The sequence below is a fragment of the Somniosus microcephalus genome, chromosome 31 (assembly GCF_052327205.1).
Source record: "Somniosus microcephalus isolate GS21.2 chromosome 31, FLI_Smic_1.0, whole genome shotgun sequence".
In the NCBI taxonomy this organism is placed as follows: domain Eukaryota; kingdom Metazoa; phylum Chordata; class Chondrichthyes; order Squaliformes; family Somniosidae; genus Somniosus; species Somniosus microcephalus.
This window is the reverse complement of record NC_141017.1, coordinates 13,033,968-13,106,056: the sequence shown is the minus strand read 5'-3', so window position 1 is coordinate 13,106,056 and position 72,089 is coordinate 13,033,968. Positions and strand designations below refer to the sequence as shown.

General features: G+C 51.3%; 1 protein-coding gene across 1 annotated transcript; it reads left to right on the top strand.

Annotated features, from left to right (window-relative positions):
* The first annotated feature begins 13,768 nt into the window (after positions 1–13,768).
* On the top strand, positions 13,769–44,030 carry lmx1al (LIM homeobox transcription factor 1, alpha-like). Its single transcript, XM_085971538.1, has 6 exons — positions 13,769–14,361; positions 27,276–27,442; positions 34,568–34,645; positions 36,355–36,478; positions 39,529–39,687; positions 43,371–44,030. The coding sequence occupies exons 1-6, from the start codon at positions 14,187–14,189 to the stop codon at positions 43,526–43,528; spliced, it is 861 nt and encodes a 286-aa protein (XP_085827664.1). The 5' UTR covers positions 13,769–14,186; the 3' UTR covers positions 43,529–44,030.
* The last annotated feature ends 28,059 nt before the right edge of the window (positions 44,031–72,089 follow it).

Here is a 72,089-nt window from a genome sequence, read left to right as displayed (position 1 = left end):
CCATGGTATGCCGGTGGCAGAGGGAGTGGATGTTTACGTTGGTGGAGGTCGCAGGGGAGGGCGATACTGTCACAATTCAAAGTAATTTACTGTGTGAAACGATTTGAGTCATTTCACATTGATAATGTGTTACACAGCGAGATAAAAGATGGAAACTGGCCATTTGGCCAAACCCACTGTCTGTGTTTACCCTGTGCATGAGCTGTTCTACATTGGCTCCTGGTTAAGCAATGCCTCGATTTTAAAATTCTCATCCTTGTTTTGAAATCCCTCCATGGCCTCGCCCCTCCCTATCTCTGTAACCGCCTCCAGCCCCACAACCCCCGAGATATCTGCGCTCCTCTAATTCTGCCCTCTTGAGCATCCCTGATTATAATCGCTCCACCATTGGTGGCCGTGCCTTCTGCTGCCTCGGCCCCAAGCTCTGGAATTCCCTCCCTAAACCTCTCCGCCTCGTTACCTCTCTTTCCTCCTTTAAGACGCTCCTTAAAACCGACCTCTTTGACCAAGCTGTTGATCACCTGCCCTAATTTCTCCTTATGTGGCTCAGTGTCAATTTTTTTTGTCTTATAACACTCCTGTGAAGCACCTTGGGACATTTTACTATGTTAAAGGCGCTATATAAATACAAGTTGTTGCAGTCACCTTTACCCGCCCTGTTCCCACTATGGTAGTGCCCTGGTTATGTTTACTGGACTAGCAATCCAGAGAACATGAACTTGAGAATTTGAATTCAGTTTAAACAAAATCGGGAAATAAAAAGCCGGGATCAGTAAAAGTGAAACTGTTGGTTTATCAGTTCCTTTAGGGAAGGAAGCCTGCCGTCCTTACCCGGTCTGGGCCTATATGTGACTCCAGTCCCACACCAACCTGGTTAACTCTTAACCGGCCAAGCAAGTTACTCAATCAGGGCAATTGGGGATGGGCAACCTGTGAATGAACTCATAAAATAAATTCAAGTATTTGTATCTATTAACATCAAGTGAAATAAGTGCACAAAGTTCATGCTGATTTACAGCGGTTGTTGCGGTTCTGACCCTGATGGAAGCTCCCCTTTTTCCCTGGCTTCCCCCCAGTTTGGCTCCTGTCTCTGGTTCGCCCCCACCACCCCCCCCCCCCCGATCAGAAGCTCTGCTTTCTCTGCTGCTGCAGCCTCCAGTACCACCTGGTGGCCGCACAGCTCCACATCACTACCTTGATCAAGAAAAGGCTCGCATTTTAAATCGTGCTCTCAAAAATTGCTTCTCCGATCGGAGGGGAGGACGGAGAGCAGGAGGCAGGAAGGGGGTTTTCGGATGGTGAGGGTGGGGGAGAGATTCCAAGATGCAGTCGAGTGGGTCAAGGATGTCTCGGAGCGGCTGCAGGGCTTTCTGGAGGGGGAGGGTGAACAGCCAGTTGTCGTGGTGTATATAGGTACCAGCGATATCGGTAAAAAATGGGATGAGGTCCTAAAAGCTGAATATAGGGAGTTAGGAGGTAAATTAAAAAATAGGACCTCAAAGTTAGTAATCTCAGGATTGCTACCAGTGCCACGTGCTAGTCAGGGTAGAAATAGAAGGATATTTCAGATGAATACGTGGCTAGAGGAATGGTGCAAGGGGGAGGGATTCAAATTTCTGGGACATTGGAACCGGTTCTGGGGGAGGTGGGACCAGTACAAACTGGATGGTTTGCACCTGGGCGGGACCAGGACTGATGTCCTAGGGGGCGTGTTTACTAGTGCTGTTGGGGAGGGTTTAAACTAAAATGGCAGGGGGTTGGTAACCTGTGCAGGGAGACAGAGGAAAGGGAAGCAATGATAGAAACAAAAGACAGGAAGGAGAAAAGCAAAAGTGGAAGGCAGAGAAATCAAGTGTGTAAATCAAACAGGGCCACAGTAAATAATAATTCTAAAAGGACTAAGAGTGTTAAGAAAACAAGCCTTAAGGCTTTGTGTCTTAATGAGAGGAGCATTCGTAATAAGGTGGATGAATTAGCTGTGCAAATAGATGTAAACGGATATGATATAATTGGGATTACGGAGACATAGCTCCAGGGTGACCAAGGCTGGGAATTCAACATCCAGGGGTATTCAATATTCAGGAAGGACAGGCAAAAAGGAAAACGAGGTGGAGTAGCATTGCTGGTTAAAAAGGAGATTAACACAATAGTAAGGAAGGATATTAGCTCTGATGATGTGGAATCTGTATGGGTAGAGCTGAGAAATACCATGGGGCAGAAAACATTAGTGGGAGTGGTATACAGGCCCCCAAATAGTAATGCTGAGTTTAGGGATGGCATTAAATGGGAAATTAGAGACGCGTGCAATAAGGGCACAGCAGTTATCATGGGTGACTTTAATATACATATAGATTGGGCTAACCAAATTAGTAATAATACTGTGGAGGAGGAATTCCTGGAGTGTTTACGGGATGGTTTCCTGGACCAATATGTCGAGGAACCAACTAGAGATCAGGTCAACTTAGACTGGGTATTATGTAATGAGAAAGGATTAATTAGCAAGGCCCCTTGGGGAGGAGCGATCATAATATGATAGAATTCTTCATTAAGATGGAGAGTGAAGTATTTGACTCAGAGACTAGGGTCCTGAATTTAAATAAAGGAAACTACGATAGTATGAGTTGGCTAGGATGGATTGGGGAACGTTACTTAAAGGATTGATGGTGAATAGGCAATGGCAAACATTTAAAGATCGCATGGATAAACTACAGAATTTGTTCATCCCTGTCTGGCATAAAAATAAAACAAAAAATCTGGCTCAGCCATGGCTAACAAGGGAAATTAGGGATAGCATAAGATCCAAGGAGAGGACATATAAATTGGCCAGAAAAAGCAGCAAACCTGACGACTGGGAGCAGTTTAGGATTCAGCAAAGGAGGACAAAGGGATTAATTAAGAGGGGGAAAATTGATTATGAGAGTAAGCTTGCAGGGAACATAAAAACTGACTGTAATAGCTTCTATAGATATGTGAAGAGAAAAAGATTGGTGAAGTCAAGCGTAAGTCCCTTGCAGTCAGAATCAGGGGAATTTATAATGGGGAACAAAGAAATGGCAGACCAATTAACTACAAACTTTTGTTCTGTCTTCACAAAGGAGAACACAAATAACCTCCTAGAGATGTCGGGGAACATAGGGTCTAATGAAAGGGTGGAACTGATAGAAATCAGCATTTGTAGGGAAATGGTGTTAGGGAAATTGACGGGATTGAAGGCCGATAAATCCCCAGGGCCTGATAATCTACATCCTAGGGTATTTAAGGAAGTGGCCCTAGAAATAGTAGATGCATTGCTAGTCATCATCCAAAATTCTATAGACTCTGGAACAGTTCCCATGGATTGGAGGGTAGCGAATGTAACCCCACTATTTAAAAAAGGTGGTAGAGAGAAAACGGGCAGTTATAGGCCGGTAAGCCTGATATCGGTAGTGGGGAAAATGCTGGAGTCCATTATAAAAGATGTAATAGCAGAGCACTTGGTAAAGAGTGACAGGTTCGGACAAAGTCAACATGGATTTACAAAAGGTAAATCATGCTTTCCTAATCTACTGGAATTTTTTGAGGATGTAACTGGTAGAATAGATAAGGGAGAACCAGTGGATGTGGTGTATTTGGACTTTCAGAAGGCTTCCGATAAGGTCCCGCATAAGAGATTAGCGTGCAAAGTTAAAGCACATGGGATTGGGGGTAAGGTACTGACTTGGATAGAGAAATGGTTGGCAGACAGGAAGCAAAGAGTAGCAGGCAGTGACTAGTGGGGTACCGCAGGGATCGGTGCTAGGACCCCAGCTATTCACAATATATATTAATGATCTAGACGAGGGAACTAGATGTAATATCTCCAAGTTTGCAGACGACACAAAGCTGGGTGGGCGTGTGTGCTGTGAGAAACTCCAGTACGGTTTGGACAGGTTGGGTAATTGGGCAGATGTATGGCAGATGCAGTATAATGTGGATAAATGCGAGGTTATCCACTTTGGTGGCAAAAACAGGAAGGCAGATTATTATCTGAACAGTAATAGATTGGGAAAAGGGGAAGTGCAACAAGACCTGGGTGTCCTTGTGCACCAGTCGCTGAAGGTAAGCATGCAGGTGCAGCAGGCGGTTAAGAAGGCAAATGGTATATTGGCCTTCATAGTGAGAGGATTCGAGTACAGGAACAAGGATGTCTTGCTGCAGTTGTACAGGGCCTTGGTGAGACCACACCTTTGAGTATTGTGTGCAGTTTTGGTCGCCTTATCTGAGGAAGGATGTTCTTGCCATGGAGGGAGTGCAGCGAAGATTCACCAGACTGATACCTGGGATGGCAGGAATGACGTATGAAGAGAGATTGGGTCGATTAGGCTTATATTCGCTAGAGTTTAGAAGAATGAGAGGGGATCTCATTGAAACTTATAACATTCTAACAGGACTAGACAGACTAGATGCAGGAAGGATGTTCCCGATGGTCGGGGAGTCCAGAACCAGGGGTCACAGTCTAAGGATATGGGGTAAGCCATTTAGGACAGAGATGAGGAGGAATTTCTTCACCCAGAGAGTGGTGAACCTGTGGAATTCTCTGCCACAGAAGGCAGTTGAGGCCAATTCATTAAATATATTCAAGAAGGAGTTGGATATATTTCTTAAGGCTAAAGGGATCAAGGGATATGGGGAGAAAGCAGGGACAGGGCACTGAATTTGGATGATCAGCCATGATCTCACTAAATGGCGGAGCAGGCTCGAGGGGCCGAATGGCCGACTCCTGCTTCTATTTCTTATAGGTTTTGAGCAGGGTTTTGAAGGGAGAGAGGCAGCTGGGGAACCAGCTCTGACAGATGGACCGGTCGATGTTGGGGCTGGAGTTTCCTGTGCCGTTGCGGCCAGAGACGAATGTAATCGGAACTCAAAGCAAATACCCGCCGTAAAAGATGGAGGGAACTCGGGCGCAAGTGTGTTACACAGGTAACTGCGCTACGCCAGAATCCGCCCACTCTTTAACACCCGTCTAGCAATCTCTGTGCCCAAAAGCATTATAATGGCTCCGCCCCCAGCCATACACGCTAATTTCCTGAAATAACACTGGTTCAAAACGGGTGTAAAATTACGGCCAAAATTTTAGACGCTGCAGGAAAGAAAGACATTTTCTCAGATGTTTTATTGCGATTTTTAAAGCGATTTTATTTATTTATCGTCACTCAGACATATTCTGTATCTTAAATTTCTGTGAACGCATTTTTATGGCATTAGACTGAGTTACATTAAAAATTGTAAAGCTTCCAGCGATGCATGTTCCTAAAATCGCTGGCCGCGAAATTTGGCTCCTTTGCGCCTGATGTTAGCGCCTCCGGGGCACAAAGGGTTTATCGTCCAGGCAGGGATAGCGCTTCCCGAGAAATTTGGTGGGGCGCTACTCAGGCGCTAACCAGTAGTACCCCGGGCCACTGCGCCGCCAGCGCTGACATCATCGCCGTGCGCCGCAACCCCTTAGCGCCCCACGGCAGAAATTTGGCTGCGCTCCGCAAAGCTGCCGTGGGCGGTATCAGTGTCTGCCTCGCGGGTCGCGAGCTGGGCCGACCTCCACTCGCGGGGCGCTAATGAAAGGGAGGTGCAGCCGCGACCCACGCCGCCATTTTATTTCTTTTGGCCGACCTCCAGATCGGTCCTTGGTGGCGGCCCTTGGAGTGGTCCGTGGCTGGGCTGCAGCCACGGCACCATGCCACCCTGGTGGGCTAGTGTGGGCCATCGGAAGCCCTGCAGAGCTCTCAGCGTCCCTCCCCTTCAACGGAACGGATGGGGTGCTAAAACACATCAGCGCTACGTGGGTGGCCGCATAGCACTCCGGTGCTACCGCGCTTTGCGCCCCCGACACCGCCCCGAGAGGAAGTGGAGCGCACGAGATAGCACTCCGCCTCCTCGCCGGGGCGGTATGCCAAATTTAGCGGCCGGGGCGGTACTCCCACGCCGGGCGCTAAATCTCTGGCGATAATTCGGTTACCACCTCCAACCGACTTTCACCCCCGCTGTGCCTGAATGCTGGTTGAAAGGTTAACGTTCAGACTTAAAGAAGTAAAATACGATGCGAGTTCTTGCTTTACTCGAGCCTGATTGTTTACACTGATTTTTGTTTGTTTAAGACCATATTTGTTCGGGTGTATGTTAATGAGATTTGCAGGAAATTTGGGTATAACTGGACAGTGGCAGAATGGGTGCGGGAATGGGCATAATTAACGTCACTTAGCTGACGGCACGTGAGTCATTAATGGGCCCGAGCTTTCGCCACAGGGCAGAGGCCCCACACCCCCTCAACCCCCTCCCCCCTCACTCCCCCCACTCCCCCCTCACTCCCCCTCACCCCCTCACTCTCCCCTCCCCCCCACACAGGGCAGAGACCCCTCACTCCCCCCACTCCCCCCTCACCCCCCTCACTCCCCCTCACCCCCCCTCACTCCCCCACACCCCCCTCACGCCCCCTCACCCCCTCTCACTCCCCCCTCACTCCCCCTCACCCCCACACTCCCCCCTCACCCCCTCACACCCCACACACCCCCCTCACCCTCCTCACTCCCCCCACATCCTCCTCACCCCCCCCCCCACAGGGCAGAGACCCCACTCCCCCCTCACCCCCTCACTCCCCCCTCACCCCCCACACTCCCCCCTCACTCCCCTCACCCCCCCCACACCCCCCACACCCTCCTCACTCCCCTCACATCCTCCCCACCCCCCCTCCACAGGGCAGAGAACCTACACCCCCCACAATCCCCCTCACCCCCCTCCCCCCCCCAAACAGGGCAGTGACCCCTCCTTGCCCCTCACTCTCCCCTCCCTCCACAGGCCAGAGACCCCTCACCCCCCTCACCCCCCCCCCACACAGATCAGAGACCCCTCACTCCCCCCTCACTCTCCCCTCCTCCCACAGGGCAGAGACCCCACACCCCCCTCATCCCCCTCACCCCCCCCCCTCACTCCCCCCTCCTCCCACACGGCAGAGATCCATCACTCCCCCCTCACTCCCCCCTCCTCCCACACGGCAGAGACCCCTCACTCCCCCCTCACTCCTCCCTCCTCCCACACGGCAGAGACCCCTCACTCCCCCCTCACTCCCCCCTCCTCCCACAGGGCAGAGACCCCTCACTCCCCCCTCCTCCCACAGGGCAGAGACCCCTCATTCCCCCCTCACTCCTCCCTCCTCCCACAGGACAGAGACCTCTCACTCCCCCCTCACTCCCCCCTCCTCCCACAGGGCAGAGACCTCTCACTCCCCCCTCACTCCCCCCTCCTCCCACAGGGCAGAGACCCCTCATTCCCCCCTCACTCCCCCCTCCTCCCACAGGGCAGAGACCCCTCACTCCCCCCTCCTCCCACAGGGCAGAGACCCCTCACTCCCCCCTCCCCCACAGGTCAGTGATTCGTCCACAAGCCCTTCATAGCTGCCTTGTTGAAAGGGTCAAAATATTAAGTTACAGTCGGGTCTATTTAGCCACAATTAGACAAAGATCCCCCCCACACCAGTGTTCACATTAAGGGATAAACTCGACTGATTCACAGATTGAGGGAAGGCACACTGGGGGTCAGCAGTCACTAATCTGGAGCTTTCAACAGAAAGAATGGAGTCGATTGAATTCACAGAGCAACAACAGATCATTTCACATAAAGACTGAGGGTAGGTGTCAGGTATGACTCAGTAGGTAGGACTCTCACCTCAGAGTCAAAAGGTTGTGGGTTCAAGTCTCTCCAGAGACTTGAGCACATAATCCAGGCTGACACTCAGCGCAGTGCTGAGGGAGCGCTGCACTGTCAGAGGTGCCGTCTTTCGGATGAGACATTAAACCGAGGCCCTGTCTGCTCTCTCAGGTGGACGTAAAAGATCCCACGGCACTATTTCGAAGAAGAGCAGGTAAGTTTTCTCCGGTGTCCTGGCCAATATTTATCCCTCAATCAACATCACTAGAAAAAAGCAGATTATCTGGTCATTATCACATTGCTGTTTGTGGGAGCTTGCTGTGTGCAAATCGGCTGCCGTGTTTCAGGAATCGACCCCCCCCCCACCCCCCAGCCAACTCCTCATATGTGGCTGGAGTTCAGGAAATAAGCATGTACACGCCCTAGTACAGTTATCAATCTACCCTGGTGTGGGACTTGAACCCACAACCTTCTGATTCTGAGGCGAGTACATAAGAACATAAGAACATAAGAAATAGGAGCAGGAGTAGGCCAATCGGCCCCTCAAGCCTGCTCCGCCATTCAATAAGATCATGGCTGATCTGATCCTAACCGCCAATCTACTATCACAGAACCATCTCCTGAATCTAACAGAATTAGACACACGAAATAGGAGCAGGATCAGGCTACATGGCCCCTGGGCCTGCTCCGCTACCCACAGGGCCATGACCGATCCGAACCTAGACTCATGACAAAAGCAGGGAGGTGATGTTAAATTTAGATCGAACCTTGGTTAGACCACACCTGGAGTGGCTTGTAATGGTGGGATGTGAACTCATGACTGTTGGGTTTCTAGTTCCGTACCCTAACCATTACATTACCGTACCACACCAACGATATACATCAGTATTGCCCCATCCCCCTGTGTTTGTACTGAGATGACCCAGTTCGGGCAGATTGGATCTTGTCTGTACTGTCTATTGGGGATGCCAACTGTCCATGAGTGTGTTCAGTTCTGGTCTCCATATTACAAAAAGGATATTGAAGCACTGGGGGCGAATCCAAGATTTTAAGGACAGATGGGAGTGCGGCGCGACCCATTCCAAAAATATTTAGGGGGAAACATGCCTCCCTGCCTCCTCCATGATTACGCATAGGCCTGTTTCCACTCCCACCACTCAATGAAAAGTTATCGGGGGTAGGCGGGAATGTGGCGTAATCGGATCAGCCGTGATCTTATTGAATGGCGGAGCAGGCTCGAGGGGCCGAGTGGCCTGTTCCTGCTCCTAATTCGTATGTTCGTATGTTCGTATGAACAATCTATTCTCATGCTGAATACTGAAGAATACACTCGAGGCTTCAAAGGGTTAATGTGGATGTTACCATTGCTGGTCTCTAAAGAGCCGCCCTCATTTGATTCAGAGATATGAAGCACGGTGATAGTGATGTATGTTTTCATACTTGTTCTTAGGATGTGGGCAACATTTATAGCCCATCCCCCGAGGTGAACAACTGGGTGACCTGCTAGGCAGCCGAGGGTATGGTAGTGTATTGGTTATGTTACTGGACTAGTAATCCACAGGCTCTGATGACTGCTAATCTATGGAAGGTGAATTCAAAATCCCACTGTGCCAGTTTCAGTTTTTTTTTAAATCTGGAAATAAAAAGCTGGTATCAGTAAAACCCGTGAAGCTGCCGGATTGTCATAAAAACCCAAAGCTGGTTCGGTAATGTCACTTTAGGGAGTCAAACCTGCCGTCCTCACCCGGTCTGGGCCTATATGTGCCTCTACTTATATTATCCCTCAACCAACATAACAAAAACAGGTGATCTGGTCATTTATCACATTGCTGTTTGTGGGAGCTTGCTGTGCGCAAATTGGCTGCCGTGTTTCCCACATTACAACAGCGACCAGACGTCAAAAAGTACTTCATTGGCTGTAAAACGCTTTGAGATGTCCGGTGGTCGTGAAAGGCGCTAGATAAATGCAAGTCTTTCTTTTTCCAGTCCAACACCATTGTGGTTAACTCTTAACCACCCTCTGGTGGCCTTAGGGATGGGCAATAAATGCCGGTACTGCCAGCTATGCACACATCCCCAGAATGAATAAGGACAACTTCAGAGAATATTTAGAGTCAACCACATAAGTGCGGGTCTGGAGTCACATGTAGGCCAGACTGGGTAGCAAGCTCTCTTCCCTAGGTTGTTTTTATCACAATTCAGCAGCTTTCACGGTCTTTATTTCTCCTGGTACCAGGTTTATTGAAATCAGTTTTAAAGCTTGCAATGGTGTGATGTGAACTCTGTCATGAATCTTATCATGACGCATGAAGTAACACTGGGCGGCCAGCTGGTGGCGCCATCCAAGGAGTATAAATACTCGGGCGTGGGCCCAGCTTGCCCAGGATGTTTCTGTAACCAGGAACTAGTGATGTAACTCGTATCTCATGGTTGTGAAACAGTTGATTAAAGCCTTGTTTTATACTCAAACCAAGCTCTCAGTAGTCTGTTTACATCAATCTCATAAACTGTTGGGTTTCTAGTTCCGTACCCTAACCATTACATTACCGCACCACACCAACGATATACGTCCGTATTGCCCCATCCCCCTGTGTTTGTACTGAGATGACCCAGTTTGGGCAGATGGGATCTTGTCTGTACTGTCTATTGGGGATGCCAACTATCCATAAACGGGTGGAAGTGTGACTTGGTCAAAGACGGGTACACACCCTTGAATAGGGATCTGTGTGAATGGCAAAGGCCCCTAGAACAGGGCACCAAGAGCTTGGAAAGAATGGCAGAGAGAAGGTAAATTAAGAAGCAGTTGACAAGAAGCTTGAATTCTAAAAGCCTGGTGGGAAAGAATGAGTTTCAGTAGGGGACAGAGTAAGGAGTTGATTTCAACACAGTGAGGATACAGTGAGGAGGAAGAGAGTGTCGGGTGGGATATTTGGGGGTAAAATTTGGGTTGTGCCCCCTTAGCGCCCCAAAAAAGTTAGTGCCCCGTGGCCGATTTTCCCAGGTAGCGCCCCGAGAGGGAGGAGGGGCGCTACTGGAAGCGCCGCACGTCCCTCTTGGAGCGCTGCAAGCCAATACTGCGGCACGTCGCGTCGCAGTACTGCAGGCCTTCCTCCCCTTCTTAAAGGGGAGGGGCCTGGCGCCGCGCGTCCCGACGCCCAGCTGGGTCACCAGGGATTGGGAGTGCCGGCAAATGAGCCTGGCACTGAAGAGGAGTGCCGGGCTCACGGAGAGCAGCCGGCAGCCCGCGGGGGGGGCTTCACGGGGGCCGGGGACAGCAACGGGGGCAGGCGCTGGCAGGCGGCCGGCAACAAAAATGGCCGCCCAGCACCTCCCCTTTAACTAGCGCCGCCCCAGCCACAGGTAGGACCCCCTGACCCCGGCGGACATAGCGTCCGGCGGTAAGTCGGGGGGCGCCACCCAATATTACAGCCGGGGTGCAAGCGGGGCACTGCGCACGGCGATGACATCATTGCCTGTGGCGCAGCGCCGCCGCTAGCCTCCCGCTGAATGTTGCGGGAGGCGTTAACGGTGCCGCGCCCAGGCACTAGTTGATTTATGCCCCATTAGCGCCCTCTTAGGGCACTAACGGGAGGCGCAAATCAACCAAATTTAGCCCCCTTGGAGCTTGGGAGGAACGAGTTCAGTACAGTAGCATCAATAAGATGAGGGAGAGACAAAAGAGGTTGCAATGGAACGAAATGTTGGGAGCCAGAGGTGAGAGAAGGATCAGGTATCAGAGGACACGCTTTTCCTTGTATCTTCCTTGGAATTTAAAAGGCTCTAGATAGTAGGAGAAAAAGAGACAGAGGATTGTGAGGATTTCCATGGGTTTGGCGGTCCTGGAAAAGAATGAGTTGGAGTAGGAGACAGAGTAATGAGTCTAGATTTCAACAGTGACGATGCCAACAGTGTTGGTATTCAGAGGGATTTAAGTGTACATGAATCACAAAAAGTTAACATGCAGGTACAGCAAGCAATTAAAAAGGCAGATGGTATGTTAACCTTTATTGCAAGGGGGTTGGAGTAAAGAAGTCTTGCTTCTTTTAGCTGACATCGTTAATGGTTCTCTCTCCTCAGGTACTGTCCCCCTCTCCCTCATATCTGCCGTCATCACCCCTCTCCTCAAAAAACCAACCCTTGACCCCTCCGTCCTTACAAATTACCACCCCATCTCCAACCTCCCTTTCCTCTCCAAAGTCCTTGAACACGTTGTCGCCTCCCAAATCCGTGCCCATCTCTCCTGCAATTCCATGTTTGAATTCCTCCAATCAGGTTTCTGCTCTTGCCACAGTACCGAAACGGCTCTCATCAAAGTCACAAATGACATCCTTTGTGACTGTGACAAAGGGAAACTGTCCCTCCTCGTCCTTCTTGACTTGTCTGCAGTCTTTGACACGGTTGACCACTCCATCCTCCTCCAACGATTCTCCACCGTCGCCCAGCTGGGTGGGACTGCACTCGCTTGGTTCCATTCTTATCTGTCTAATCGTAGCCAGAGAATCACCTGCAACAGCTTCTCTTCCCCCTCACATCATTACCTCTGATGTCCCCCAAGGATCTATCCTTGGCCCCTCTCCTAGCTCACATCAACATGTTGCCGCTTGGTGACATCATCCGAAAACACAGCGTCAGTTTCCACATGTACGCTGACGACACCCAGCTCTACCTCACCACCACTTCTCTCGACCCCTCCACGGTCTCTAAATTGTCAGACTGCTTGCCTGCGCTCCTCTAATTCTGCACTCTTGAGCATCCCTGATTATAATCACTCAACCATTGCTGGCCGTGCCTTCTGTTGCCTCGGCCCTAAGCTCTGGAATTCCCTGCCTGAACCTCTCCGCCTCACTACCTCTCTTTCCTCCTTTAAGACACTCCTTAAAACCTACCTTTATTACAACAGTGACTCCACTTCAAAAAGTACTTCATTGATTGTAAAGCGCTTTGAGACGTCCGATGGTCGTGAAAGGTGCTATATAAATGCAAGTCTTTCTTTTTTTTACCTCTTTGACCAAGCTTTTGGTCACCTGCCCTAATTTCTCCTTATGTGGCTCGATGTCAAATTTTTTATTTGTCTTATAACACTCCTGTGCAGCGCCTTGGAATGTTTTACTATGTTAAAGGCGCTATATAAATACAAGTTGTTGTTGTTGTTGAGATGAGGAGGAATTTCTTCACTCAGAGGGTTGTGAATCTTTGGAATTCTCTGCCCCAGAGGGCTGTGGATGATGAGTCTTTGAGTATATTCTGCACTCTTGTACCATCAACGCTGCCTCCACAAGATCCTGCAAATCCATTGGCGCACCAACGTCAGTGTTCTCACCCAGGCCAACATCCCCAGCATCGAAGCTTTGACCACACTCGATCAGCTCCAATGGACAGGTCACAACGTCCGCATGCCCGATACGAGAGTCCCAAAACAAGCGCTCTACTCGGAGCTCCAACACAGCAAGAGAGCCCCAGGTGGGCAGAGGAAATGCTTCAAGGACACCCTCAAAGCCTCCTTGAAAAAGTGCAACGTCCCCACCGACACCTGGGAATCCCTGGCCCAGGACCGCACAAAGTGGAGGAAAAGCATCTGGGAAGGCGCCGAACACCTCGAGTCTCTTCGCCGGGAGCAAGCGGAAGCCAAGCGCAAACAGCAGAAGGAGCGCACGTCAACCCAGGCACCCCACCCAACCGCCCCTTCAACCACTGTCTGCCCCACCTGTGACTGCAGGTCCCGCATTGGACTCATTAGTCACCTGAGAACTCATTTTTAATGTGGAAGCAAGTCATCCTCGGTTCCGAGGGACTGCCTAAGAGAGAGAGCGAAGATATTCAAGGCTGATTTTTGGACTCATGGGGAATCAAGGGATATGGGGATCAGGCGGGAAAGTGGAGTTGAGGTCGAAGATCAACCTTGATCTTATTGAATGGCGGAGCAGACTCGAGGGGCCGTGTGGCCGACTCCTGCTTTTAATTCTTATGTTCTTATGATGCAGTGAGGAGGACGAGAGTGTTGGTTAAAGTAATGTGTACTGATTGATCAAGTGTTTTCTTGCTTCTGTCGCAGTGCCTTAGGTTTAAGGCTTCACTTTCGGGATTGTGGCTAGAAGGTTATGCTGATAAGGTTAGATGAAGTAGGGTGGGAGGAGGCTTGTGTGGAGTGTAAACTGGCATAGCCCAGTTGGGCCGAATGGCCTGTTTCTGTGCTGTAGATTCTATATAATCCTATATAACTCAGTAAGGTGTACCTTTAATGAACCGAAGTAGAAGTTCCAATTGGTGGAGTGAATGGATCAATGTGTGTCTGAACTATATTGCTATGTGTATTGTTTTAACGCAAGGTTAAGGATTAACGATTGCTACCCTCCAATGTCTGATATCTTGACTGTGGTCCTTCCAGCGGCTGTTCCTTCCTCTGACTCGCGCTCTCTCTCCCTCCCGCACGATCTGCTGCCTCTGACCCACGTTCCCCAACTTTGTTTTCCAGACTGTTTGTGACAAAGTGCAGCGGCTGCGCCGAGGCGATCGGCCCCTCCGAGTTCATCATGCGAGTGCTGGGGAGCGTGTACCATGTGGCGTGCTTCAGCTGCTGCGAGTGCGAGCGTCACCTGCGACAGGGCGACGAGTTTGTGCTGAAGGAGGGCCAGCTCCTGTGCCGCCGCGATTACGAGAAGGAGAGGGAACTGCTGAGTGGGATCAGCCCCACCCCGACAGAGTCAGGTACCCAGAGCAAGGCCGCAGCTGCTTAATGCAGCAGATTAGTCTTATTCAGTACAGGACGTCCTGCGAATAACAACATATATAATGGGCCAGAACTTCGGGTCCCCGCGGGTGAGTACGCGTTGCATACTCACCCGTAAGGCCAACGGAAGTGCCGGTTTCGTGCATGCACTGCGCATGCGCTGGAAACCGGAACTTCTGTTCCCTTGAAGGAAGGGGTTCACAGGTCAAACGCGTGCACTGGAGAGGCAGCGCGTAGACCTGGAACTTCCGATATTTTTACAGGTTTCTCCGGGAGGGTAAGTTTCCAGGAGCTACGCTTCTAAAAAGCAGTCGCAAGGCCTGCTTTTAACAAGGTAAGAGGTTAATTAAGTAAAATTAAAACATTTTTTCCACAGGTTTATCATTTTAAAATACTTTAAAGAAACGTAAGTTTATTTTTAGCCCCGTTAAAAACGTTAATTAATTTTTTCAAAAATTTAAATTTTTGTTTAAAATAGTTAATTTATGTCATTTATAGTTATTATAAAAATGTGATTTTTTAAAATGTATTTGAAGTTTTACTTAGGTTTTGGGGCCGATCTCTATTCACAGATTTGACGGGTCTTCCTGTCAAATCTATGAACAGAGATTCCCTGCTCCGATTGGCTCCCCATGGCCCACGTGCTCCCAGGGGACGCTTCGAACTAACTGCGCCCCTGGGATACGCAAGCACTGCGCGCCGGCAGCTGGAGGAGACCCAGGATCGGAATCCCACGCGGGCCCACAGCACAACGGCCGGCGCGCTAGGTAAGTGCAGGTCGGGGGCTTGCACCCGCGGGAAGCCCCCGACCCGAACTTCTGGCCCAAAATTATTCTATCTCAGCTGGATGAAGTGTTGGGAGTTCTCCCCGGTGTCCTGGCCAATATTTATCCCTCAACCAACATCACTAAAACAGATTATCTGGTCAGTGGTGTCAACCGTGGCTCAGTGTGCAGCACTCTCATCTCTAGAATCAGAAGGTCGTGGGTTCAAGCCCCCCTGCTAGAGGCTTGAGCACAAAATCCAGGCTGTCAGTGCAGTACTGAGGGAGTGCTGCACTGTCTGAGGTGCCGTCTTTCAGATGAAGATGTTAAACCAATGTCTGCGCTCTCAGGTGGATGTAAACGATCCCACGGCACTAATGTCTCATCCGAATGACGGCACCTCCGACAGTGCAGCACTCCCTCAGTAATGCACTGGGCAGTAGCAGCCTAGGTTTTGTGCTCAAGTCTCTGGAGTGGGGGATTATGAACTCTATGATCCGTCTGACTCCGAGGCAAGAGTGCTACCCACTGAGCCACAGCTGACACCTTTAGAGCTTAAAAGGAACAACAGATGGAAGTTGAGTAGAGCAGTGACCATAGTGCTGCCAAAGTAGAGAGAGAGAAGCAAGGCTGAGATGGAGAGAGAAAGGTTGGAGACCACCAGTGAGAGAGGAGGCACCTACCCAGGCTCTTTCCTGTACCTTGCCAAGGATTGTCATCCCTCTGCATATTGGAGTCGTTTTCAAGTCCCAGACAGATTTTAGCCTTTTAGATAATTCGAATGCGGCTAGCGAAGAGCCAGGACCAGCAGCAAGATATTTGAATAATTCACAGGTCAGAGAGGTGATGAACAGCCATCATCGACCTGTCAGATATTCAGCAGCAAACGGAGCTACTACCCAGGCAGAGGGAGTGAACGCTTCCCGAGGTGATGGGGGCGGAGGGAGCTGTCCAAGTTATTTATCACTGGCGAGTTATTCAAACAAATGCGGGAGGGTTTACTCCCCTGAAACAGAGTGAGCTCAGTGACACACAAAATCATCATGAGAAATGGAAGCTTTAGGGGCCTTCAAGTGTTGTGTTTTGTCTGATTGAGCACGAGTAAAAACTTCAAACAGAGAAAGAAAGAAGCAGTTTTTTTTCACAGTTCTGTTTTAAAGGTACAGGCCGCCTGCCTCTTACATAAAACTCAGCAAGAAGGGAGAAAGACAGAACTTGCATTTATATAGCGCCTTTCACAACCACCGGACGTCCCAACGCACTTTACAACCAACGAAGTACTTCTAGAGGTGTAGTCACTGTTATAATGTAGGAAACGCAGCAGCGATTTGCGCACAGCAAGCTCCCACAAACAGCAACATGATAATGACCGGATAATCTGCTTTTAGTGATGTTGGTTGAGGGATAAATATTGGTCAGGACACCGGGGAGAACGCCCACTGCTCTTCTTCAAAATAGTGCCGTGGGGTCTGTTACACACACCTAAGAGGGTTTAACGTCTCATCTGAAAGACGGCACCTCCGACAGTGCAGCAATCCCTCAGTACTGCACTGGGAGTGTCCGCCTGGATTTTGTGCTCGAGTCAGCAATGAAACGGAAATATCAGCCAAGGTTTTCACTCCTAATCACTACCCAAGAACCGGAATTACCAAACCTACAGACAAAGACAACAAAGTAAATATTTTAGAATTGGACTTGTCAAAAATCATTGGATAAAGTGTCACACAGGAGTCTGGGGGTAAATGTTACAATATATAAATAAATAGTAAAACTCTCAGTAAAGTGGGGAACAGAGAGGTTAAAAATCCGCCTCCAACACACCCATTTCCGGTTTTAACGGAGGCTGATTGGGGGGCGGGCGACCAATCCGCTCTCAGGAGGCAGGTCGCACCTTAAAATATTTTAAGCAGGCTGTGTGCCTCCATTAAAATGTCACTTTTATTTGTAACACCTGCAGGTCGGGTTTCCCAGCCTCAGGAAAGCGGTCAGCTGAAGTGAGATCTGAATCTGTCGGATCTGTCAGCCTTTACACCACTGGTTATAGGCCAGGAGGAGCAGGAGTACATTCCCCCCCCCCCCCACCGGAACAACAAGCTTAACTGTAAACACCGCCTCCTGCAATCTGTCTGATCCCCCCACCGCAAACACTCAGACCCCCCACAATCTCTCCGACCCCCCACAATCTCTCCGACCCCCCACAATCTCTCCGACCCCCCACAATCTCTCCGACCCCCCACAATCTCTCCGACACCCCACAATCTCTCCGGACCCCCACAATCTCTCCAACCCCCCACAATCTCTCCGAACCCCACAATCTCTCCGACCCCCCACAATCTCTCCGACCCCCCACAATCTCTCCGACCCCCCACAATCTCTCCGACCCCCCACAATCTCTCCGACCCCCCACAATCTCTCCGACCCCCCACAATCTCTCCGACCCCCCACAATCTCTCCGACCCCCCACAATCTCTCCGACCCTCCACAATCTCTCCGACCCCCCACAATCTCTCCGACCCCCCACAATCTCTCCGACCCCCCACAATCTCTCCCAACCCCCACAATTTCTCCGACCCCACACAATCTCTCCGACCCCCCCACAATCTCTCCGACCCCCCCACAATCTCTCCGACCCCCCACAATCTCTCCGACCCCCCACAATCTCTCCGACCCCCCACAATCTCTTCGACCCCCCACTATCTCTCCGAACCCCGCAATCTCTCCGACCCCCCCGCAATCTCTCCGAACCCCCCGCAATCTCTCCGAACCCCCCGCAATCTCTCCGACCCCCCGCAATCTCTCCGACCCCCCGCAATCTCTCCGACCCCCCGCAATCTCTCCGAACCCCCGCAATCTCTCCGAACCCCCGCAATCTCTCCGAACCCCCGCAATCTCTCCGAACCCCCGCAATCTCTCCGACCCCCCGCAATCTCTCCGACCCCCCGCAATCTCTCCGAACCCCCGCAATCTCTCCGAACCCCCGCAATCTCTCCGAACCCCCGCAATCTCTCCGAACCCCCGCAATCTCTCCGACCCCCCGCAATCTCTCCGACCCCCCGCAATCTCCCCGACCCCCCGCAATCTCCCCGACCCCCCGCAGTCTCTCCGACCCCCCCACAGTCTCTCCGACCCCCCACAGTCTCTCCGACCCCCCACAATCTCTCCGACCCCCCTCAATCTCTCCGAACCCCACAAACTCTCCAAACCCCACAATCTCCCCGACCCCCCACAATCTCTCCGACCCCCCACAATCTCCCCGACCCCCCACAATCTCTCCGACCTCCCACAATCTCTCCGACCCCCCACAATCTCTCCGACCCCCCACAATCTCTCCGACCCCCCACAATCTCTCCGACCCCCCACAATCTCTCCGACCCCCGACAATCTCTCCGACCCCCCGCAATCTCTCCGACCCCCCACAATCTCTCCGAACCCCAAAAACTCTCCGAACCCCACAATCTCTCCGACCCCCCACAATCTCTCCGACCCCCCACAATCTCTCTGAACCCCCTCAAACTCACCGACCCCCCACAATCTCTCCGACCCCCCACAATCTCTCCGACCCCCCACAATCGCTCCGACCCCACACGATCTCTCGGACCCCCCACGATCTCTCCGACCCCCCACGATCTCTCCGACCCCCCACGATCTCTCCGACCCCCCACGATCTCTCCGACCCCCCACGATCTCTCCGACCCCCCACGATCTCTCCGACCCCCCACGATCTCTCCGACCCCCCACGATCTCTCCGACCCCCCACGATCTCTCCGACCCCCCACGATCTCTCCGACCCCCCGCAATCTCTCCGACCCCCCCGCAATCTCTCCGACCCCCACAATCTCTCCGACCACCAACAATCTCTCCGACCACCAACAATCTCTCCGAACCCCCACAATCTCTCCGACCACCAACAATCTCTCCGACCACCAACAATCTCTCCGACCCCCCACAATCTCTCCCACCCCCCACAATCTCTCCGACCCCCCACAATCTCTCCGACCCCCCACAATCTCTCCGACCCCCCACAATCTCTCCGAACCCCCACAATCTCTCCGACCCCCCCACAATCTCTCCGACCCCCCACAATCTCTCCGACCCCCCACAATCTCTCCGACCCCCCACAATCTCTCCGAACCCCCACGATCTCTCCCACCCCCCACGATCTCTCCGACCCCCCACAATCTCTCCGACCCCCCACAATCTCTCCGAACCCCCACAATCTCTCCGACCCCCCCACAATCTCTCCGACCCCCCACAATCTCTACGACCCCCCACAATCTCTACGACCCCCCACAATCTCTCCGAACCCCCCGCAATCTCTCCGACCCCCCGCAATCTCTCCGACCCCCCGCAATCTCTCCGAACCCCCGCAATCTCTCCGACCCCCCCACAATCTCTCCGACCCCCCCACAATCTCTCCGACCCCCCCACAATCTCTCCGACCCCCCCACAATCTCTCCGACCCCCCCACAATCTCTCCAACCCCCCACAATCTCTCCGACCCCCCCACAATCTCTCCGACCCCCCCACAATCTCTCCGACCCCCCCACAATCTCTCCGACCCCCCGCAATCTCTCCGAACCCCCGCAATCTCTCCGACCCCCCACAATCTCCCCGACCCCCCACAATCTCCCCGACCCCCCGCAATCTCTCCGACCCCCCGCAATCTCTCCGGACCCCCCACAATCTCTCCGACCCCCCCACAATCTCTCCGACCCCCCACAATCTCTCCGACCCCCCACAATCTGTCCGATCCCACAATCTCTCTCCGACCCCCCACAATCTGTCCGATCCCACAATCTCTCCGACCCCCGACAATCTCTCCGACCCCCCACAATCTGTCCGATCCCACAATCTCTCCGACCCCCGACAATCTCTCCGACCCCCCACAATCTCTCCGACCCCCCACAATCTCTCCGACCCCCGACAATCTCTCCGACCCCCCACAATCTCTCCGATCCCCACAATCTCTCCGAACTCCAACAATCTCTCCGACCCCCCACAATCTCTCCGACCCCCCACAATCTCTCCGGCCCCCCACAATCTCTCCGGCCCCCCACAATCTCTCCGGCCCCCCACAATCTCTCCGACCCCCCACAATCTCTCCGACCCCCCACAATCTCTCCGACCCCCCACAATCTCTCCGACCCCCCACAATCTCTCCGACCCCCGACAATCTCTCCGACCCCCCACAATCTCTCCGATTCCCACAATCTCTCCGAACTCCAACAATCTCTCCGACCCCCCACAATCTCTCCGACCCCCCACAATCTCTCCGACCCCCCACAATCTCTCCGACCCCCCACAATCTCTCCGACCCCCCACAATCTCTCCCACCCCCCACAATCTCTCCGACCCCCGACAATCTCTCCGACCCCCCACAATCTCTCCGACCCCCCACAATCTCTCCGACCCCCCACAATCTCTCCGACCCCCCACAATCTCTCCGGCCCCCGCAATCTCTCCGGCCCCCCGCAATCTCTCCGACCCCCACAATCTCTCCCACCCCCCACAATCTCTCCCACCCCCCACAATCTCTCCGACCCCCCACAATCTCTCCGACCCCCCACAATCTCTCCGACCCCCCACAATCTCTCCGAACCCCCACAATCTCTCCGAACCCCCACAATCTCTCCGAACCCCCACAATCTCTCCGAACCCCCACAATCTCTCCGAACCCCCACAATCTCTCCGAACCCCCACAATCTCTCCGAACCCCCACAATCTCTCCGAACCCCCACAATCTCTCCGAACCCCCACAATCTCTCCGAACCCCCACAATCTCTCCGACCCCCCACAATCTCTCCGACCCCCCACAATCTCTCCGACCCCCCACAATCTCTCCGACCCCCACAATCTCTCCGACCCCCCCACAATCTCTCCGACCCCCCCCAATCTCTCCGAACCCCCGCAATCTCTCCGACCCCCCGCAATCTCTCCGACCCCCCACAATCTCCCCGACCCCCCACAATCTCCCCGACCCCCCGCAATCTCTCCGACCCCCCGCAATCTCTCCGACCCCCCGCAATCTCTCCGGACCCCCCACAATCTCTCCAACCCCCCCACAATCTCTCCGACCCCCCACAATCTCTCCGACCCCCCACAATCTGTCCGATCCCACAATCTCTCCGACCCCCGACAATCTCTCCGACCCCCCACAATCTCTCCGACCCCCCACAATCTCTCCGACCCCCGACAATCTCTCCGACCCCCCACAATCTCTCCGATCCCCACAATCTCTCCGAACTCCAACAATCTCTCCGACCCCCACAATCTCTCGACCCCCACAATCTCTCCGGACCCCCACAATCTCTCCGACCCCCCCACAATCTCTCCGACCCCCACAATCTCTCCGACCCCCACAATCTCTCCGACCCCCCACAATCTCTCCGACCCCCCACAATCTCTCCGACCCCCCACAATCTCTCCGACCCCCACAATCTCTCCGACCCCCCACAAACTCTCCGAACCCCCACAATCTCTCCGACCCCCCACAATCTCTCCGACCCCCACAATCTCTCCGAACCCCCACAATCTCTCCGACCCCCCACAATCTCTCCGACCCCCACAATCTCTCCGACCCCCCACATCTCTCCGACCCCCCACAATCTCTCCGACCCCCCACAATCTCTCCGACCCCCCACAATCTCTCCGACCCCCCACAATCTCTCCGACCCCCCACAATCTCTCCGACCCCCCACAATCTCTCCGACCCCCCACAATCTCTCCGACCCCCCACAATCTCTCCGACCCCCCACAATCTCTCCGACCCCCCACAATCTCACCGACCCCCCACAATCTCTCCGACCCCCCACAATCTCTCCGACCCCCCACAATCTCTCCGACCCCCACAATCTCTCCGACCCCCCACAATCTCTCCGACCCCCCACAATCTCTCCGACCCCCACAATCTCTCCGACCCCCCCAACTCACCGACCCCCCAATCAAATCTCTCCGACCCCACATCTCTCCGACCCCCCACAATCTCTCCGACCCCCCACAATCTCTCCGACCCCCGACAATCTCCCCGACCCCCCACAATCTCTCCGACCCCCCACAATCTCTCCGAACCCCCACAATCTCTCCGACCCCCCACAATCTCTCCGAACCCCCACAATCTCTCCGACCCCCCACAATCTCTCCGACCCCCCACAATCTCTCCGACCCCCCACAATCTCTCCGACCCCCCACAATCTCTCCGACCCCCACAATCTCTCCGACCCCCCACAATCTCTCCGAACCCCCACAATCTCTCCGACCCCCACTATCTCTCCGAACCCCCACAATCTCTCCGACCCCCCACAATCTCTCCGACCCCCCACAATCTCTCCGACCCCCCACAATCTCTCCGAACCCCCACAATCTCTCCGACCACCAACAATCTCTCCGACCCCCCGCAATCTCTCCGACCCCCCGCAATCTCTCCGACCCCCCGCAATCTCTCCGACCCCCCACAATCTCTCCGACCCCCCACAATCTCTCCCACCCCCCACAATCTCTCCCACCCCCCACAATCTCTCCCACCCCCCACAATCTCTCCCACCCCCCGCAATCTCTCCCACCCCCCGCAATCTCTCCGACCCCCCGCAATCTCTCCGACCCCCCGCAATCTCTCCGACCCCCCGCAATCTCTCCGACCCCCCGCAATCTCTCCGACCCCCCGCAATCTCTCCGACCCCCCACAATCCCCCCGACCCCCCACAATCCCCCCGACCCCCCACAATCTCCCCGACCCCCCACAATCTCTCCGAACCCCCACAATCTCTCCGAACCCCCACAATCTCTCCGACCACCAACAATCTCTCCGACCCCCCACAATCTCTCCGACCCCCCACAATCTCTCCGACCCCCCACAATCTCTCCGACCCCCCACAATCTCTCCGACCCCCCACAATCTCTCCGACCCCCCACAATCTCTCCGACCCCCCACAATCTCTCCGGACCCCCCCAATCTCTCCGAACCCCCGCAATCTCTCCGAACCCCGCAATCTCTCCGACCCCCCACAATCTCTCCGACCCCCCACAATCTCTCCGACCCCCCACAATCTCTCCGACCCCCCACAATCTCTCCGACCCCCCACAATCTCTCCGACCCCCCACAATCTCTCCGAAACCCCACAATCTCTCCGACCCCCCACAATCTCTCCGAACCCCCACAATCTCTCGACCCCCATCTCCGACCCCCCACAATCTCTCCGACCCCCACAATCTCTCCGACCCCCCACAATCTCTCCGACCCCCCACAATCTCTCCGGACCCCCCACAATCTCTCCGAACCCCCACAATCTCTCCGACCCCCCACAATCTCTCCGACCCCCCACAATCTCTCCCACCCCCCACAATCTCTCCCACCCCCCACAATCTCTCCCACCCCCCACAATCTCTCTGACCCCCCACAATCTCTCTGACCCCCCACAATCTCTCCGACCCCCCACAATCTCTCCGACCCCCCACAATCTCTCGGACCCCCCGCAATCTCTCCGACCCCCCGCAATCTCTCCGACCCCCGCAATCTCTCCGACCCCCCGCAATCTCTCCGACCCCCCGCAATCTCTCCGACCCCCCACAATCCCCCCGACCCCCCACAATCCCCCCGACCCCCCACAATCTCCCCGACCCCCCACAATCTCTCCGAACCCCCACAATCTCTCCGAACCCCCACAATCTCTCCGACCACCAACAATCTCTCCGACCCCCCACAATCTCTCCGACCCCCCGCAATCTCTCCGACCCCCCGCAATCTCTCCGACCCCCCGCAATCTCTCCGGACCCCCCCAATCTCTCCGAACCCCCGCAATCTCTCCGAACCCCCGCAATCTCTCCGACCCCCCACAATCTCTCCGACCCCCCACAATCTCTCCGACCCCCCACAATCTCTCCGACCCCCCACAATCTCTCCGACCCCCCACAATCTCTCCGACCCCCCACAATCTCTCCGACCCCCCACAATCTCTCCGAACCCCCACAATCTCTCCGAACCCCCACAATCTCTCCGACCCCCCACAATCTCTCCGACCCCCCACAATCTCTCCGACCCCCCACAATCTCTCCGACCCCCCACAATCTCTCCGGACCCCCCACAATCTCTCCGAACCCCCACAATCTCTCCGACCCCCCACAATCTCTCCGACCCCCCACAATCTCTCCCACCCCCCACAATCTCTCCCACCCCCCACAATCTCTCCCACCCCCCACAATCTCTCTGACCCCCCACAATCTCTCTGACCCCCCGCAATCTCTCTGACCCCCCGCAATCTCTCTGACCCCCCGCAATCTCTCCGACCCCCCGCAATCTCTCCGACCCCCCGCAATCTCTCCGACCCCCCACAATCCCCCCGACCCCCCACAATCTCCCCGACCCCCCACAATCTCTCCGAACCCCCACAATCTCTCCGAACCCCCACAATCTCTCCGACCACCAACAATCTCTCCGACCCCCCACAATCTCTCCGACCCCCCACAATCTCTCCGACCCCCCACAATCTCTCCGACCCCCCACAATCTCTCCGACCCCCCACAATCTCTCCGACCCCCCACAATCTCTCCGACCCCCCACAATCTCTCCGACCCCCCACAATCTCTCCGACCCCCCACAATCTCTCCGGACCCCCCACAATCTCTCCGAACCCCCGCAATCTCTCCGAACCCCCGCAATCTCTCCGACCCCCCACAATCTCTCCGACCCCCCACAATCTCTCCGACCCCCCACAATCTCTCCGACCCCCCACAATCTCTCCGACCCCCCACAATCTCTCCGACCCCCCACAATCTCTCCGAACCCCCACAATCTCTCCGACCCCCCACAATCTCTCCGACCCCCCACAATCTCTCCGGACCCCCCACAATCTCTCCGAACCCCCACAATCTCTCCGAACCCCCACAATCTCTCCGACCCCCCACAATCTCTCCGACCCCCCACAATCTCTCCGACCCCCCACAATCTCTCCGGACCCCCCACAATCTCTCCGAACCCCCACAATCTCTCCGACCCCCCACAATCTCTCCGACCCCCCACAATCTCTCCCACCCCCCACAATCTCTCCCACCCCCCACAATCTCTCCCACCCCCCACAATCTCTCTGACCCCCCACAATCTCTCTGACCCCCCACAATCTCTCTGACCCCCCACAATCTCTCCGACCCCCCACAATCTCTCCGACCCCCCACAATCTCTCCGACCCCCCACAATCTCTCCGACCCCCCGCAATCTCTCCGACCCCCCGCAATCTCTCCGACCCCCCGCAATCTCTCCGACCCCCCGCAATCTCTCCGACCCCCCGCAATCTCTCCGACCCCCCGCAATCTCTCCGACCCCCCACAATCCCCCCGACCCCCCACAATCTCCCCGACCCCCCACAATCTCTCCGAACCCCCACAATCTCTCCGAACCCCCACAATCTCTCCGACCACCAACAATCTCTCCGACCCCCCACAATCTCTCCGACCCCCCACAATCTCTCCGACCCCCCACAATCTCTCCGACCCCCCACAATCTCTCCGACCCCCCACAATCTCTCCGACCCCCCACAATCTCTCCGACCCCCCACAATCTCTCCGGACCCCCCACAATCTCTCCGAACCCCCGCAATCTCTGCGAACCCCCGCAATCTCTCCGACCCCCCACAATCTCTCCGACCCCCCACAATCTCTCCGACCCCCCACAATCTCTCCGACCCCCCACAATCTCTCCGACCCCCCACAATCTCTCCGACCCCCCACAATCTCTCCGAACCCCCACAATCTCTCCGACCCCCCACAATCTCTCCGACCCCCCACAATCTCTCCGGACCCCCCACAATCTCTCCGAACCCCCACAATCTCTCCGAACCCCCACAATCTCTCCGACCCCCCGCAATCTCTCCGACCCCCCGCAATCTCTCCGAACCCCCACAATCTCTCCGACCCCCCGCAATCTCTCCGACCCCCCGCAATCTCTCCGAACCGCGACATCATCCGAAAGCTGGGTGTCGTCAGCGTACATGTGGAAACTGACGCTACCCAGCTGTACCTCACCACCTCTTCTCTTGACCCCTCCACTGTCTCTAAATTGTCAGACTCTTTGTCGAACATCCAGTTCTGGATGAGCAGAAATTTTCTCCAATTAAATATTGGGAAGACTGAAGCCATTGTCTTCAGTCCCCGCCACAAACTCCGTTCCCCAGCCACTGACTCCATCCCTCTCCCTAACATCTGTCTGAGGCTGAACCACACTGTTCACAACCATGATGTCATATTTGACCCTGAAATGAGTTTCCGACCACATATCCACGGCATAACTAAGACCGCCTATTTCCAACTCCATAACATCGCCCATCTCCGCCCTTGCCTCAGCTCATCTGCTGCTGAAACCCTCATCCATGCCTTTGTTACCTCTAGACTTGACTATTCCAACGCACTCCTGGCTGGCCTCCCACATTCTACCCTACATAAACCTGAGGTCATTCAAAACTCGGCTGCCCGTGTCCTAACTCGCACCAAGTCCCATTCACCCATCACCCCTGTGCTCGCTGACCTACATTGGCTCCCGGTTAAGCAACGCCTCAATTTCAAAATTCTCATCCTTGTTTTCAAATCTCTCCATGGCCTCGCCCCTCCCTATCTCTGTAATCTCCTCCAGCCCCACAACCCCCCGAGATATCTGCGCTCCTCTAATTCTGCCCTTTTGAGCATCCTTGATTATAATCGCTCAACCATTGGCGGCCGTGCCTTCTGTTGCCGAGGCCCTAAGCTCTGGAATTACCTCCCTAAACCTCTCCGGCTCGCTACCTCTCTTTCCTCCTTTAAGACGCTCCTTAAAACCGACCTCTTTGACCAAGCTTTTGGTCACCTGCCCTAATTTCTCCTTATGTGGCTCGGTGTTAAATTTTTTTTGTCTTATAACACTCCTGTGAAGCACCTTGGGACATTTTACTATGTTAAAGGCGCTATATAAATGCAAGTTGTTGTTGTTGTATGTGGGATCTTGCTGTGTGCAATTTGGCTGGCATTAAAGGTGCGAGTTGTTGTTCAAAGTACTTTAGGACCTCCTGAGAACTGGATAAAAACTATATAAATAGACATTAATTCCTTGGAGTTAATGTAAAAGGGCATTTCGCCATCTCACTGTTCCCTCTTTGTCTGTTTCCTTACAGTGAAAAGTGAAGATGAGGACAGTGAACAACTTGGGCAGACCCAGGGCAAGGGCAGCGATGAGGGCAAGGACCCCAAGAGGTCCAAACGCCCGCGGACGATACTTACCACCCAGCAAAGACGGGCCTTCAAGGCGTCCTTTGAGGTGTCATCCAAACCCTGCAGGAAGGTATGAGCGAGGACGGAAGGGCTCTGAGGCACATTAAGGTGCCGCCCTAACAGAAGGGGAGATTTTTCTAGGTCTGTGCCCAGGAGCAGCGAGCATCAGATGGCTGCTGCGCGATCCCAGCCGCCCAATTTTCCAATGTACACCACACCCAGGGCCAGACCCAGGAGAATCTCCCCTGGAATCTTTCTAAAGAAGGCCACGGACATTCAAAGCCCGGACAGTGTGATGGGCAAAGAGGGGCAGAGTGTTGGCAAGCTCTACAGGAAGATGGTTGTGGAGGGTTTGACCTGGGGGGTGTCGCAGACAGATTTCGGAACTGCACAGATGGTCTGCCTATGAGTTGCCATGTGACACCAGCATCTGTACTGGACCCGTGCTATGCTCCGGGGCTCAGCAGTCTAATTAGTTTCTCCTTTATCTTTTCTGTTCGAGCATCCGTTTTTTAATTTTATTCTCCTGATTTTATTTTTTACTGCGGTGTTTCAGTCAGAGCTGAGCTTTCGGTGAAACAGGCTCTGCTCGGGAGGCGTGTGGGAGAGGTGGCAGAGCACTGATTGGTTTCTTTCCATGGGGTGGACATTGCCCTCATTGAGGGGACATTTTTTGTGTTGGTTCAGCCACGTGTCCGACTCTTTTGGAGTCGCTGAACCAGGCTCCTGAGAAGTTTACACCGGTAGAGTTTCTAGATGGAGAGGCCACACCTGGAGTACTGCGTACAGTTTTGGTCTCCTTATTTAAGGAAGGATATACTTGCATTGGAAGCAGTTCAGAGAAGGTTCAATGGGTTGATTCCGGAGTTGAAGGGGTTGTCTTATGAAGAAAGGTTGAGCAGGTTGGGCCTATACTCATTGGAGTTTAGAAGAATGAGAGGTGATCTTATTGAAACATAAGATTCTGAAGGGGCTTGACAGGGTAGATGCAGAGAGGATGTTTCCCCTCGTGGGGGAATCTAGAACTAGGGGGCATAGTTTCAGGATAAGGGGTCGCCCATTTAAGTCGGAGATGAGGAGGAATTTCCTCTCTCAGAGGGTCGTGAATCTTTGGAATTCTCTTCCCCGTGGAGGTGGAGTCATTGAATATATTTAAGGTGGAGATAGATTTTTGAACGATAAGGGAGTCGAGGGTTATGGGGAGCGGGCAGGGAAGTGGAGTTGAGGCCAAGATCAGATCAGCCATGATCTTATTGAATGGCGGAGCAGGCTCAAGGGGCCGAATGGCCGACTCCTGCTCCTGTTTCATATATCTCCTATCTCTCCCCAAAGGGACACCCCGAGGGATTAGGTGCAACGCTGTATGGCCAATGCTTTAGGGATTCCCCCAAGTGTGTTCTCAAGACTACTGCTGGAGTTCAACTGGATCAAACAGCGTATCAATGTTAAGCCTCACAATGTTTGTCCAGCCAGGACCACGCTATCCAATAGGCCATTGGCTTGAAGGGTTATCTGGAGCTGAGAGTAATCCTGGCTCCCAGTGACATATCCCATTAGTGAGCTGGGCTGGGCCTTGGGTCACTGTGGCCTGGGGGAGGCACCATTCTTCTGCCCTTGTTGTCCAGTGCCAAGCGCCTCCGGGTCAAGCACACCACAGACAGTGGCAAACGAAAGCTCCCTGAATAACATGCCTATGGCCCAACCTCAGAGCATCCTCCTCTACCTGGAACAGACACCTTTAGGCTCTTTATGACTGAGATTGGGGATAGTTTTGTTCTGTGGGCCCACTCTTATTAGAAATTGGGTTTAGACGCTTTTCATGTAGGGCTCTTGCATCCAACAGACAGAGGAGACTTTTCTAAAACTGCCTTTGGACGATGCACAGTGGGATTGAAGATGGTGAATTTGCCAACACCCTGGTACCAACTACTTCACTGATAGGTACCAGCTCCTGACACGGTCACTTACTGACATGGAGCTGTGAGGTTAGTCGTTCAGGGCTGTTCAAGAGCGATGTCTTGTTCGCAGAATTAGCAAACTTAAAGGGACAGTGGTAGCATGGATACAAAATTGGCTAAGAGATAGAAAGCAGAGTCGTGGTAAATGGTTATTTTTCAGACTAGAGGGAAATATACAGTGGTGTTTCCCAGGGGTCAGTATTAAGCCCACTGCTCTTTTTGATATAAATTGATGACCTGGACTTGGGTATACAGGGCATAATTTCAAAGTTTGCAGATGATACGAAACTCGGAAATGTATTAAACAGTGAGGAGGATAGTAACAGATTTAAGGAGGACATTGGGCAGACTGGTGAAATGGGCAGACACACGGCAGATGATATTTAATGCAGGGAAGTGTGAAGTGATACATTTTGGTAGGAAGAATGAGGAGAGGCAATAGAAACGAAATGGTACAATTTTAAAGGGGGTGCAGGAACAGAGAGACCTGGGGGTGTACGTACACAAATCTTTGAAGGTGACAGGGTAAGTTGAAAAGGCCGTTAAAAAAGCATATGTGATCCTTGGCTTTATTAATAGAGGAATAGTGTATAAAAGCAAGGACGTTATGTTAAACCTTTATAAAACACTGATTAGGCCTCAGCTGAAATATTGTGTTCAGCTCTGGGCACCACACTTTAGGAAGGATGTCAAGCCCTTGGAGGATGTACAGAAGGGATTTACTAGAATGGTATCAGGGATGAGGCACTTCAGTTATGTGGAGAGACTGGAGAAGCTGGAGTTGTTCTCCTTAGAGCAGAGATGGTTAAGAGGTTTGATAGAGGTGTTCAAAATCATGAAGGGTTTTGATAGAGTAAATAAGGGGAAACTGTCTCTAGTGGTAGAAGGGTCGGTAACCAGAGGACACAGATTTAAGGTAATTGGCAAAAGAACCAGAGGTGACACGAGGAGAGATTTTTTTACACAGCGAGTTGTGGATGGTTAAGGGGGTGGGTGGGGTGCCGATCAAGTGGACTGCTTTGTCCTGGATGGTGTCGAGCTTCCTGAGTGTTGTTGCACTACAGCCATCGTGGAGAGAATTCCATCACACTCCTGGCACTCACACGTCAAGAACAGCCACTTGGGTGAGGTACTGGACAGCAGCCGGAGCCCACGGAACTGGAGTCCAGCAAAGACTCAGCGCCTTCAGGGGAAGGGCACACTGGCTGTCCCATTGGGTACACAGAGCTGGTGGTCCCCTCCAATAAATTGCCAGGAGTAACCCAGGGCAGAGAATCTGGAGGCATACTGATTTGGATTAAAGCAGAGCTTAGGAATTACATTAAATTTATAAAAAAGGGCGAAAACCACTTACGGCTCAAAATTAAGAGGGGCGTCATCTCTAGCATGAAAGATGTTTTCATTTGCGCACTCTATATCCCCCCGACAGAATCCCCGTACTTCAAAGAGGACACCTTCTCCAACATAGAGAGGGAGATTATCCAATTCCAGGCCCAGGGAAATGTGTTGATCTGTGGGGACCTCAACTCAAGAACTGGCGAAGAACCAGACTTCACCAATAATCATGGGAATAATTACATATTTGGGAATAACCACTTTGATCTCCCTTCCCATCCACACAGGCATAACTGCGACAAACAGGCAAATGCTAACGGAAAACAGCTCCTGCAGCTCTGTCGAAGCCTGGGTCTGTACATTGTCAATGGTAGGTTATTGGGAGACTTCCTAGGAAGATCCACCTATTGCTCACCTCTTGGCTTCAGCACCGTAGACTATATGATTACAGATCTGGACCCATCCTCTTTCAGAACATTCACAGTCAAACCACAAACAACACTGTCAGATCACAGTCAAATTACTGCATATCTTGAAAGGACAGAAACAACCAACACAGAAACACAACCCAGTAAGCTGTACAACATTAAAAAATCTTACAGATGGGCCAAAAACAGCACGGAAAAATACCAGAAAGCAATTAGCAATCAAACAACTCAAGCTCTCTTGGACACCTTTCTGGAAAATACATACACACACAATAAAGAAGGCGTAAACCGGGCAGTGAATAACCTAAATAATATTTTTGATAATTTGGCATCAATGTCAAACTTGAAAGTTCGCAAGAACAAACCCAAAACAAAAAACTACGAAAAATGGTTTGACTCCGATTGCCAGAACATGAGGAAAAAACTCAGAAAAATATCAAACCAAAAACACAGACAACCAGAAAACGAGGAATTACACCTTACTTATTGTCAGGCACTAACACAATACAAAAACACACTCGGAACCAAGAAAGAGCAGTATATTAAGAATACACTCATCTCCATTGAGGAATCCATTGATTCCAATTGTTTCTGGGACAACTGGAATACATTACACAAAAAACAACACGACAAATTGGCCATTCAAAACGGAGACACATGGGAAAGCCATTTTGAAAAATTATACCAGAAAAACACACTAAGCCCAGAGCAATACAAAATATGCGAAAAACTGGCAAAGCTAGAATTTGCCATAAAAGATAACCAAAACCCGATAGACCCCATAATATCTGAAAAAGAGCTAATTGAAAAACTCAAGGACCTGCGACCAGGAAAAGCTTGCGGTGCAGACGGCATCCTAAGCAAGATGATTAAACACACGGACGATAAAATGAAATTGGCTATACTGAAACTCTTCAACTTGGTTCTGAGTGTCGGTTACTTCCCTGATATCTGGAACAAAGGACTCATAACGCCCATATACAAAAGTGGGGACAAAGTTGACCCAAATAACTATCGAGGCATCTGTGTAAACAGTAACCTGGGGAAGGTTTTCTGTAGTATCATAAACAAAAGACTTATAAACTTCCTTGAGGAGCACAATGTCTTGAGTAAAAGCCAAATTGGATTCCTACCAAACTATAGATCATCAGATCATATCTTCACCCTACAGACCCTAATTGACAAACATGTTCATCAAAACAAAAGCAAAATTTTTGCCTGCTTTATAGATTTCCAGAAGGCTTTCGATTCCATCTGGCATGACGGTCTATTCTTGAAACTTATTGAAAGTGGTGTAGGAGGAAAAACATATGATGTAATTAAATCAATGTATACAAACAATAAATGTGCAGTTAAAATTGGAGACAAACAAACAAAATACTTCCCACAGGGGCGTGGTGTGACGCAGGGCTCGCCCATCTCACCGACACTCTTTAATATTTACATAAATGAATTGGCAAAACTACTTGAACAATCTACAGCACCCGGCCTCACCCTATATGAATCCAAGGTTAAATTCCTCCTCTATGCAGATGACCTGGTTCTGCTGTCACCAACTAAGGAGGGTCTACAACAGAACCTGGATCTGCTGGAGTCATTCTGTCAGACCTGGGCCCTGACAATAAACCACCAAAAAACCAAAGTCCTTGTGTTCCAGCAAAGATCCAGACATCAGGGACCCAGAATAAATTTCACACTAAAATTGAACAAATCACTAACTACACATACTTGGGCTTAAAAATCAGCTCTATGGGAAATTTTCGTCTGGCTGTGAATGAACTGAAAGAGAAAGCTAGAAGGGCTTTCTATGCCATTAAAAGATCAATCCAAATAGAAATCCCAATTAGCATTTGGCTCAAAATTTTTAAATCAGTAATTGAACCAATTGCGCTCTATGGAAGTGAGGTGTGGGGACCGCTAACACAACAAGAATTTGCAAAATGGGACAAACACCCAATTGAGATCCTACATGCAGAATTCTGTAAAAGTATCCTCCGGACTCAAAGGAAAACCGTAAACAATGCATGCAGGGCAGAACTAGGCCAATATCCATTAATAATCACTATCCAAAAAAGAGCCACCAAATTTTGGAAACACCTAAAAATGAGCAACCCCCACTGCTATCATTACGAAGCCCTGAAATGCCAAGAGAGGACCATAAAGAAGAATACCCTCAGTCAACTAGTCCTGGGACTCAGTGAAGCAACAACTAACACTACTAACAATAACCAGCCCCAGGACAGTGACAACGTAGCACAGAGAATTCGACCCAACACAATTGTCACTAAGCAAAAGGAAAAATACCTGTCATATTGGGCAGAAACAACAAAAACCCAAAACAAACTCAATTGCTACTTGGCCCTAAACAGACAATGCAACATGGCTGAATACCTGACCATGGTAAAGGATAGCAAACTGAGAAAAACCTTGACAAGGTACAGACTTAGTGAACATAGCCTGGCCATCGAAAAAGGCAGACACAGACAGACCCAGCTGCCAAGAGAGGACAGGATATGCTCTCGCTGCAGTCAGGGAGTGGTGGAGACAGAGATGCACTTCCTCACAGCTTGTGGAAAATATCAGGGCATCAGGGAGAATTTCTACCAAAAATTCACACAAATATGCCCTGAATTCAGAAATTTGAATGACGACCAAAAACTCCCATACCTACTAGGGGAACAGAGAAACTGTGTAACCTTAGCGGCACACTATGTTACAGCTTGCCATAAACAGAGGGACAACCAGTCTAAGAAAAGAGTATATACAAATTATACGAATGTATATTTATACACTCAGGGATATATCTGTTTATACAATGTATGAATAGATCTGCGTTTATGTGTACAACCATAAATGTTTTTCGATGCTTTGGCAACATAAGATGTACCTTATCATGCCAATAAAGCGATTTGAATTGAATTGAATTGAATTGGAAGAGGGGAGACGATTAGGGGATGATGTGGAGCAATTCTCAGTAGCAGTTCCCTTGATTCTTTCGGATTAGGGGGTTGACTTATGAAGAAAGTTTGAGCAGGGTGGGCCTATACTCATTGGAGTTTAGAAGACTGAGAGGGGATCTTATTGAAACATATAAGATACTGAGGGGGCTCGACAAGGTAGATGCAGAGAGGATGTTTCCCCTCATGGGGGAATCTAGAACTCGGGGGCATAGTTTCAGAATAAAGGGTCGCCCTTTTAGAACTGAGATGAGGAGGAATTTCTTCTCTCAGAGGGTCGTAAATCTGTGGAATTCTCTGCCCCAGAGAGTTGTGGAGGCTGGGTCATTAAATACATTTAAGGTGGAGATAGACTGATTTTTGCAAGATAAGGGAGTGAAGGGTTATGGGGAGTGGGCGGGGAAGTGGCTTTGAGCCCAAGATCAGCCATGATCTTATTGAATGGTGGAGCAGGCTCGAGGGGCCAAGTGGCCTATTCCTGCTCCTATTTCTTATGTTCTTATTTGTCTTGTTCTAGGTCAGGGAGACACTTGCTGCAGAAGCAGGCCTCACTGTCCGGGTTGTACAAGTCTGGTTTCAAAACCAAAGAGCCAAGGTGAGAGTCTGTTTCCCTCTATGTCTTTTTACCCACCACCGTCCCCGCCCCCACCCCCCAGCCCCCACTCCCACTATTTGTTATTTTTCTCCGCACATCCCTTCCACCACCACTCTATACCAAAGCTATCCTTCTCCAGTACAGAGAGCTTACATGTAGCCTTACTGCCCAGTGGCTCAGTGGGTATCACTCTCGCTTTTGAGTCAGAAGGTTGTGGGTTCAAGTCCCACTCCAGAGACTGGAGCACATAATCCAGGCTGTCACTCCAGTGCAGTGCTGAGGGAGTGCTGCACTGTCGGAGGTGCTGTCTGATGTGCCTCAATAAATCCGAGACTCGATGTTAGCGAAACAAAACAAGGCTTTTATTGACTTAGAAGGTAACACACAGAGGAGAGGTATCTTCCATCCAGAGGTCTGCCGTACTGGATGTGATGCAGGCTGGGCCAGCTTACATAGGGGCCAGGTATGGGCGGAGCCCTACACACAGTACAATACAATGGTGAGGAAACGGAACTGAGGTAAGGGAAATGAAACTGAAACCAACCACAGTCACAGGCAGAGAATACCAATGAGTGATGAATGGAATATTTCATCACACTGTCTTTTGGATGAGATGTTAAACTGAGGCCCTGTCTGCTCTCTCAGGTGGATGTAAAAGATCCCACGGGCACTATTCGAAGCAGAGCAGGGGAGTTCGCCCCGGTGTCCTGGGCCAACATTTTATCCCTCAACCAACATCACTGAAAAAAACAGATTATCTGGTTATTTACCTCATTGCTGTTTGGGGGATCTTGCAAATTGGCTGTCGTGTTTCCTACATTACAGCAGCAAGTACACCTCAAAAATACTTCATTGGCTGTAAAGCACTTTGGGACGTCCTGAAGTCGTGAAAGACACTGTAGAAATGGGGTCAGTGGCCTCTCCAACCTGTTAACACCAGCTCGTTAATGGCTGTTTCAGGCAATAGGCCTCTTTTAACATGGAAATTGGGACCCTGTGCCGTAAATGGGACCCCGATTGCCAGTTTAGGTCGGCGCTGCGCTGCTCTCACTCCGACCAGTTGCACGGGCGATGAAACCAAAAAGGCCCGGCAAAGGCAAGTGTCGAATTATTCTGGAAAACCTCAGCAGGCCAGGGCAGCATCCGTGGAGAGAGAAACGGAGTCAACGTTTCAGGTCGAAGAGTCTTAGTCAGAACGAAGAGTCTTCAACCTGAAACGTTGACTCTGTTTCTCTCTCCATGGATGCTGCCCTGGCCTGCTGAGTTTTTCCAGCGTTTTCTGTTGTTATTTTGGATTTCCAGCATTTGCAGTATTTTGCTATCGTGTCGAATTATTCTCCTGGGCCCCGGGTGCCCCACCCTCCTTGATCGTGACCACCCTCCCCACCTCGCAACCCGTGTTGCTGGCAGGCGCCCAGGCCCGACCTTGAGGCCTCAATCCTGAAAGTTGCACCGGGACTCCAGTTCGGCTCCTTGCAGCTCACCTGCCAGATTTAAGGGGGGGCCGGGGCTTCAAAATTGCAGAGGCCTCACAAAGTCAAAATGAACCCCCTTTCTATTTCTTTCTGCTCGAAGGAATCCTGAGTTCAAAACTTATCAAAGAGCAGTATTGTAACTGTGCCTCCTGACGGGAAGCCCAGTGCTCTCCGGTTTGAAGAACCAACGTTGTAGTTGAGGTGTTTCTTTTTGTTTTACTTTGAACCCTCTAGATGAAGAAACTCGCCCGAAGGCAACAGCAGCAGCAGCAGGAACAAGAACAACTGAACTGCCAACACCTGGGGAACAGACGCAGCTCGAATCGAGGAGCAAGGCGCAGTAACGAAAACAGTGAAGGTGAGAATCGGCTGTCGGAGCCATCAGCAAACAGGGAAAGGGGAGATAAATGGCGTGAAGTCGGAGAGGGTGCCCAGGAGATTTGCCGGAATGGTGCCAGGGATGAGGGGCTTCAGTTATGTGGAGAGACTGGAGAAGCTGGGGTTGTTCTCCTTGGAGCAGAGAAGGTTGAGGGGGAGATTTAATAGAGGTGTTCAAAATCATGAGGGGTTTTGATAGAGTAAATAAAAAGAAACTGGTTCCACTGGCAGGACGGTCAATAGCCAAAGGACACAGATTTAAGAGAATTTGCAAAAGAACCAGAGGGAGAGATGAGGAAAAAAAAGATTACGCAGCGAGTTGTTGTGATCTGGAATGCGCTGCCTGAAAGGGCGGCGGAAGCAGATTCAATAGTAATTTTCAAAATGAATTGGATAAATACATGAAAAGAAAACATTTACAGGGCTCTGGGGAAAGAGCAGGGGAGTGGGACTAATTGGAGAGCTCCTTCAGAGAGCCGGTAAACATGCAATGGGCCGAATGGCCTCTTTCTGTGCTGTAAGATCCTATGGTTCTATAAGAATCTATTGTATGGGAGCACCATCCACACGAGGACCTCAGCAGAGGAGCAGCCTGTCTCAGTGTCCACATGCCTTACTCCAGGCATAGTCAGTTGAAACAGTCTCACCCAGTTTATGAAATGCTGGCACAGGGGAGTTGGCAGCTGTCTCCCCCAGACATTGCAAGCCGTGCCCATTTGGGACATTCTGGGGGTAACCTCAGTCTAGGCCCGCAGTGCAAAACCAGCTCATAATGCATTGGCCATGAAGTCAACGGAAAAGCAAATGGGGCATGGTGTAAAACGGTCGGACGATTCACTCTGAACCTGTTTCGGCGCTACTATTGAGGACCGATTTCACCCGCTTTGTCCCAATAAGGGCATATCAAGCTGTGATGGAGTCAATCCACTTCTGGGTGCTACTAGGTAGGCCTCCCACTTTTAGAGAAAGGTTCCAGTTATCCTCACGCCACACCTGGAGGCTCATCCTGGGAAATGAGGCAGCAGGTAATGGCATCATCAGGTACCTTATCCAAGTTCCTCATCTGTGACAACCAATAACGTTAGTTAATCATGAGAGCATGAGAGTCAACCCTGACCCTGTCCTCATCTGATGTACTCATGTTTGCACTTCCCAGCACAGATGACTGAATGCCAATCAGAACTGGGCATCTCAGTCAAAGAGGATGTGACCAATTGTAGCTCCTCTACTGACCCCTGGCTAAGATGCAAACATACCAACATACGAACAATCCTGGACAGGAAATGATGCTCTGGTCCATCCAGTCTGTCCCCACACAATTGCCATACCTTGTGCATCACAATACATGCACACCCCACCCCACCCCACCCAAAACTATGTGATCTCCTGGGAGAGGCAAAAAAAACCCAGATAAACATAAGAACATAAGAAATTGGAGCAGGAGTAGGCCATTCAGCCCCTCGAACCTAATGAGATCATGGCTGATCTGATCTTGGGCTTAGCTCCATTTCCCTGCCCGCTCCCCATAACCCTTCACTCCCTTATCTTGCAAAAATCTGTCTATCTCCACCTTAAATATATTCAATGACCAGCCTCCACAGCTCTCTGGGGCAGCAAATTCCACAGATTTATGACCCTCTGAGAGAAGAAATTCCTCCTCATCTCAGTTTTAAATGGGTTTCCCCTTATCCTGAGACTATGCCCCCTAGTTCTAGATTCCCCCACGAGGGGAAACATCTTCTTTGCATCTACCCTGTTGAGCCCCCTCAGTATCTTATGGGGGAAAAATTCAGTTGCTTTGCGCCTCCCGTTAGCGCCCTAGCGAAATTCAGCGGGAATAACCGTTAGCGCCCCGCGGGTGACCTTTGTCAGATTAGTCAGGCAGCAGCACATTGCTGTATAAAGAGGGTCGCTGGAGCTCCCTTCAGGCAAGTCTTGCAGTTTATTACCTTCTCCATGGAACCTGCGAAACATGGAGAGCGAGCAGACCGCTTATGAAGATTGGCAGGGTTCCCAAAAGAGCAGTTGATAGAGCTCATGAGGAACTGAAAGCCCTGTGTGGTAACCTGCTCATTTTCTTAAACAGGAAAGGGTGTCATTCATATTAACATATAGCTAATGAGCAATGCCACTCACGCTATCTTACATGTTAATGCCCACTACCCATCGAAGCTGTCGTGATGCTTTCATCATGCACTAATCCACCATACTAGCCCTGATGACTCAAGGCTAATCAATGATCGGGGCTATCCCCTGCAGCCATGGCTTACGGCGCCTGTAAGTCTTCAACTTAATTAGCAACCCCTTAAATCGGCTGCCACATTTTAAAGCACTGCTAAGTTTCCCTACCTGCCACCAGCAATATTACCGCTCCAAACCCATGCTAAGTCTATGATTAGACACGTTTCAGGACCAAGCCATGGGTTAGTGGCAGTGTCAGATGGGCGGACGGATGTCCAGCCCCTCAACTAAATCACCACAGACCAGGGATTAAACCTGGGACATACCTCATCTGAGCATGAAGACACGAGCCCACCACTACCTTCTCAAGGCAACCAGGGAATTGGGCAACTGTCACCCACATCCCGAGAATAAATAATAATATCACAGTGCATTCACCATTGGCGAAGCCCTGGATCTCATTAAAAGATGCAATTGTCCTGAGACATTCCATTTCAGGGAGAGCCAGGTATGACAGACATGGAGCGGACCTCAACATTAACGTGGTAAAACGTCCCAAGGCACTTCACAGGACCATAATCTGACAAAAGATTTGACACTGAGCCACATAAAGAGATAGTAGGACAGGTGACCTACTTGGCCAGAGGTAAGTTCTAAGGAGCGTCTTAAAGGTAGAGAGGGAATTCTGGAGCTTAGAGCCGAGACGGATGAGGAGGCCAATGGTGACCTCAGCTCTCATTGCTGAACCTGTGAGGATGATCCATGGTGGATCGCTCCATCACTACCAGTTTTAATAACTTTAGACTTTCTATTTCCCAATCTCTGCCTCGCCCCCTCCTGTTTGTGCAGATGCGGCGAGTGCCTCTGGAATGGAAAGGATGATGGTTTCCTATCCCTCTCTGCAACGCCAGCAGCTGATGCCAATGGATCAAAGTAGCTACAGCACGGACCACTTTAGACAGGGACTCACCCCACCGCAGATGCCAGGTGATCATATGCATCCTTACGGTGAGTCCTAGAAGCAGACAGGAAGGGGCAAAACTTAGCCACAAAACTGACACAAGAAAAGCTACGTAATAAATGCAGCTCATTGTAAAAGCAAAGGATGCAAACAGAAACCTGTTGGACAACAACAACTTGAATCTAAATAGCACCTTTACCATAAAATAATGTCTCATGGCTCTTCAAAGAGCTGAAAGTAAAGAACAACGTAAGAAGGAGATATTAGGAGGGGGAATGGGGTGGGTTTTAAAGGGGACCTTAAAGGAGCAGAGGGAGGTGGAGGGAAAGAAGTGTTCAAGGAGAACTCTATCTGCCTTTACCAACTGAGCCATTGGGCAAGCTTAGAAAATGTAGCCTTGAATATATGTTCATATTTCCCTCTGTCCACCTCTCGGCCACTTCTACCCTCTGTCCACTTCCTGTCCACTTCTGCCCTCTGTCCACCTCTCATCCACTTCTGCCCTCTGTCCACCTCTCGGCCACTTCTACCCTCTGTCCACTTCCTGTCCGCTTCTGCCCTCTGTCCACCTCTTGTCCACTTCTGCCCTCTGTCCACCTCTCGTCCACTTCTGCCCTCTGTCCACCTCTCGGCCACTTCTACCCTCTGTCCACTTCCTGTCCGCTTCTGCCCTCTGTCCACCTCTCGTCCACTTCTGCCCTCTGTCCACTTCTCGGCCACTTCTACCCTCTGTCCACTTCTGCCCTCTGTCCACGTCTGTCCACTTCTGCCCACCTCTCATCCACTTCTGCCCTCTGTCCACCTCCTGTCCACTTCTGCCCTCTGTCCACCTCTCATCCACTTCTGCCCTCTGTCCACCTCTCATCCACTTCTACCCTCTGTCCACCTCCTGTCCACTTCTGCCCACCTCCTGTCCACTTCTACCCTCTGTCCACCTCCTGTCCACTTCTACCCTCTGTCCACCTCTGTCCACGTCTGCCCACCTCTGTCCACGTCTGCCCTCTGTCCACCTCTGTCCACTTCTACCCTCTGTCTACCTCCTGTCCACTTCTGCCCTCTGTCCACCTGTCCACTTCTGCCCTCTGTCCACCTCTGTCCACTTCTGCCCTCTGTCCACCTCTGCCCTCTGTCCAAATCCTGTCCACTTCTGCCCTCTGTCCACCTCTTGTCCACTTCTGCCCTCTGTCCACCTCTGCCCTCTGTCCACATCCTGTCCACTTTTGCCCTCTGTCCACCTCTGTCCACTTCTGCCCTCTGTCCACCTCCTGTCCACTTCTGCCCTCTGTCCACCTCCTGTCCACTTCTGCCCTCTGTCCACTTCTGCCCTCTGTCCACCTCCTGTCCACTTCTGCCCTCTGTCCACCTCCTGTCCACTTCTGCCCTCTGTCCACCTCCTGTCCACTTCTGCCCTCTGTCCACCTCTTGTCCACTTCTGCCCTCTGTCCACCTCTCATCCACTTCTGCCCTCTGTCCACCTCCTGTCCACTTCTGCCCACCTCCTGTCCACTTCTACCCTCTGTCCACCTCTGTCCACTTCTGCCCTCTGTCCACCTCTCATCCACTTCTGCCCTCTGTCCACCTCCTGTCCACTTCTGCCCTCTGTCCACCTCCTGTCCACTTCTGCCCTCTGTCCACCTCCTGTCCACTTCTGCCCTCTGTCCACCTCCTGTCCACTTCTGCCCTCTGTCCACCTCTCATCCACTTCTGCCCACCTCCTGTCCACTTCTACCCTCTGTCCACCTCTGTCCACTTCTGCCCTCTGTCCACCTCCTGTCCACTTCTGCCCTCTGTCCACCTCCTGTCCACTTCTGCCCTCTGTCCACCTCCTGCCCTCTGTCCACCTCCTGTCCACTTCTACCCTCTGTCCACCTCTGTCCACTTCTGCCCTCTGTCCACCTCACGTCCACTTCTGCCCTCTGTCCACCTCCTGTCCACTTCTGCCCTCTGTCCACCTCCTGTCCACTTCTGCCCTCTGTCCACCTCCTGTCCACTTCTGCCCTCTGTCCACCTCCTGTCCACTTCTGCCCTCTGTCCACCTCTCATCCACTTCTGCCCTGTGTCCACCTCTGCCCTCTGTCCACTTCTGCCCTCTGTCCACCTCTGTCCACTTCTACCCTCTGTCCACCTCCTGTCCATTTCTGCCCTCTGTCCACCTCTCGTCCACTTCTGCCCTGTGTCCACCTCTGCCGTCTGTCCACCTCTGCCCTCTGTCCACCTCTGTCCACTTCTACCCTCTGTCCACCTCTTGCCCACTTCTGCCCTCTGTCCACCTCCTGTCCACCTCTGCCCTCTGTCCACCTCTGTCCACTTCTACCCTCTGTCCACCTCTTGCCCACTTCTGCCCTCTGTCCACCTCCTGTCCACTTCTGCCCTCTGTCCACCTCCTGTCCACTTCTACCCTCTGTCCACCTCTTGTCCACTTCTGCCCTCTGTCCACCTCTCGTCCACTTCTACCCTCTGTCCACCTCCTGTCCATTTCTACCCTCTGTCCACCTCTTGCCCACTTCCGCCCTCTGTCCACCTCTTGCCCACTTCCGCCCTCTGTCCACCTCTTGACGTTTTGGGATGTTTCACAGCAATGTTGAAATTGAACCAGACTAGCCAGCAAGGACAAACCCCAGAAATTTTATTAGGTTACCACAATGCCATTCATACAACAGGAAGGTCCTAGATCCACATCGGTGCTGAATTAGCTTCTCTCAGTCAGGAGTAATGGTGGAGTGCTACAATGGGCTTTGGAATCAATGGGCCATAGAGAAGGGGAAATCAGCCAGTGTCCCCCCTTCTCATCACCATCCAGTGACTCCTTGTAAAAACGAGCATGTATGGACTTCAGAAGAAGATGGGATCTTGTTCACTTGTGATGGCTCACAAAGCTCACATATGACAAATGTTGAAAAGGCACCAATAATCTGCTAGTCCCATAGTGATGAGAATGTGGGACTCGCTACCACAGGGAGTGGTTGAGGCAAATAGCTTTAGACGCATTTAAGGGGAAGCTAGATAAGTTCATGAGGGAGAGAGGAATATGTCGATGGGTGAGATGAAGTAGGGTGGGAGAAGCAGGTGTGGAGCATAAACACCGGTATAGACCTAATACAAAAGCAAAATACTGCGGATGCTGGAATTCTGAAATTAAAAACAGAAAATGCTGGAAATACTCAGCAGGTTAGGCAGCATCTGTGGAGAGAGAAACAGAGTTAACGTTTCAGGTCGAGGACCCTTCGTCAGAACTGGAAATAGCTGGAGATGGAACAGGTTTTTAACTTGTCCCATTACCATCTCCTTTTGCCTTGCACCATCATCCCTTTTGTCTCTTAATCTCTCCCGCCTTCCACCCTATCACAGACCTTCCCTTCTGTTCTTTCCTCCCCTCCCCCCTTTCCCGGCCCCTGCACTTGCTTAAGAACCTGTTCCATCTCCAGCTTTTTCCAGTTCTGACGAAGGGTCATCGACCCTGTTTCTCTCTCCACAGATGCTGCCTGACCTGCGGAGTATCTCCAGCATTTTCTGTTTTTATTACCGGTATAGACCTGTTGGGCTGAGTGGCCTGTTACTGTGCTTTAAATAGAATGTAATCCTATGTATGAATTAGCATCGTCTGGACAGGAGAAAGATTTTGTAGCACCAGGTTTATTCTGTTTTGAAAGATGCCACGTGTAAACCAACAACAACAAAAAAGGCAGAAAAATTGTATCCTAAGACATTTGTTTCTCTTTGTGCGACCTAGATTCCGATGCAGTCTTCCATGACATGGATCGTGAAGGTTCCCTCAGTCATCTGGGAGACTGTATCCTGGCCCCACCCGAATCGAACCTCCTGCCAGCTAGAGTGGGGAACCCCATCGACCGGCTGTACTCCATGCAGGATTCCTACTTCACCTCCTAATCTGCAGTAATCCACCAAGGAACGTTTGGCTACTTTCCAAGTAGATTTGTGGTAGTCGCTGTTCCTTTCTGAAGCCTTTAGATTGTATCATGAACCATTGGAAATGTAATAACATGTCGCGGTTCTACTCTCCTTAAACAACACACACACGCCGAGAAGAATACTGTAGAAAATGTACAAACAAAACAACACTTAAAGTCCATTTCCGTCACATCGCAACATTCACATCCAGATTTGAGTAGATCCTTTCCATGTGTGGAACTTAAGAGAGAAGTATGTACTACTGAATTGTCTCACATGCTTAAATATTCTCAAGTGTGATGTTTGTGTACTTAACCATTGCCCTGTGTGTTAAATGCTTTAATGTTTCTGATTAGAAGTAGTTTAGGAATAAACCTTGTGCATAGGACTTCTTGTTTAGGACACCATGAATGGGGAGAAATGCTCCCAGCATTCATTGCTCCAATTTAATGTCACTGGCATTAAATTTTATGATTTCAAACTTGGAGTGGTTCTACACATGTCCGTTCCTCAGACACCCATTTTACTATATAAAGTATAATTACAAGGATCAAGTGGGAGACACCAATAAAAGCACTGACATCTCCCTCTATAACATTTACATATAATTCACTAAAAATGCCACCCTTTTGGCTATGGGACTGGACAGCAATCACCGCCAATGATAAGACATTTTAAGAAGGGGTCAGGCTGCATCTGAACTGTACCAGTGTAATGCGTGGTTCTGGTGCATTCGGGGTTCGAGTTCCAGAGACACCCGTCAAGCTGAGAGGAGCCCAACCTGAAGATTGCTGAAGCCAGATACTCCGAACCCTGCAAGCACCCCTACCCCGTGCCCACTTGTTCAGCCTGGATCTTCAGATCACGCAACCCCCAAGTTTGCGTTCTACATGGGCCAACAGTCAGCAACACCTAAAGACTGCATGCCAACCAAGCAACACTCGCTTTTAGATATCCCTTTAATCAGTGGTTGGATTTACTGTCAGTTACAGTCTCCCAATTCCTGTAGACAAGAAGCTTCATCATAAAACTGACCACCTGCAACAACATATCATGTTTCAAAGTGGATTTGGAACTGAGCCAAGGTAATAAGTCGAATATTGTTCATTGACAGTGGATTAGAACAGTTACTGTAAACATCATTAAAAAGTTGCAGGACTTAACTTACGAAGGGACTTCTTCATTAATGAACCTGGCGAGCAGGAAAGGATGAGTTTCCATTTCTAATTTACACCAGTTCTATCAACATCTGACACAAAGGATCAGTCAGATAGTTTGCCTTTGACAATCGCTATTGAGGTGACCTTTGTTACAAGGTAGTAATCATTGAGAACCAAGAGCTTACTAACCTTCAGCATCAAATAATCGGACTTCAACAAAAGCAAGATGGTCTCCATATTAGCCAGAAAGTCTTCAGTGGAGCAAGATGGTCTTAAATATGAGTTAGGTGGTCTTCCATAGGGACTGAAGATTAGTGATGAGTTAAATAGTCTTCAGGATGGACTGAGGAGTAGAGATCTTCAGGTTGTTTTCCATATGACAAATGTTTCATGGTCTTCAGTGTAAGTAGATTTCCGAGTGATCGCAGTAGCTGGTAAGATAGTTTTTCAGGGACAATAGAGCTGTGCATTTGAAGCTGTTGGACATTAGCTGGGAATGGCACATCACCACAGGTGAGCCACCAGCTGGGAACAGTGCTGCATTGACAGACCTGGAGCTGGTGCCCACAGCCAGTGGCTACAGGCAACACACATTACATTACAAAACTTACTACTGCATCACATTGAATACTGCAGTTTGGTTGATTACTGTCTGTTTATACAATGAGTGCAGCCACCAAATGTGGTGTGAGAATTTTACAATCCCACGTAAGGCTAACAATCATTTTTTTTTACTTTTCGCAATTTTTATTTGAAAAAAGACAATGGCTCCGTTGCTGAATCCTGCAAAAGCTGGAACCTGCCCGGCAACAACAGAAGAAACACTGTGTGAAAAATAGTGAGCCCACGAGGAGCAGTGAGTCATGTCATAGACACAGTGCATGGCAAAGTAGCAAATAAACTCAGGACAGACCAAGCAAGCCCCACAGACCTTAAACAGGGTTGGCAACTCTGGATGGATGTATTCCTGGCAGCCTTGTTTTGGGGCAGAGCTGATGACGGCGGGGGTGGAGTACTCTTTACCCTGGGAGTTCCCATGTCCTTCTTCCTTCCGAAGCCTGACGGATCTTCACACACCACAAGTGAAGAAGTGTACCGGCCTCAAGACCAGGCTTGCCCCCCAAGGCAAGGTTGTTTGTTTTCTCTCTTGCAGGTTTTAGCTCCCTCGAGAGGGGCAGAGGACTATTTCTTCTTTTTCTGGGGGAACCCAGTACCCACCCCTCCATGGCAGTAGATGCTGGACATTCTGCCCAGTGTGGGGAGGCAGGCACCTGAGATCAGCCTGGAATGCCAATCTCATACATACTTCAGTCAACACCACCCACATACATCTGGAATTAACACAATTCTCCCAAATCCATTTTTACACACTCATCCATTCAACTCTTGCATACTTCAGCCAATGGTATTCTTACTTCTTCTTCTTAGGCAATCCCTCGGAGCCGAGGATGACTTGCTTCCACATTAAAAATGAGTTCTCAGGTGACTGATGAGTCCAATGCGGGACGTACAGTCTCTGTCACAGGTGGGGCAGACGGTGGTTGAAGGGGCAGGTGGGTGGGGTGCTTGGGTTGACGTGTGCTCCTTGCACTGCCTGCGCTTAGCTTCCGCTTGCTCCCGGCAAAGAGACTCAAGGTATTCGGCGCCTTCCCAGATGCTTCTCCTCCACTTTGTGCGGTCTTGGGCCAGGGATTCCCAGGTGTCGGTGGGGGATGTTACACTTTTTCAAGGAGGCTTTGAGGGTGTCCTTGAAGCGTTTCCTCTGCCCACCTGGGGATCTCTTGCCGTGCCAGAGCTCTGAGTAGAGCGCTTGTTTTGGGAGTCTCGTATCGGGCATGTGGACAATTTGATCCTGGTATTCTTACACACTTCACTCAACACCACTCTTACACACTCATCACAACTCATCCAACACCACTCTTACACACTCAACACTACTCTTACACAACTCATTCAACATAACTCTTGCACACCTCATACATCACTCTTACATACCTCATTCAACACCATTCTTACACTCAACATGACTCTTACACACCTCACTCAACATCATTCTTACACCTCATTCAACACCACTCATACACACCTCACTCAACATCACTCTTACACACCTCATTCAAAACACTCTTACACACTCAACATCACTCTTACACACCTCACTCAACATCACTCTTACACACTCAACACCACTCACACACCTCACTCAACATCACTCTTACACACTCAACACCACACTTACACACCTCACTCAACACCACTCTTACACACCTCACTCAACATCACTCTTACACACCTCACTCAACATCACTCTCACACACTTCACTCAACGTCACTCTTACACACTGATGCGCCATCAATTACTCAAAAGACTGAGGTTGAGCGAGTAACAATCAGGCTTTTATTAACTAAAGAATGAAGGTCTTGTCTCGAGTGGTCGACCCGTCCAGAATACTAAGGGACTGGGAGGTAGTCACTTATATACCTGGAATAGTGGGAGGAGTCAGCCGAGGCATGTCCAGACCTGTACCTAGTGGAATACACATACAGACACAGACAGGTTATAACAGTGGTTTACCACATTCACCCCTTGTTTAAAAATGAGTCCGGTGGGGTGAAGTGTATTTAAAAGTTCGTGTATTGGAGTCTCTCCGGAGGTCTTGTCTGCCGCTGTGATCGACGTGGTGACGGCAGGGGTGGTGGAGCTTCCGGCGTCGCGTCCCGTGTAGGCTGGGGCCCTGGAGTGTAGTCCTCGTGGGTGACGGTCCAAGGCGAGCCGGCTGCTGGGGTTGGATATCGGGTCGTGGGGGGGGGTGGTAATGGGTAGTGGGTTACAGCGGTCCCCGAGGGTGCGAGGTCTCGTATGGAGACTGTGTCCTCCCGCCCGTCCGGGTACGCAATGTAAGCGTACTGGGGGTTGGCGTGGAGGAGGTCGACCCTCTCGACCAGGGGGTCCGTTTTATTGGCCCTCACGTGTCTTCTCAGTAGTACCGGCCCTGGGGACGTCAGCCATTGTGGTAACGATGTCCCCGATGTGGACTTCCTTGGGAAGACAAACATTTTCTCATGAGGGGTGGCATTGGTGGCAGTGCAGAGCAGTGGCCGAATCGAGTGGAGCGCATCGGGGAGCACCTCCTGCCAGCGGGAGGTCGGAAGGCCCCTAGACTTTAAGGCTAGTAGGGCGGCCTTCCAAACTGTTGCATTCTCTCTTTCCACCTGTCCGTTCCCCCGGGGGTTGTAACTGGTGGTCCTGCTTGTGGCTATACCCCTAGCGAGCAGGTACTGGCGGAGTTCGTCGCTCATAAACAATGAGCCCCGGTCGCTATGGATATAGCTGGGGAAACCAAACAGGGTGAAGAGGCTGTTCAGAGATTTAATGACCGTGGCACTGGTCATGTCCGGGCAGGGGATAGCGAACGGGAACCGGGAGTACTCGTCAATGATGTTGAGGAAGTACACATTGTGGTCGGAGGAGGGGAGAGGCCCTTTGAAATTGACGCTCAGGCGTTCGAAAGGGCGAGTGGCTTTTATCAGGTGGGCTCTGTCTGGTCTATAAAAGTGCGGTTTGCACTCAGCGCAGACTTGGCAGTTCTTGGTCATGGTCCTGACCTCCTCGATGGAGTAAGGCAGGTTGCGGGCCTTGATGAAGTGGAAGAACCTGGTGACCCCCGGGTGGCAGAGGTCATTGTGGAGGGCCCTCAGCCTATCGATCTGCGCGCTGGCGCAGGTGCCACGCGATAGGGCATCTGGGGGTTCATTGAGCTTCCCAGGCCGGTACAAGATCTCGTAATTGTAGGTGGAAAGTTCGATTCTCCACCTCAAGATCTTGTCATTTTTGATTTTGCCCCTCTGCTTGTTGTTGAACATAAAAGCAACTGAACACTGGTCAGTGAGCAGGGTAAATCATTTTCCGGCCAGGTAGTGCCTCCAATGACGCACAGCCTCCACGATAGCCTGGGCCTCCTTCTCGGCCGTGGAGTGTCTGGTCTCCGGGCCCTGGAGGGTTCGTGAGAAGAATGCCACAGGTCTCCCCGCCTGATTAAGGGTGGCGGCCAGAGCGAAGTCGGACGCATCGCTTTCCACCTGGAAGGGGATGGATTCGTCCACTGCGTGCATGGTGGCTTTGGCTATGTCTTCCTTAATACGGTGGAAGGCTAAGCGGGCCTCTGCTGTCACGGGAAAAGAGGTGGACTTGATCAGCGGACGGGCTTTGTCTGCATAGTAGGGGACCCACTGAGCGTAGTAGGAAAAAAACCCTAGGCACCTCTTCAGAGCTTTTAGGCAGTGGGGCAGTGGGAGTTCCATAAGGGGACGCATTCGGTCCGGGTCGGGACCGATGACCCCGTGTTCCACAACACAGCCAAGGATGGCGAGGCGGTCTGTGCGGAATATGCACTTCTCCTTGTTATATGTCAGGTTCAGGAGTTGGGCGGTGCAGAGGAATTTCTCGAGGTTTGCGTCATGGTCCTGCAAGTCATGGCCGCAGATGGTCACATTATCTAGGTAAGGGAAAGTGGCCTGCAGCTCGTTTTGATCGACCATCCGGTCCATCTCCCTTTGGAAGACGGAGACCCCGTTAGTAACGCCGAAGGGAACCCTAAGGAAGTGATAGAGGCGGCCGTTTGCCTCAAAAGCAGTATACTGGCGGTCTTCAGGGGAGCTGGTGGTATGCTGATTTCAGGTCAATGGTCGAAAAGACGCGGTACTGCGCGATCTGGTTGACCATGTCAGCTATGCGGGGGAGTGGGTAGGCGTCCAGCAGGGTGTAGCGGTTTATTGTTTGGCTGTAGTCGATGACCAGGCGTTGTTTCTCGCCGGTCTTAACGACTACAACCTGGGCTCGCCAGGGGCTGGAGCTGCCCTCAATAATCCCCTCCTTCAGGAGCCGTTCCACTTCGGTTTTGATGAAAACCCTGTCCTCGGCACTGTATCGCCTGCTCTTTGTGGCGATGGGCTTACAGTCAGGGGTGAGGTTAGCAAACAGTGGGGGGGGTGGGACTCTGAGTGTGGAGAGGTTGCACCTGGTGCGCGGCGGGCAATTTGGAGGCTGCTGGCTGCGGACTGTGAGTGGGGGGAGGGGGCCACCGTACGCCATTGTAATGCTTTTGAGGTGGCACTGGAAATCCAACCCCAGTAGAACGGCAGCGCAGAGGTCGGGCAGGACCAGGAGTTTAAAATTATTGAACACAGTCCCGTCTACTACTAGTGTCACCACGCAGTAGCCGCCAATGTCCGCTGACTGGGACTCGGAGGCCATAGAAATCCGCTGGTGCACAGGCAGGACTGGGAGAGAGCAACGCCGCACCGTGTCGGGGTGGATGAAGCTCTCTGTGCTCCCGGAGTCAAAAAGGCAGTTTATTGCATGGCCGTTTACCTTAACGTCCATTTTGGACCGAGCTAGCTGGTGCGGTCTCGTTTGGTCCAGCGTCACAGAGGCCAGCGTAGGGGTCGGTGTGTCGCTGCGAGTATCAGATGGGGGGGGGGGGTTGGCGATCTGCTGCGTCCCGGCTGGTGTCCAAGATGGCAGCGTCCATGATTCCCATGTGGCTGAAGTCGTCCAAGATGGCTGCTGCTGCGGTGGTTCGCACATGGCTGGGGAGGCCCAAGATGGCGGCCCGCACGGCCCACACGCGGCGCTGTTGGGGGCCCAAGATGGTGGCTCGCACGGCCCACACGCGGCGCTGCTGGCGTTCGGGGTGGCTTTGGCCTTGCAGACGCTGGCGTAGTGTCCCTTTTTCCCGCAGCCCGAGCAGGTCGCATTCTTCGCCGGGCAGCGCACTCTGGGGTGTTTGGCCTGGCCACAGAAGTAGCATTTCTGGCCTTGGGATACTGCTGTCTGGCTTTGGGACACTGCTGCGGTAGTTGGGCCGTTGTTGGGCTGTGGCTGGGGTGGCACGGTGCTATGGGGCTGTCCTACCGTGTCCCAGGTTGTCGTTCCCCGCAGCGTCCACGGTACAGAGGAGTAGGCATCCATGCCCCGGAAGGCTGCGTCCAGCGTTAGTGCGATGTCGGAGGCTTTGTCGAGGGTGAGGTCACTCTGCTCCAGCAGTCGCTGTCGGGTGTAGTTGGACCTGTGGCCCGCTACGAAGGCATCCCGGATCAGTTCCTCCGTGTACTTAGTGGGCGTTACCGCCTTACACCCACAGGCCCGGCCAAGCACGGACAGTGCTTGGAGGTATTCCTCAGTCGATTCCCCAGGTTGTTGCTTGCGACTCCCCAGAAGGTGCCTAGCGTATACTTCGTTCACAGGGCGCGTGTACTGGGTCTTGAGGAGCTGGAGGGCGGCTGTGTACGAGGTCGCGTCCCGGATGACTGAGTACACTCGGTGGTTCACCTTGGAGAACAGGACAGACAGTTTGTCCGCATCCGTTTCGACTGCAGTGGAGGCAGTCAGGAATGTCTCGAAGCACGTGAGCCAGTGAGCAAACTTGGTGGAAGCGTCCGCTTCCCGACTGTCCAGGTCCAGGCATGCTGGTGTGAGGATCTTCTTCATTATAAAAAATTTAGTTAATAAAATTGATGCGCCATCAATTACTCAAAAGACTGAGGTTGAGCGAGTAACAATCAGGCTTTTATTAACTAAAGAATGAAGGTCTTGTCTCGAGTGGTCGACCCGTCCAGGATACTAAGGGACTGGGAGGTAGTCACTTATATACCTGGAATAGTGGGAGGAGTCAGCCGAGGCATGTCCAGACCTGTACCTAGTGGAATACACATACAGACACAGACAGGTTATAACAGTGGTTTACCACACACACATCATTCAACATCACTCTTACACACTCAACACCACTCATACACCTCATTCAACACCACTCTTACACACCTCAATCAACATCACTCTTACACACCTCACTCAACATCACTCTTACGCACTCAACACCACTCTTACACACCTCATTCAGCAGCACGGTGGCATAGTGGTTAGCACTGTTGCCTCACAGCGCCAGGGACCCGGGTTCGAATCTGGCCTCGGGCGACTGTCTGTGTGGAGTTTGCACATTCTCCCCGTGTTTGCGTGGGTTTCCTCCGGGTGCTCCGGTTTCCTCCCACAGTCCAAAGATGTGCGGGTTAGGTTAATTGGCTATGATAAATTGACCCTTAGTGTTAGGGGGATTAAATACGTGGGGTTACGGGGATAGAGTGGGATATGTGTTGGTGTAGGGGTTACGGGGATCGGGTGGGATATGTGTCGGTGCAGGCTCGAGGGGCCGAAATGGCCTCTATCTGCACTGTGGGGTTTCTGTGATTTCTGTGATTCTGTGATCACTCTTACACAGCTCACTCAACATCACTCTTACACACCTCACTCAACATCACTCTTACATACCTCATTCAAAACACTCTTACACACTCAACATCACTCTTACACACTCAACACACCTCATTCTAAATCACTCTTACACACTCAACATCACTCTTACACACCTCACTCAACATCACTCTTACACACCTCACTCAACACCTCTTACACACCTCACTCAACATCACTCTTACACACCTCACTCAACACCACTCTTACACACCTCACTGAACATTACTCTTACACACCCCATTCAACATCACTCTTACACACCCCATTCAACATCACTCTTACACACCTCACTCAACATCCTTTACCATGTGTCCTTTACCCATGCTTGAAGCAAGCCCCCGACCCCTGATCACAGACTCCAGGCACCCCCCCCCGACCTCTGATTCCTGAACTGTGACCCGACCCCCGGGCTCACTTACCTGTGGGCGGCTGCGACACTAATAGCGGCCCAATTTTTCGGCATTCCTCTCTTCGCTTTGCGGGGGTGTGGGGCGGCGGGGGGGCTTCAATACTCTGCCAACTCTATGATAATGATGTCCGAGGCCCAATATTAGGGTATCTCAGACCTCGCCATTCTGACAACAGGGTATATACCCTGAACCTCCTCCCCCCTGCGCGCCCAAAAGTGGTTGCTCCTGAATTTCTAGGCCATCGGACTTACTACAACGAACTTGCGTTTATATCATCAGCTTCCTGAAGATATGAAAACCTTCATTCCAATTGAGCTGGGTATGAGCTTTGTAAAACCAGCCTACTGTTACATTGCGGATCCATCAAGTTCACTGTAACTGTACATTGATTCGGCCTGCCACCCATTCCCAAGTCCTGAACCTGGGACGGATATGGTGGTGGGATTAGGGCCCAAATTCCTCGGATTACTTTGCTGCGGAAGAAATTTCATTCAAAACCTTAACGAACAACTCCACATGACCAGAAGTGCAAACTAGACTTCTCTTTGCAAAGACTGTTCTTTGTCCAATTTATATATTTCAGGAACTTGCAGACAGGGCACAATTTTGCGACAACCCTTTATCCAGCAAAAATGTATTGTTAAGTGGTCTGATACTGGTATCCCATTAATCCTCGTTCTCCCCTCACCCCAAATGCAACCAAAACAACACTTGGAACACACCCACTAGTCAACCTTTAGGCTCAAGACCAGCCAATAAAATCTATGATGTGTTTTGGTATCAGAATTTGCCAAAAGATTTCCATTCCAGCCCCTTACTTAAAGTGGGATGTACAAGCTGTTAGAAAGCTGGGTAGCAGCACGGGACTTAGAGCCTATAGGTGCAGTATAAGTTACAGAAAGTGTGACCTATGACTTTCTCTCAGTTGGTTTAGGTCTGGTATTAGTGACACACACCACCCGCCCCAGCATGGGCCTCGAGCTACCACTGATGTCGCTTCCTGTACCTGAATTATTTCCTGTGCATTACATATAGATGTCTAATCGGAGGTTTGTGGGGAGGGATGTATTTTAGATTTGCATATTACGTTGTTATATACAATTTTTGTAACTGTTTTTAAAGTAACAAAGCTGCAAAAAGCAACTATATAAATGAACAATACACACATTAAGGTGCATTTCTGAAAGGTTGACCCTATTTCACATGAAGATGTCTAGAGTTATCAATTTGCTAGCCAGATTATGTAAGGTAATGAGAGAAAGCAGCTCTCTCCTGCAGTTTGACAATTGATAAATCCACTGCTTGACATGGTATTGAGTCAAACAGGCCAGAGACACGCAAGGTTCAATCCTCAACCTGCACACTGAGAGCGAAATGGCGAGGTTGCTACAGTTGGCTGCGGATGGAAGGAGCCAGTCCGGGTTCTTGCTCTAGTGAACTCTGGTGGAAAGTGTATGTACATGGATATTGGAGGAGTCTTGCCAATGATGTCCCTTCACCCCACAGTTGACATTCACATAGGAAGAGTGGCTTCTTGTGGGCAGTTCTAGAGAGCTGTATCATAGAAACATAGAAACACAGAAGATAGGAGCAGGAGTAGGCCATTCGGCCCTTCGAGCCTGTTCCGCCATTTAATGAGATCATGGCTGATCATTCAAATTCAGTACCCTGTCCCTGCTTTCTCCCATAGCCCTTGATCCCTTTAGCCTTAAGAAATATATCTAACTCCTTCTTGAATATATTTAATGAATTGGCCTCTACTGCCTTCTGTGTTAGAGAATTCCACAGGTTCACCACTCGCCAATCTCTTATCGAAAGCCCTCTGAAAGTCCAAATACACCACATCCACTGGTTCTCCCTTATCTATTCTACCAGTTACATCCTCAAAAAATTCCAGTCGATTAGTCAAGCATGATTTACTTTTTGTAAATCCATGTTGACTTTGTCCGATCCTGTCACTGTTTTCCAAGTGCTCTGCTATTGCATCTTTTATAATGGACTCTAGCATTTTCCCCACTACCGATGTCAGGCTTACTGGTCTATAATTCCCCGTTTTCTTTCTACCACCTTTTTTAAATAGTGGGGTTACATTAGCTACCCTTCAATCCATGGGTACTGTTCCAGAGTCTATAGAATTTTGGAAGATGACCAGCAATGCATCTACTATTTCTAGGGCCACTTCCTTAAGTACCCTAGGATGTAGATTATCAGGCCCTGGGAATTTATTGGCCTTCAATGCCATCAATTTCCCTAACACCATTTCCCTACAAATACTGATTTCATTCAATTCCTCCCTCTCATTAGACCTTATGTTCCCTGACATCTCTGGAAGGTTATTTGTGTCCTCCTTTGTGAAGACAGAACCAAAGTATGTATTTAATTGGTCTGCCATTTCTTTGTTCCCCATTATAAATTCCCCTGAATCTGACTGCAAGGGACCTACGCTTGACTTCACCAATCTTTTTCTCTTCACATATCTATAGATTTTCTCTTCATATATCCCAACATGAGTCAGCATCTCCAGAGGAGGGGGAGGAAAGATTGGTACATTGTACAGATTCCCAAAAGCATGGGAATAAAGTGGTCCTTTGGGTTTAATCAAAAGAAAATATTTCCATACATATTAGAATGGAGTCATTAAACCAATAAATGAGTACATCAGCACGTTTTTTGAGGACCATGAAATAGGCGACAATGACAAGGCATTATGTAAAATAGGGTCATTATGTGTAAAGTTCAGAAGTTAAATATCCAATGTGATGTTCACTTTACATTATTTCTACACTGATGTTTCCTGTTCTGCTGTACTTATTTTACAGACATTTATGAAATTAAAATAGTGTTGATAAAGAGTGTAAAATGTGCCTCTTGTGAAAGCACAGGGTTGAAATGTCTCGCAGTCTGGGCACAGACCTGAGCGGCAGCAGAACAAAAGGCAGTGAGTGTTGTGGTGCCTTCAGAGATTGTCATCGAAAAGATGGAAGTCATGAACCCCATTTCCCCTCACTCAAAGGAAATGGGTTATTAGTGTCTCCATGTTTCTCCTGATACTGTCCTACAGAAACTAGATAAGTACATGAGGGAGAAAGGAATAGAAGGATATGCTGATAGGGTTAGATGAAGAGGGGTGGGAGGAGGCTCGTGTGGAGCGTAAACATGGGCACAGACCAGTCGGGCCGAATGGCCTGTTTCTGTGCAGTTAATTCTATGGACCACTCCTGCCTTTGGTAACCCCAGGTTGAGGCACATTATCAGTTCGGTTTCTATCATCAGATATGACATAACACAAGGCTATAAATGACTGTTGCCTTTGTCACCTCTAGACTTGACTATTCCAACGCACTCCTGGCCAGCCTCCCATCTTCTACCCTCCATAAACTTCAGCTCATCCAAAGCTCTGCTGCCCGAGTCCGAACTCGCACCAAGTCCCATTCACCCATCACCCCTGTGCTCACTGACCTACATTGGCTCCCAGTTGAGCAACATAGAAACATAGAAGATAGGAGCAGGAGTAGGCCATTCGGCCCCTCGAGCCCGCTCTGCCATTTAATGAGATCATGGCTGATCATCCAAATTCAGTACCCTGTCCCTGCTTTCTCCCCATATCCCTTGATCCCCTTAGCCTTAAGAAAGATATCTAACTCCTTCTTGAATATATTTAATATAGAAACATCTCGATTTTAAAATTCTCATCCTTGTTTTCAAATTCCTCCACGGCCTCACTCCTCTCTATCTCAGTAATCTCCTCCAGCCCTACAACCCACCGAGATATCTGCACTCCTCCAATTCTGTGCTCTTGCACATCCCCGATTTTAATCACTCCAGCATTGGTGGCCGTGCTTTCAGCTACCTGGGCCCTAAGCTCTGGAATTCCCTCCCGAAACCTTTCCGCCTCTCTACCTCTCTTTCCTCCTTTAAGAGGCTCCTTAAAACCTACTTCTCTAACCAAGCTTTTGGTCACCTGTCCTAATATCCCTTATATGGCTCGGTGTCAAATTTTTTTTATAACGCTCCTAAGAAGCGCCTTGGGACATTTTACTACGTTAAAGGCGCGATAAAATGCAAGTTGTGGTTGTTGCTGAGATTAACGTACAAATTAATGTACAGGAATATTTGAAAGCAGGCACCAATCTGTTTCTTGTAACTGGTGGCAAAGAGGAATTTCATATCAGTGCATTTACAGTTCAACTCCTGATATCACAACAGTAGTTTCTAGGCTACAATATGCAGCGCACAGCACACCTAGACCTGTGGGATGGCTTCACGTGGACTCTAAAGTTGCCACCACCAAGGGGACTGCAGAGTACGATGGGTTGGTGCACTAGCATCTCACTTGGGTTTGAATCGAGCCCAGGTGGACATGGCTGTGAGCACTCTCTTCCTCTGCAGTCTAGAAGTGTCATGCCAAATGGGTTTGGGCAGTCTCGACCCAATGGGTGCATAGAAATTGCCCTCGAACCTTAAATCATTAAATTGGCAATTCCACTCAGAGAAGCCATAAGCTGGTGGAAAATGGAGAAGTCATAGTAAAGGATGTTCTTCTGAGTTTGAGATTGTTGGGGTAGACTTGAGGGAGTGTTATTCTGCATTAATCATGTGCTTTAATTGGCCTGGGAGTGCTTTATGCTGATATGGAGAGATAATGTTCCAATTTTGCAACCATGTAGTGGGAAACTGTGCATTGCAAGTGCTGGAATCCCCAATATGCACTCTCAGCAGTCCTTTCCCTCATACCCTCCATTGCCCCCTTTTAATCCAATCTATGGGCTTCCTCATCTATCGCAAGACATTGGGGGAAAAATTTGGTTGGTTGCGCCACCCATTAGCGCCTAAAGAGGCCGAGAAGTGGGGCGCTAACCAACTAGTGCCCGGGCGCAGCGAACCCTGCGCCTCTTCCCATATTGAGCGGACATTTAGCACCGGCGCACGCAGATCATGACGTCATTTCAGTGTGCAACGCCTTTGGGGCGCCCCGGACCAGAAATTCAGTGGCGCCCCCCTCCGTTCCACCTGGCGCTAACAAGGACAGGTTACCGGGAACGTTTCCCAGTCGCTGTCAGGCTCGGGGGCGCTTTTTAAAGGGGACTGTTCTGGATTATTAGTGGCAGCCATTTTTGGACCACAACTTCTTTGTGAGAGAGAGAGAGAGAGAGAGAGAGAGAGAGAGTTGCTCAGCTACACACGGAGAGCCATTTTTGCAGTGAGCCAGCGCTGGCAGAGGAACTTTAGCCTTCTGAACATCACTTTGCAGTTGGTGAGCTTCTCAAACGGCATAACTTTCAGTGCACACTTACTATGGGGGCTGCATTGGATGGGAACGTTGTGCTTCTCAATCATATTGACAGGGCACAGAGACGCAGGGATAGAGTGGCAGGCATGGCCAGACGGAGGAGGGCCTACAGATGTCGCCCCACGAGACCTTACGCTGCCAGGGTTTTCCGCCAGCAATTTTCATATATCAACATGTCGGAGGAGCAGTGTTTCCGAAGGCTGCGCTTCAGTAAGGAGGTGGTCAATGAGCTCGGCCACCTGCTTCAGCCAGATCTGCAGCCTCAACTAAGGTGCAGGACATCTCTGTCGGTGGCTGTGAGGATCACTGTGGCTCTAAACTTCGATGCAAGCGGCTCCTTTCAGGCCGCTACTGGGGACATTGCCAACATCTCTCAGTTCACGGTGCATTGCTGCATCCGTCAAGTGACTAATGCCCTCTTTAGAAGGAGATGGCAGTACATCTCATTCCCGATGACCCCAGACAAGCAGCGAGAGCGCGCAGAGGGCTTCGCAACAATAGCGGGCTTCCCCATGGTGCAGGGCGCCATTGACTGCACGCATGTGGCTTTGCAGGCGCCTCTAGAGAATGCGGAGGATTTCCGCAACCGAAAGGGCTTCCATTCTTTGAATGTGCAGCTGGTCTGTGACCACCGACAGCTGATACTTGCTGTGAATGCCCACTTTACAGGCAGCAGCCACGACGCCTTCATCCTGTGCCAGACTTCTGTGGCAGTCCTTTGAGGCCCCGGCTCACCCAGGAGGCTGGCTGCTCAGGGACAAGGGCTATCCTCTGTGCCCCTGGCTGATGACCCCGCTCCGTTCGCCCAGCACCCCTGCTGAAGAACGTTACAATGAGAGCCATCAAGTGACCAGGAACATCATTGAGCACACAATCGGCATGCTGAAGCAGCAGTTCCGCTGTCTGGACCATTCCGGAGGAGCCCTTCAGTACTCACCTGAGCGAGTCTCCCACTTCGTGGTTGTGTGTTGCATGCTGCATAACCTGGCAATCCTCAGGACCCAGCCAATGCCACCAGACATTGAAGCACCAGCAGAGGAGAAGGAGGAGGAGGAGCAGCAGCAGCAGCACCAAGATGGGAGGGAGGCACAAACTGCAAGGGCCGTCCGTCAGAGGCTTAAGCAAGTCGCTTCTAGGCCCCTCTCAGGGAATGCTTGCTGCCATTCCAAGAACATGAATGAAACCGTTCTGCTACTCCTAAGCCGGTCAAGGGCAAAATTTGGCCGTTGTGAATAAATAAAGTTGTTTATTTAACAAAATGTGCTTCCTTCCCGCATGACAAAGCAATGGCAACAAAAAGCAAAACAAACAGACTGCCACATAAGTGACTCTCACACCCGGGAGACTGTCCAAAACATAACTTAACATTCAGACCAGCATCCTCGGCCTTGAATGAAACAAATAACAGGAATCAGCAGCACCTTCTACTTTTTTCCCCTCGATGGTGATCTGCTTCCCTTTCGGCATTGGCCCCTTCCCGCCCTGCAGCTCCTCCGTAATGGGACCCCAATGGCTGCAACAAGGCTGGGGGAGGCCTGCTGACTGTCCGAAACTGCAGATGCCCCTGAGGGACGGGCTGGACGAGCTCTGGGCACGGAGGGCCCAGCTGCTGACTGTTCCAACTCTGCATGGGTGGAAGCAGTCTGTCCTACAGGTGGTGGCAGCTGCAGTGGAGAAGTGCCAGTGGTGGCATCAGGAACGCTGTCATCCTGAGAGCGGACAGCAGCTCCCTGGTTGGCCGACACACTGGCACTCTGACGGGGCAGCACCGCAGCATGCGCAGCAATCGGCTGGTGCACAGATTGCTGGCCTGCTGTGGTGCTGCAAGGGCCCCGGGGAATCCTGCCCGATCCAGCGAGGGTGGCAGCAGTCAGTGCTCGCGTGGCCTCAATCTGCCTCTGCATGAGACCAGCGAGAGACTGCGTGGCAGCACTCAGCACTTGCGTGGCAGGTGCCATTGCTTCGCTGAAGCCTTGGACAATCTTTGCCAGTGCTGTGCCGAAGTCCTGCACACTCCTTGCCTGTGCTGCGCTGAAGTCTTGGACACTCCTTGCCAGTGTCTTAATGGATTTGGGCATCCTTCCCACTGCAGCCATAAGCTCAGTGTGCCTCAGCCCAGCCTGGGCGCTCATTTCAGCGAGGGCACGCACCTCTTCTGCGTTTTGTGCAGCAGCACTGGCGGCCCGACTCGCCCTCCAGGGAGACGACCCCCCCCCCCCCCGAGCTTTCCTACCCCCCTCGCGTTGCTGCAGGCCGCTGGGTCCTGGAGCTGGATCCTCCTCAGAGCATTCCTCCCCGCTCCCCTCCAGGGAAGGAGTCTCCCCAGTCTGGAGATGGGCTGGCTCGCCTGAGGGTTGAACGGATGGTCCGGCTTCCTCCTCCTCGTCGCCTCCGGAGTCAGTCGCAGTGGCAGCTCGAGGGCCCGCCTCCCGAGCTGGTGATGCAGCATCTGAAAGCAGGGAGGTTCAAGAGTGTCTTTAGCGAAAGGACAGGGTGGCAGCAAAGAGTGCTGCAATGCTCTGAATTGGGTCGAGAGTGAAAAAGCATGCTGGTGTGGGGAACAAGTGGAAGGAGAGAGGTCAGAAAGGTGATGACTTTACCATCGCTGTCCACAATGGGGTCAACATCTCCAGAGGCAACGGGGCCAGTCATCCGGCTTGCGACGATCTGGTGGACTCGCTCCTCCAGGTCTATAAGGGTCTGCAGGTGAGGCCGACCTCCTCCGGTCCGAAGCTGTTGCCTGCGGTTACTCGCCAGCTTGGCCTGCAAGAGAAAGGACAGGGTGTGATGAAACATGCCGTCCTGGTCTGGTATCACATGCCTTCCATGGTCGAATAGCCCTTATATTATGCTGCCCTGATCTGGCATCACATGCCTCCCATGGTCAAATAGCCCTTACATTATGCACTGAGCTGAATGTGCGTGTGTGTTTCCAGAAAGGGCCATGGCTTCTGGATGACAGCTGGCCATTGGGGCTTTGCAGACCCTCTGGCCATAAAGTGAGGTCCAGATGGAGGGATGAAGATGATTCTGAAAAAGGCACTCACCCTGAACACCCGAGTGAGGTCGTTGAACTTCTTCCTGCATTGCACAGGAGTCCTCGGAACCATGCTGCTGGAGGTAACTCTTTGGGAAACCTCCCTCCAAGCTCTGCGGTATTCGGTTTGTTGAAGCCTCCTGCCATTCTCCGGGTACAGCACAGACCGCCAGTGCTCCACCGCGTCAACCAGAGCATCCAATGCCCCCTCGCTGAAGCGCTGCGCTCTCTCCCTGGCCCTCTCCATGTGGTTGAAGTTTTGCCCGCCACAGGTAGGTTGCCGCCGATTTTGAGGCCTACAAGGCGCAGAGTGTGGCTGCAGATGATAATCGATCCGCCCCTTTAAGAGCTGGCCAGCGCCAGCGTGTCTGGGTGAAATTGATAATTGACGGCACCTGCGCCGCGCCCGCCCGCGGAGAAATTGCGTCGCACCGCCGGGTTAGCACCTTAAGACTACCGTGCAGCACCTGATTTAGCGCCGCAATCACCTTCAGGGGCGCAGCTACCCAATATCGCTCAAGGTGGCGATAAATTGCGCCTGGTGCTAAACTTTGTGCACCGCCAATACTAGCGCCCCAAACGGGGCGATACCGAATTTCTCCTCCATTGTGCCTTGGGCACCAGGCAACTAAACTGCCCCAGGGCCTCATGCTATTCCAGGCTCGAGATAGATTACAGGAGGCAAACATCTGGCCAACTCTCTGTCTCTCCTTTTGTAGAACCGTTGTACAGGAAATCACGCTTCGGCCGATCATGAGGTCTATAGTGCAATTCAAATTGAGCCAGTTTTGAAGTTTGAGGGATATCCCTTCAAAAGAAAAGTGCCATTCTCTAACTCTCGCACCCGAATCATTTTTCTTTTCTTTTTCCCAATCTCCTGAAGGCCTAAGTAGCTCAGATTGCTTTTGTGGGCGAACCCTGTGATCAAGGATGTGCATTTACCTGCCAAGTATCTAGGTATCATGTAGCTAGCTAGCCCATGGATTGATTAGAAAACCCTCACCACGGTGTTTTGGCTACTGGTTATATCACGTGGCCTCGTGTGATCTTCCTTAACTTCGGAGGGAGGCAGAATAAACTCTTCACTAGACCGTGGCTCCAGCAATAAATTGGCAAACAGAGCTATTAACCACAAAACAGAGACACACCATAAATTTACAGTAATTATTACAGGCTTAACTACTGCTCCTTGGAAGGTAGAAAATAACAAACACATGTGTCTGCTACACTGAACTTCAATGTAACGGTCCCTAAATATTAACCTTTATGTGGTTTTCGGTGCTGACTGCCCATTCGAGATACCAACTGACGTAAGAAAACTACTAGGCACTTGGTCTAAGCGTTAAACAAAGCTTTAATCAACTGTTTTACAACATGGAGGTCTCGTTGTGTCCTTCACTAGTTCCTGTTAAGAATGTCCTGCGCAAGCTGGGCCCGTGCCCGAGTATTTATTCTCTCCCTGGACAGCGCCACCCGCAGGCCGCTCAGTTGATTCACGTCACCAACTTTGGTTGGATATATCCCTGGAGGTTTCGTCACCTGACCTCTTGCCTCCAACCACTCCGCCCAGTCAAACAGCCTTTCTTCTCCATCTCTAATATTTTTATAATAACAAATAAATAAAAATGCTCAAAGAAAATGATAAAAACCCCACTATTTATTTTATGTCTATGGTTTTTCTCCCGGGTGGTACTGGCAGCAGTGTGTCCTGGAGATTAATCTTCAGTTCCTGGAGACTCCAGGCCAATCATGGAGGGTTGGCAACACTACGGTCCTCTGAGTTTCTTTGGCCTATCTCACACTCTCTCTCTCTCTCTCACTGATGGCTTGCCAACAATTACTTAGCTGGAACAAGACAGGCTGAGGAAAAACTTCCAAAACTTTACTGGAACAAGAAGGTTTAAACTACGTCTCAAACGCAAATAGAGCTGCCGACCAAACATATATTCAAACCAAACACACTGGAAGCTCATACATTGAATTGAATCACTTGCCATATGGTACAGGGTACAGTAGCACAGTGGTTATGTTACTAGACTAGAGATCTGGAGACATGAGCTCAAATCCCACCATAAGAGCTGGTGAAATTTAAATTAAATAAATCTCGAATATAGAAACTACCAGATTGTTCAAAAACCCATATGGTTCATTAATGCCCTTTAGGGAAGGAAATCTGCTGGTCTGGCCTATATGTGACTCCAGACTCACCCTCTGAAATGGCCTCATGAGTCACTCAGTTGCTTTCAAGAAGGCAGCTCACCACCACCTTCTCAAGGGCAATTAGGGATGGGCAATAAATGCCAGCCTTGCCAACACATCCCAAAAATATGTTCTATCTTCCAAGGAGGGATAGTTAAATCTATTGTGTCAGGTAATGTTTCTTACAGGCTATTGTATCTCAAAACATATTTTCTGTGACTGAAACTGTTTTTAACCCCGTATGTACTCTGAGAGAAGGAAGCTAGTAACATACATCATAGACAAAAATGAAGCACGTGTACCCTGATATTTGGACTCTTCAAATTAACTTGTCAATTTGCTACTTAATCTTGAAAACTTAAATTTTGTCACCTCAGAGTCTTCACTTTTCCAAAGAAAAACGAGCCCAATTTCCTGAACCTTTGCTCATAACTTAAGAGTCCTTAAAGTTCTCTCACTACTAAAGATCGGCCTCTGTTCCAAGTCCTACAATACACGGTCTAATTCACACTCTGTGAGATACTTCCACCCAGGTTGGCGCATGTCCAAAAGTGGCGCCCAGACTGCTAGAACGATAGCAAATTACTGCAAACGTCAACTCAAATTTCTGTCCACGGATGTTGCCTGACCTGCTGAGTTTTTCCAGCATTTTCTGTTGTTATCCCAGACTGCTAGACATGGCAATAGAAACATACCTGTGTAGAAACAGCTTGCAGGACACGGTATTCTAATTGCGTGCAAATGGCTGCGCTGAATATATCTAATTATTTATGTTAGTAACAGTAATGATTGTACAATGGTGTGTTTTATCGTTTTGTTAACTGATAAAGACTTCAAATATGATACAAACAACAGAGTGAAGTTTTTTTTAAATTTCTTCATGATCTTTTGGACTTTCGGAAGGCATTCGACAAATTGCCACAGAGACGGTGGAATTAAGGGGAAAATGGCGGGATGGGTACGGAATTGGTTCAGCGGCAGGAAGCAAAGGGTTGTGGTGGCTGGATGTTTTTCAGACTGGGAGGGGGTTTCCAGTGGTGTTCCCCAAGGAACATTCCCCCTGTGGTGTGCGGGCGCGTGTGGCCGCGCATCGATCGGGAGCTCCTGCGCAGGCCGCTCATTAGCTGCTGCTGCCGCTGGAAAAGATACCGCACATGCGCGGCCGCACAGCAAATTTAAAGGGACCGCGCACAGAAGAAACAATTCGAGGGAACATTGCCCCCAAGGGCCAGTTTTGGGCCCATTACTCCATTCAGTGTCAGCTGTGGCTCAGTGGGCAGCACACTCACCTCTGAGTTAGAAGGTTGTGGGTTTGAGTCCCACTCCAGGGACTTGAGCACATAAAGCTAGAGCTGACACTCCAGAGCAGTGCTGAGAGAGGGCTGCACTGTCAGAGGTGCCATCTTTCAGATGAGACATTAAACCGAGGCCCCATCTGCTCTCTCAGGTGGATGTAAAAGATCCCATGGCACTATTTCGAAGAAGAGCAGGGGAGTTCTCCCTGGTGTCCTGGCCAATATTTATCCCTCAATCAACATCACTAAAAACAGATGATCTGGTCATTATCACATTGCTGTTTGTGGGAGCTTGCTGTGCGCAAATTGACTGCCGCGTTTCCCACATTACAACAGTGACTACACTCCAAAAAGTACTTCATTAGCTGTAAAGCACTTTGAGACGTCCGGTGGTCATGAAAGGCGCTATATAAATGCAAGTCTTTCTTTCAATTTTTATAAAGGACCTAGACTCGGGTGCAGGGAACAGCATTATAAAGTTTGCAGATGATACAAAACTTGTCTTCGTAGTAGATAGTGATGAGGATAGTTGTAGTCTTCAGGATGACACAGCGGTGAAATGGGCAGAAGTAGGGCAGATAGAGTTCAATGCAGAGAAGTGTGAAGTGAGGCACTTTGGGAGGACTAATATGGAAAGGCAGTAAACTATAAATGGCACGAGTTTGAAAAGTGTAGATGAACATAACATAAGAACATAAGAAACAGGAGCAGGAGTCGGCCAATCGGCCCCTCGAGCCTGCTCCGCCATTCAATAAGATCATGGCTGATCCAATCTTGGCCTCAACTCCACTTTCCCGCTCTCTCCCCACACCCCTTGACTCTCTTGTAGTTCAAATGTCTGTCTATCTCCGCCTTGAATATATTCAATGGCTCCGCCTCCACAGCTCTCTGAGGTAGAGAATTCCAAAGATTCACGACCCTCAGAGAAGAAATTCCTCCTCATCTCCGTCTTAAATGGGTGACCCCTTATTCTGAAACTATGCCCCCTAGTTCTAGATACCCCCACGAGGGGAAACATCCTCTCAGCATCCACCCTGTCAATCCCCCTCAGAATCTTATATGTTTCAATAAGATCACCTCTCATTCTTCTAAACTCCAGTGAGTATAGGCCCAACCTGCTCAACCTTTCCTCATACGTCAACCCCTTCATCCCAGGAATCAACCTAGTGAACCTTCTCTGCACTGCCTCCAATGTAAGTATATCCTTCCTTAAGTATGGAGACCAAAACTGTACGCAGCACTCCAGGTGTGGTCTCACCAGCGCCCTGTAAAGTTGCATCAAAATTTCCCTACTTTTATACTCCATACCCCTTGCAATAAAGGCCAACATTCCATTAGCCTTCCTAGTTACTTGCTGTACCTGCATGCTAACTTTTTGTGTTTCGTGTACGAGGACCCCCCGATCCCTCTGTACCGCAGCATTTTGTAGTCTCACTCCATTTAAATAATAATTTGCTTTTTCATTCTTCCTTCCAAACATTTTCCCACATTATACTCCACGAGCACAGAGAGACCTTGGTGTCCATACACACAAGTCCTTAAAGGTGACAGGGCAAGTTGATCAGGTGGTTAAAAGAGCCAATGGGTTACTTGGGTTTATAAATAGAGGCCCAGAATATAAAAACAAAGAGATCAGGCTCGGACTTTATAAACCACTGGTTAGGCCTCGGCTGGAGTATTGTGGACAATTCTGGGCCCCACACTTCAGGAAAAATGTAAAGGCCTTAGAAAGGGGACAGAGGAGGTTTACGAGGGATTATTTATGGTAGTAACAGTAATGATTGTACAATGGTGCGTTTTATTGTTTTGTTATCGAGGGGCTTCAGTTATGAGGAGAGGTTGGGAAAGTTCGGACTGTTCTCAGATGATGAGAGGTTTTGATGGAGAGAGAAAAACTATTCCCTCTGGCGAGTGGGTCAATGACCAGAGGTCATAGATTTAAAATCATTAGGAAAAGATCTAGAGGGGAGAGGAGGAGAACTGTTCACTCGGAGAGTTGTCGGGATTACATCTTCTTCTATCTATATATATAAATCGGTACATCTGTCTGTCTGTCTGTCATTCTGTCTGTCATCGCCTGTGCGTCTGTCGGGCTATGCGCTCGAAAGTTACAGGGCGTACCTACGCGCGCGTTACCTCCAAAGAAAGCTTACGCTTCCGAGACGGTTTTAAGCGTATTTACGTTTCGGCCGGGCTAAAATCGCGCCCACGGTATCCCAAAAACCTTCAACGTTCCGCTCATTAGCATCTCATTATCCGCTCATTAGCGACAGAGTGACCTCGAGCTCGACCAATCGTACGCCGGGTTGCTGGCGTGTGCCGCCGGGCCAATCGGTGCGTGTGTGGCCGGGCCTTATCCTTCTGAACCGAGGTGAGTCGCCGCCATCTTGATTCCAAACTTTTCCTTTCTTTTTCCCGCTTTCTGCGTCTTAAAAAAAAAACGTTGCTTTTAAAACACATATTGTTTTAAAAAAAAATGATTTAGAAAGTAATTAACTTATCTAATCTCATTAATTTTCCTACCTTTCCCCGTTTTTCCAGGTAGGCCTAGAAGCCTCGGCGTCTCCTCCGCACCCACGCCCGAGCTAGGCACCTCCCGGCCCCACTCGAAGGCTGGAGGGCCGAGCCTCAGCCCAGCGCCGCTAGGGTGCGCGCGCAGCAGGAGCTGAGACGCGGCGTCTCTCTCTGGCTCGGCCGGGGGGGCGGGGCTTGCTGAGCGTCGACGGTTACCCTGGCAACCGGCCCCGCCGGCCGTCTCGCACAGCCGCAATCGGCGGTCTTCACCTCGGGGGGGGGGGGGCCGCGACCCTCGGGGGGGGGGGGCCGCGACCCTCAGGGGGGGGGCGCGCACGCAGCAGGAGCAGCTGAGACACGGCGTCTCTCTCTCTGGCTCGGCCGGGGCTTGGTCAGCGTCACGGTTACCCTGGCCGTCTCGCACAGCCGCAATGTTGAAGCCAGCTCGGGAGGCCAGTGCTCGGAAGATCGCGCCTCCGGAGTTCGGTGCTTGGTTGGTGGGGGGGGCGAGTCTCGGGGGGGCCAACCTCTGGAGTTCGGGGGGTGGAGATCAGGGGGGTGGGGATCGGGGAGTTCGGGGGGACGGGGATCGGGGGGACGGGGATCGGGGGGCTCGGGGGGACGGGGATCGGGGGGGCTCGGGGGGACGGGGATCGGGGGGGGCTCGGGGGGACGGGGATCGGGGGGGGCTCGGGGGGACGGGGATCGGGGGAGGCTCGGGGGGACGGGGATCGGGGGGGGGCTCGGGGGGGGGATGGGGGGGGGGCTCGGGGGGACGGGGATCGGGGGGGCTCGGGGGGACGGGGATCGGGGGGGACGGGGATCGGGGGGGACGGGGATCGGGGGGGACGGGGATCGGGGGGGACGGGGATCGGGGGGGACGGGGATCGGGGGGGGACGGGGATCGGGGGGGGACGGGGATCGGGGGGGGACGGGGATCGGGGGGGACGGGGATCGGGGGGGACGGGGATCGGGGGGGACGGGGATCGGGGGGGACGGGGATCGGGGGGGACGGGGATCGGGGGGACGGGGGATCGGGGGTCGGGGGGACGGGGGTCGGGGGGACGGGGGTCGGGGGGACGGGGGTCGGGGGGACGGGGGTCGGGGGGCTCGGGCTCGGGGGGACGGGGGGCTCGGGGGGACGGGGGGCTCGGGGGGACGGGGGTCGGGAGGCTCGGGGGTCAGGGGGACGGGGGGGACGGGAGGACGGGAGGACGGGGGTCGGGGGGTTCGGGGATCGGGGGCCGGGGATCGGGGGGACGGGGATCGGGGGGCTCGGGGGGGACGGGGATCGGGGGGCTCGGGGATCGGGGGGCTCGGGGATCGGGGGGCTCGGGGGGACGGGGATCGGGGGGCTCGGGAGATCGGGGATCAGGGGGGGGACGGGGATCAGGGGGGAGGGGGAGGGGGAGGGGGACTCTCCCCCTTCTTCCCCCCCTTCCCTTCCTCCCCCCCCTTCCCTTCCTCTTCCCTCCCCACCCCCCCTCCCCACCCCCCTCCCTCCCCACCCCCCCTCCCCCCCCTCCCCACTCCCCCTCCCCCCCCTCCCCACTCCCCCTCCCCCCCCTCCCCCTCAGTCGCTCTCTCTCTCTCTCTCCCAACAACAACATGCCCTCGAAAAAGCCTCGGCACCGCCGGGCACTTCAGCTAGTAGAATATACAGCACAGGAACAGGCCATTCCGCCCAACCAGGCTATACCAGCATTTATGCTCCACTCGAGCCTCCTGCCCTCGTTCCTCATCTAACTCTATCAGCATAACCCTCAATTCCCTTCTCCCTCATATGCTTATCCAGTTTCCCCTTAAATCTATTCTATTCGCCTCAACTGCTCCCTGGGATCTGGAACGCACTGCCTTAAATGTGGTGGAAGCTGATTCCATAACTAATTTTAAAAGAGGAATTGGACGGGTACTGGAGGATGAGGAACTGACAGGGTTACGGACATAAAGTGGGGGTGAGGGACTGAGCACAACTGAAGGGGCCAGCACAGGCATGGCGGGTTGAATGGCCTCCTTCTGTGCTGTAAGCTTCTAGATTGAAGCCAGTGGTTTGCCTTTGGGTTTCCAAGTGTGCAGTTCATTGTTGGGGGAACTGTAGGATTGACAACTCTGGTTGGATGTTACCACATGACCACCTGGCTCCAGCCATATGCCTCCGTCATTGGTCGCACTACACATCCAGCCTCGCCTTCCCAGGGCCAATTGGAAAGCCAGTACCTTGCCCCCAATCCCATGTGCTTTAACTTTACACGCTAATCTCTTATGCGGGACCTTATCGAAAGCCTTCTGAAAGTCCAAATACACCACATCCACTGGTTCTCCCTTATCTATTCTACCAGTTACATCCTCAAATAATTCCAGTAGATTAGTCAAGCATGATTTACCTTTTGTAAATCCCTGTTGACTTTGTCCGATCCTGTCACTGTTTTCCAAGTGCTCTTATGCTATCCCTAATTTCCCTTGTCACCTTTTTTGTTTTATTTTTATGCCAAACAGGGATGAACAAATTCTGTAGTTCATCCATGCAATCTTTAAATGTTTGCCATTGCCTATCCACCGTCAACCCTTTAAGTAATATTCCCCAATCCATCCTACCCAACTTGCGCCTCATACCATCGTAGTTTCCTTTATTTAAATTCAGGACCCTATTCTCTGAGTCAAATACTTCACTCTCCATCTTAATGAAGAATTCTATCATATTATGATCGCTCCGCCATACTGCCCCTGATGTGGGAGCACTCAATGCTGTCTCGAGTGCCCGAAGTAGAAAAGTGTTCCATATCCCGGCATTGGAATCTCTCAGCCTGATGAGCAGAAAATATATAAAACGATCAGAAGAAAATTACAGGTAAGGGCCAATCCCAGCTCCTGAAGTCTCCAATTGCAAAAGAAAGACTTGCATTTATATAGCGCCTTAACATGGCCACCGGATGTCCCAACGCACTTCACAGCCAATGCAGTACTTTTTGAAGCATTGTTACTGTTGTAATGTGGGAAACGTGGCAGCCAATTTGCACACAGCAAGCTCCCACAAACAGCAACGTGATAATGACCAGATAATCTGTTTCAGTGATGTTGGTTGAGGGATAAATATGGGCCAGGACACCGGGGAGAGCTCCCCAGCTCTTCTATCGAAACAGTGCCATGGGATCTTTTACGCCCACCTCATCTCATCTGAAAGACGGCACCTCCGACAGTGCAGCACTCCCTTAGTACTGCACTGGGGTGATTGTACAGATAACTGTAGCTGTAGTAAAGACAGCTGCTTTACAGTAGCTGTAGTAAAGACAGCTGCTTGATGGCAGTCGTATAAATAGGAAGCCATCTTGGCCATGTGGCAGTACTGCACGAGCTGGCACTGACTCAAGACCTAATAAAGAGTACTCAACGATATCTACTCGTAAGCCTCTTAATACTAAGATATGAGATAACATTACAGTGATGGCACCTAGATTTTTGTGCTCAAGTCTCTGGAGTGGGACTTGAATCCACAACCTTCTGACTCAGAGGTGAGAGTGCTGCCCACTGAGCCTCAACCAACTGCGCAAAAACATTTCTGATATCAATCCTGAATTTACCTTTTACCAGTTTGAACCAGTGGCTCATTATCCTATTATTCCTATTTAATTTAAAGCAATATTCTGGATTTATCTTTTCCAAACCAGTTACAATGCTATATCCCTCTATAAGATCAGATCTCAGACGCCTCCTTTCAAGGCTAAATAGTCCAAGTCTCTCCAGTCTTTCCCCATAACTCTGACCCCTGACCCTGGGGATCAGCCTCGTGGATCTGCTCTGCCTCAAGCGCTCGAATGTCTCCCTAGTGTCTCAGCGGCCAGTACTGGACACGGTGCTCAGAGTGCGGTCTGACCAGTACTGGACACGGTGCTCAGAGTGCGGTCTGACCAGTACTGGACACGGTGCTCAGAGTGCGGTCTGACCAGTACTGGACACGGTGCTCAGAGTGAGGTCTGACCAGTACTGGACACGGTGCTCAAAGTGCGGTCTGACCAGTACTGGACACGGTGCTCAGAGTGTGGTCTGACCAGTACTGGACACGGTGCTCAGAGTGCGGTCTGACCAGTACTGGACACGGTGCACAGAGTGTGGTCTGACCAGTACTGGACACGGTGCTCAGAGTGCGGTCTGACCAGTACTGGACACGGTGCTCAGTGTGCGGTCTGACCAGTACTGGACACAGTGAACATAAGAAATAGGAGCAGGAGTCGGCCATTTGGCCCTTCAAGCCTGCTCCGCCATTCAATAAGATCCTGGCTGATCTTCTACCTCATCTCCACTTTCCTGCACTATCCCCATATCCCTTGATGCTTAGTGCATCATAGAATCATAAAATATTACAGCACAGAAGGAGGCCATTCAGCCCATCATGCCTGTGCCAGCTCTTTGAAAGAGCTATCTAATTAGTCCCACCCCCCTGCTCTGTCTCTGTAGCACTGCAATTTTTCCCTATTCAGGTCTATATCCAGTTGGACTTGGACCCACAACCTTCTGACTGAGAGCTGAGGGTGTACCCACTGAGCCATGGCTGACACTTCAAACTTATATCAAACTGGTGTTGAGATACCGCGGCAAACGTGGGAGTCGAGACCAGAGTTAGTTAAACACAACTGCTTTAATCAACCTCATGGCAAAGAGGAACTGGAAAAGACCGCGCAACCACTTAAATACTCCCCAGACAGGAAGTGCTCCCGGCAGCCTGTCCCTGCGGGAAACAAGTTGCTGGAGTAGAGGGCCCCCGGCTGGGGGCGTCTGCTTAAACTGTCCGTGCCGCCGTGAGCGGATTATGTCCAGTGGTGGCGTGTCGCCACACTGGTTTACTTAAAATGTACGGTACACGGGAGGCATGGGATATGAATGATACACTATGCTTGGCCACATCCGATATCTCCTGTTTAGTTGCCCTTTCCGTCTCAGAACTGAGCAGGGACCTGCTGTGTATTTGCAGAATTTTCTGTTTGGGCTCCAGAATATCTTCTATCTCTAGATTTCCAGGCACCACCCTCCATATACAACAGGAGGAGGCACTGAAGCATACGCTCACAGACATGAGTGAACTGCCACCTATTATCTAATGTAGTGTTGTGCTATAATGCTGGCAATGAGACACACACGAGCAGCAGCAGAGAGCAGCAAACTGTTCACTTATATCCAATGTGCAGCGCTGAGATTACAAAGCCTATTATACAGAACAGTTCACAGGAAGATAGCAACCCCGAGAGGGTGGCAGCTCCTTCTGACAGGTGCAACCTGTTTTTTTTTACTGCAGTGTTATTGCAGCTTCCACCTCCCTGGGGAAGAGAGC

What these genes read in the sequence shown, in the direction of transcription:
- lmx1al (XM_085971538.1), top strand. Translation starts at nt 14,187, where the DNA reads ATGCGAGTGCTGGGGAGCGTGTACCATGTGGCGTGCTTCAGCTGCTGC. An exon ending in CAGTAACGAAAACAGTGAAG is followed by an intron (nt 36,479 to 39,528) that starts GTGAGAATCGGC and finishes CTGTTTGTGCAG; the next exon opens with ATGCGGCGAGTGCCTCTGGA. An exon ending in TGATCATATGCATCCTTACG is followed by an intron (nt 39,688 to 43,370) that starts GTGAGTCCTAGA and finishes TGTGCGACCTAG; the next exon opens with ATTCCGATGCAGTCTTCCAT.